This window comes from Triplophysa rosa, linkage group LG11, assembly GCF_024868665.1.
Source record: "Triplophysa rosa linkage group LG11, Trosa_1v2, whole genome shotgun sequence".
Lineage (NCBI taxonomy): Eukaryota > Metazoa > Chordata > Actinopteri > Cypriniformes > Nemacheilidae > Triplophysa > Triplophysa rosa.
The window spans coordinates 16,449,261-16,521,349 of NC_079900.1; the positions used below are offsets into that span (position 1 = coordinate 16,449,261).

The 72,089-nt window shown below is 39.5% G+C and overlaps 4 protein-coding genes and 1 long non-coding RNA gene across 7 annotated transcripts in view; 3 read left to right on the top strand and 2 right to left on the bottom strand.

Moving 5' to 3' along the window:
- Nucleotides 1-316: 316 nt before the first annotated feature.
- On the bottom strand, nt 317-48,410 carry smurf1 (SMAD specific E3 ubiquitin protein ligase 1). Of its 2 annotated transcripts, none has more exons than XM_057346365.1 (18): nt 48,140-48,410; nt 14,979-15,017; nt 13,713-13,821; nt 12,242-12,375; nt 12,018-12,083; nt 11,817-11,892; nt 11,289-11,527; nt 10,459-10,543; nt 9,663-9,809; nt 9,197-9,398; nt 7,535-7,638; nt 5,822-5,936; nt 5,443-5,621; nt 4,429-4,566; nt 4,023-4,143; nt 3,683-3,884; nt 3,362-3,437; nt 317-2,620 (listed from the first exon to the last, which is right to left on the bottom strand). In XM_057346365.1, the coding sequence occupies exons 1-18, from the start codon at nt 48,192-48,194 to the stop codon at nt 2,521-2,523; spliced, it is 2,187 nt and encodes a 728-aa protein (XP_057202348.1). In that variant the 5' UTR covers nt 48,195-48,410; the 3' UTR covers nt 317-2,520. The 2 variants fall into 2 exon arrangements, with proteins under 2 accessions (XP_057202348.1, XP_057202347.1); XM_057346364.1 differs by having other exon boundaries at nt 3,362-3,446.
- A 10,534-nt stretch (nt 48,411-58,944) lies between these two features.
- Nucleotides 58,945-60,037, top strand: LOC130562159 (uncharacterized). Its single transcript, XR_008963910.1, has 3 exons — nt 58,945-59,053; nt 59,414-59,656; nt 59,764-60,037. It is a non-coding gene; the product is annotated as an uncharacterized LOC130562159 (long non-coding RNA).
- Nucleotides 60,038-61,013: 976 nt separating this feature from the next.
- arpc1a (actin related protein 2/3 complex, subunit 1A) lies at nt 61,014-64,222 on the top strand. The gene is made up of 10 exons (XM_057345901.1): nt 61,014-61,196; nt 61,831-61,920; nt 62,019-62,123; nt 62,211-62,433; nt 62,524-62,631; nt 62,727-62,939; nt 63,217-63,292; nt 63,372-63,565; nt 63,650-63,740; nt 63,832-64,222. The coding sequence occupies exons 2-10, from the start codon at nt 61,857-61,859 to the stop codon at nt 63,868-63,870; spliced, it is 1,113 nt and encodes a 370-aa protein (XP_057201884.1). The 5' UTR covers nt 61,014-61,196; nt 61,831-61,856; the 3' UTR covers nt 63,871-64,222.
- Nucleotides 64,223-64,540: 318 nt separating this feature from the next.
- On the top strand, nt 64,541-69,823 carry arpc1b (actin related protein 2/3 complex, subunit 1B). Its single transcript, XM_057345959.1, has 10 exons — nt 64,541-64,724; nt 65,268-65,342; nt 66,387-66,491; nt 66,579-66,801; nt 68,220-68,327; nt 68,412-68,618; nt 68,704-68,779; nt 68,865-69,061; nt 69,148-69,238; nt 69,342-69,823. Exons 2-10 carry the CDS (start codon nt 65,279-65,281, stop codon nt 69,378-69,380), a joined length of 1,110 nt encoding a protein of 369 aa, XP_057201942.1. The 5' UTR covers nt 64,541-64,724; nt 65,268-65,278; the 3' UTR covers nt 69,381-69,823.
- A 207-nt stretch (nt 69,824-70,030) lies between these two features.
- The window catches only part of wipi2 (WD repeat domain, phosphoinositide interacting 2), a 7,219-nt gene continuing 5,160 nt past the window's right edge, over nt 70,031-72,089 (bottom strand). For both annotated transcript variants that reach the window (XM_057345957.1, XM_057345958.1), the window contains exons 9-12: nt 71,957-72,089; nt 71,763-71,870; nt 71,550-71,647; nt 70,031-71,475 (exon numbers count right to left, since the gene is read on the bottom strand). The exon at nt 71,957-72,089 is cut by the window's right edge and continues 32 nt beyond it. In XM_057345957.1, coding sequence (XP_057201940.1) covers nt 71,363-71,475; nt 71,550-71,647; nt 71,763-71,870; nt 71,957-72,089 — 452 coding nt within the window. In that variant the 3' untranslated portion in view covers nt 70,031-71,362. The remainder of the gene's footprint in view (nt 71,476-71,549; nt 71,648-71,762; nt 71,871-71,956) is intronic.

Consider the following 72,089-nt stretch of genomic DNA (forward strand, 5'->3'; position numbering starts at 1 on the left):
CACAAGCTCGACAGTGCTTGCACAAGAAGGCTAAATAAAAATAAATAAACTTACTAATAAGGTAAATTATAGTTTAAAGATTATCATTAATAATCTAATAGCATTTGAAATGTTGTGGTGAATTGGTATTACACACCATCACACAGAAAAAAGTATTCGTGCCATATGACCCCTTTAAATAAAACTGAACAGTGCATTATTTATAGTCATAAAAAGTGGCAGCTGGTTTATTTATGAGCTTGTGGAAAAACATTACTTAATAGCATCCACCGCGACAAACTCAAACAAAAATACAAAAACAACGAGACAATTTGCAATTTAGTTTCTTTAATATAATCTTATTTACATTTAATTTTTTCAGAAATGTTTAGTACATAGTAAGTTACATTACTCTTGCATCGAATAAACAATGACACTCAGGACCTAATAATTGTACAATGTGATGATACTGGTCATATTACTTGGAAAAAGTTTTCCTTAGAGAAATATGAAAACAACAGTAACTTCAGGCAAAGTCCATACTCATCTTCAAGCTCACTAGCCATTCCCACAATAACACAACACTGAACGCGAGTCGCCTCTTTTCCTGTTTATGCAAGTTTAAAAAAAGCTTCACCGCTCTAAGCATTCACAGCCTTTTGGAGAACCTCTTTTTTGCACATTTTGTCCGAAAGACACAAAATCTGATACGAGCTAGAAAAAGACACATTTAAAGACAGAACCGAGAATAAATGTGATGGATTTTATTGCATATATCACAAATATGAACATGACCACCGGGGCCCAGCCTACATCACATGCCAACTCCATCCGGGTCAAGGGTCAGGTGTCCCCGCCCCCATGAGCCCCTTTAGAATCAGCAGCAGGTTTAAATACTTTGATTCATACACAAAATAAAGGAGATTAGTGTACAGCTTTCACAAGAACTCAGCCTTCTCTGAAAACTAGGGAATTATGGTCATAGCAGCAATACTTAAAAAAGACATTACATGGTAATAAATAATTGGTTAAAAAAGAAATCAAAAGTGGTTTAAGAAACACTGAGGTTGGCTCAATCTTCTTTACATTGAGAAGGATGATTCTGGTGCCACTGCGTTATGAAATCCAAAATGCCTCCCTGATCTTGTACTATACTAAAACCTGGACCAAACATGGAAAACCTGATCCCCTTGAGGCCAATTGCTAAAACATGAGATGTGGCACCACAGGCAAATGAAGCTAAGGAGCATCAAATGCTATATGACTGTAGAATGAATAAGAGGTGATTGTGCATGTGCCGGTGAAAGTGCTAGATTATGTTACTTGAAGCAGTGGTTTCAATTACAGAGACATGTAAATAACAGTCCGGAGGTTAATCTCATGGTAAAGCACTCATGTCAAGAGAAGTTAATGAGACATCATTACGGAAACACGAATAGAGATGAGTAGGGTTAGGGGGGTCCAATGAAAATTAAGGACAAAAAGAGCTTCTTTACAACATTCACAATCTGTTTTCTTTGCACTTCTGTCATTGTATGAAAGATAACAAGGATAGCATACTTTCGGTCTGTTAGATGCAGGACACGGTGAAACAGAATGTTGTGGAAGAAGGTAACAAACAAGTTGACTTTCATCAAAATCTGCATATCAAAACCCCACTCCTTTAACATTAAAAATGAGTTCTCTTCTTGACAACGGAGGAATGCTCGCTGGATAAAAGATCTGAAAATACTGGCTTGCTCTGGAAAATGCAGACACTAGAATTTCCAAGGGTTTACGGTCCATCTTTAGACTGCACATGATCTTTGTGCTTCAGCTGAAGAGTAACACACAGGCACTGCTACATTCACAGTTCCCAAATGAGGCCTAAGACTCGCCTTTAAGCCGTCAAGTTCTTGATCGTAGAAAAACAAACACATTTCAAAAAACATTTCAAGCAATCGAGTTAAAATTTCTACAACGACAACGGTGATGAGTACGGAAAATGGACACCACTGAAATGCCATCCTACTCACGGGACGTTGAAAGAACGTTACGAAAATAGGCGTTACGTACATATCGAGCATGACAAAAGGCCGCCCGTCTCCATCTCCTTCAAGACACTTTTGCTTCAGGTAAACTGGTTTATTTATCACAGGCTCTGTTTGGGTTCAACACTGCACCTAACATCATTTCATGTGGACCACAGGCTCAGTAACGCTCTGTTTACTGCGGTAAAGCAGTAGGACTCTAGATATCAAGCCACCGCCTCAGTGACAAAGACGACACAAACTGGATTTCTGAGAAACAAAAAAAGGTTGATCAGATTTCTCTGTAACTTATTACGGAAATGCAAAAACAATTCCCGACCACGCCATGAGGAGTCTTGAAGTCTTTGAGAGCTCCCGCTCCCCTCCGTTGCAGTCCAGGGTTTCAGACTGGCAGGAGATGCAAACGTCTGTCTGTCTGTCCTGGAGAAGGGGAGGAGGGTGAGAGGGATGGCTGGGGCTGTTGTGTAGGTTTGCTGCCATTGCTGGCTGGCCAGACAGGGCGCCTGCTCACTCACTCCACTGCAAAGCCGCACGTCTCCTCCACGGCTGTCAGGAGCTTCTCATAGAGCTTCTCGTATGACTCGTAAGGCGGGATGTCGATCCGGTTGAAGCTGAAGAAATACAAATACAGCAAAATGTTGTCACTCTTAAAAGTCCGCACTGTGTATTCAAATGACTTAAAGGTACTGTAAGTGGTTCTATTTGTTTAGAGTATCATAAGGAAATAAAAAAACTGAAACAGTTCATTTATCACTAGAGCCGTCTTTGTGAAAAGCAGTCTGGTTGGCTGACATGAATTTGGTTAAAGGGATAGTTAATCCCAAAAATGAAAATTCTGTCATCCTTTACTCACCTTCAAGTTGTTCCAAATCTGTATAAATTTCTTTGTTCTGATGAACACAGAGGAAGATATTTGGAAGAATGCTAATAACCAGACAGATTTTGCCCCCCATTGACTACCATATAGTAGGAGAAATGACAATGGTAGTCAAAAGTGCCCCAGAACTGTTTGCTGTCCTACATTCTTCAAAATGTCTTCTTTTGTGTTCAACAGAACAAAAAAATGATAATGTAATTTTTCCTACTATGGGAGTCAATGGGGGGCAAGATCTGTCTGGTTATAAGCATTCTTCCAAATATCTTTCTCTGTGTTCATCAGAACAAAGAAATTGATACAGATATGGAACAACTCGAAGGTGAGTAATTGATGACAGAATTTTCATTTTTGGGTGAAGTATCCCTTTAAGATGTCTTGATGTTTTGGAAAGAAATCAAAAATCACACACAGAACCTTAAACACAACAGAACTTCAATTTGTAGGATTAGTTCAAATGTCAAAAGCCAAGTCTTACCACGTGTGGGCTTTAGGCAGATTATCTGTGTTGGCATCAATTAAATGAATAGTGAAGAGTCTTGGTCCTGCAGAACCTGTAGAACCTTACAAAGATACATTCTAGTTATCACTGTTCCCCAAATCATCACACTCAAATAAAAGTGAGCCTTTTTGTTTTTTAATACATGCACTAATAAGCTGTTCCCATAAGACCAGGGCCTTCAAAGAGTCCAACAGTTTGATGAAGTTTGCATTTTAAAGTTCAATACCAATAAAACCATTTCAAAAACAGTTCTGTCTATCATATATCAGGTGTACTGAGTGCTTATCCATTAGGCACCTTGCAGCGCTTTGAATCCTTGTAGAGGGACACGCGTTGAGCCAGTGACAAACTGCAGCAGCCGGCCTCTTCTCTCCTCATCAAACGATTCAACCGCCTGCCAGAACCACTTCACAATGTTACTGTCAGCCACACAATGCTTCAGCCGCGTGTTGGCCTTCCAGTCGTTCAGATCGATCTTCCCCAAACCACCAATGATGAGCTAACGCAGACAAGAATATACACACATCAGTTTTGCCTTTTTACACTTTTATTGATGTATTGAAGAAAATCAGCTAATGATACGCAACCGATCTGAAAAAAAATCTGGATGCTACTCAGAAGAAACTGTGTGAAGTACCTCAAGTTCCTTGTTGTCAAAAGGCTTGAGCAGATGCTGTGGGATGAGTTCGTTGAAGCCCTTCTGAAGGGCGAGGAACTGGGCCTCAATGCCTCGCATAAACCTCCAGTTGACATACAGCCTGAAAGAGACGCAATAAATCAGCAGAGAAATGTAATGGAGAATACAGCCTCTCCATTAAAAGCCTTCTTTTCATTCACTGGGAAAAGACTCTCGCACAATAAAAACTCTGTGAAGAATTGACTTCCTGCTAACATCCTTGATGGCTTACACACATACAGACTTCAGTCAATCATACTGACAGTGGAGAAAAAAAATGGAGATTCCTAAGATTCAGGGTCACTGCTGCCCTCTGCTGGAAGATTTCCTTTTGAAAAAAAACAACAACTGGTTAGTCGCCTCTTACCTCACATATTCTTTCTTGTTCTCCTCTGTGACTGGGATGTTCTTGCCGTTTGGTTTAAGCTCGTGCTGGAGGAACTTGCCGAAAGCATTATGTTCTACACAGAACGTGTGGTCCAGAACGGACGTGATGTCATTCTCTCTGCAAAACACAGGTGACAGTTTTATGCATATTCATTAAACCACCTACAGATCTAATAACATAGACAATACAGGCGATTCTTTAGCCGTCGTAATTGTGCGAATCCACTACCACACAATAACATCAAATGGTAATGAAGCTTGAAGAAAATGGAGCTTATTTTGGGGGCCATTAAGAGATTTTTTCTCCATATACTGAAATGAGAATGTATTTTGCAGTTGTTGTGAATGGGGTTCTTAGTCACAATAAGACTAGGAAAATAAAGTCACACTCTTATTTGATGGGTTGAAAATTTATTAGCAGTTTTAAGAAAACCCCCAATGTAGATGTCTTTGCTATATATATGATATATGCCGTGGAAAAAAAAATAAGAGACCATGTCAAACTTTTAGTTTTTTTTTGACTATTTATTAACCCATAGAATTGACTATTTATAGGTATGCACTTAGGTAAAATGATCATTTTTGTTTTATTCTGTGAACTACTAACAATATTTTTCCCAAATTTCAAATAAAAATGTTGTTTCTATTTGCATTTATCTGCAGAAAATGAAAACTGGAGAAACAGGTCAAAATAACATGCTCTGTATTTTTTCAGACCTCAAATACTGCAAAGAAAACAGTAATATATGTACGTGTATTTAGGAAAAGTTCAAAAATTATTTTTAATTTGGTTTTTACGACAGTTTTATGTGTCTTGTCATGCTGTCAGTCTTTCACATTGCTTTTGGGTGACTTTATTTCACTCCTGAGGTTTGATTATGTTGAAAGTGCCACAATATATCTAGAAATGCTGAATAAATGAAATTTTCATCTGTAATACATATATATGATACAGACGAAGAATCCAAAACAAACACTTTTACAAAGTACTCACAGAATCCACACGAGGCTCTTGTGCAGCTCTGGGTCCACAGTCTCAAGGTCACAAAGCTGGATGGGCTTCCCTAGGAGCTGTTTGTAGAAGGGCAACGTGAAGCCTCCATTGATGTAGTGCCCGTGGAACACAGCCAGACCCATAATCCTCCCGACAAAGTGGAAGTAAGACAAATGATCCTGAGAAAAACAGCAGAGGGCGTAAGAGGAAGTTTGACGACACCCAGCAGAAACACAGAAACCCTTGGCCAACCTTTATAATGACACGTGACCACCATATGTACCGAGATCTAGCAAACAGCTCTTGCCTAATTTCCTCATACCATACAGATTTATAGAGAGAGGTTTTGTTAAGGAGAGAAGACCCAGGCACAACTTACAGGATTGATGGATGAGTCTGGGTTTATCTGTAGTGTGTAGATGTTATCAGTAGAGTACTGGAACAAGCCGTAGTATGGATTCAGCATCTCATGACAGAGGAGATAAAGCCACTCCCTGGAATTAATCAGGAATTCAGACACGGGAGTCATATTTTTGATAAGATGCTCATTGCTGAGCAATGCTGGCTACGGTTCAATCTAACATCTGAACAGACGAACAACTGCAAGATTGTGAACATGATACCCTTGATTCTGATAACACTAGCTGAGATTCAGTTAAACTGCAGAAATCATAAAGTCATGTCTGGGGCCAGTTGCATAAACGTAGCCGCTAAGTTAAAGCAACACTAGAAAACTTTTGCTTATGGATCCCCCATGTGTTTGAAAAGCGCAATGGTCTGTTATCAGTGTTGTAAATACTGTAGTTGTTAAGCTTCCCCGATACACGTGAATTTGTTGACAAAGCAGAAACCGCTGTTACATCATGTCACTTCATAAACTGTGCATGTACTAAAGCATCCTTTTGGCCCCCGCAGGGTATACTACTGGGCTATACTAACAGCTCAAACTAGATTCTGAGGTAGCAGCTGGTTGTTAGCTGTTAGCACATAGCGTGCTAGCTACATAGCAGCTAACGGGCTAACACACTCGCGCCCAGGCGTTGAGCTTTGTGTAATAGGTGCAATCACTAACTTACACTCAACTCTCTATGGGAATAGTGCCTAGCATAGTAACTATAGATACCGATAACATTAGTCTATGTGCATGAACTAAGGAATCGACCATAAAACATTTATTGTGGTTTGGTAGTCATCGTTTACAAGCATAACACTAAATTCGTGACGAGGCATGATCACAGTACCTAAGCTATTGAGACCCGGCAACATTACATTATCTCTAGTCTACCTTACGGTTATAAATTGTGAACCAGTAACGTTAGTGCACCAATAAACAACCTGAGCACAGCCTAGTAACTGATAAGATCAAAAGTACAGGACAGTAAGAAAAAATGTACATATAAGACTTTCTAATCCAGTAGCAGGAAGGCTAGGTCTCCATCCGTTTTGCAAACCGTTGCCTCTTGCAGCTCGCACCACCAAGTGTAAGTCCGTCAGATATTGATTCGTGTTCGGGCTCGTGTCCGATCACTCTCTCTCTTTTCCTCTGTTTTTTTTTTTGCTGGCTCTGCCATGGTTATGGTTTGGAGACTTGCGGTTGAACTGGATCGTTTCATCTTATTTTTAGCTGTTGGCTAACTTCACCCAGGCTACGAGTAAAATGTGACGTATGCCGTAAAGCAGGTGATGGGCAGGGCTTGTGTACCTACCCGCACACCAAAGTTACAAGTATGATTTCAGCCGATAGAGGGCTGCTTAGGTAGCAGCGGCAGTAAAATTCCTCCAGTTAAGAGTTGTCCTACCACTAAAATAGTTTTAGAAAGATAATTTTAAGGTTGAAAAACTCCCTAGTGTTGCTTTAACTCTGCGTCTTAACAACTAGTCTCACTGACTAGCAAGATTTAAGATTTCAATTAGACCAATCTTCCTTTATATGTAACTGACTTGAAGTTATGACCAGTCTTGAAGAAAAAATTGGACGACTAACTTGTAAGACTAGTCTCAGTAGTTTATGCAACTGGCCCCTGGTCGGGGGAATAATGGGTGCATGGGAACTATCAGCAAGAACATTTAGCATAGAACAGGTTTATGTTACCTAGCAACTCCACCGTAATCCAGCCCCTCCTCTCCCCGAAACTTCACCATCAGACGCTTCTTCAGATCTTTGGGTCTCATCTTCATGATCTGTCTGTAAGACTCCTGTGGAAAAGATACAAGCCATTCAGCGAAGAGAGAAACCAGTTAGTCAAACATTAAATGGCTTTCACAAAAGAAGGCATAACCAACAACTGAAGCATAAAACAATGCCAAAATGAAAAATGAATTCAGGAGGCGGAGCCATTGTTCCAAAACAACACGTTAAAGTCCGGGTAAAGAGAATTCTGAGAATTGTTTCTAAACACATTATAGATGTTAGAAATGTATTGCTGAAACACATTACAAAGACTCAGAAGTATGTAGTACTGAATTGTGGAGTTAAACCGTTAAACAGTTTTTCACCAATTCTCTTTTCATGATTTTTTGGGTGGGGCTAAAACGGGGGATCGATGACGCAATTGAGCATCCGAGCATGCATGGCCCCTCCCCTATCACTAGAGTGCCTAGCATCAGGTGTCTGCTCAATCACGAGCTCAGGGTTGTAAGCTTTTCGCACACGCTTTCAGGCTCTCTTTTTCTGCAGCTCAGAGTGTCTTTTGAGGTTGGAAAAAAGTTCAACTTTTCTGAAAAAACATCCTGTCAAGCACCTTTTTCACAGCTAACCAATGACGGAGACCTGTCGTTTCCATAACAACATGCGAGGAGCGTGATTGGTTGAGAAGGCTCAAGCTCGAAAAAATAAAATGGCGGCCGAAACCCCCGTTGGAGCAGTTTTCTATAAATGTAAGTTTAACTTTCACTTTCAATAACTTTTGATTGCATTTCTAGCGAGAAATGAGTATTGTAGTTTTTAAATATGTGATTGGTTATAGCAAATACGCTCTCTGTTTATAATTCAAATGGACTTCTGTTACGCTGCCTATGAAGCCCGTCTCTCTAAGCTGCCTCCGTGCACAAACGCTATCTTGAACATTGCCGGGTGCTATTTGTAACCACAACGCGCTCTGGGTTCGGGCTAATACCGGGCCCGGATCCTTCTCTCCGGACATGGGGAGAGTACTCCGTGTTCGGAAGAAACTGCCACGCTCGGAGCCCTCTCTCCGGACATCACGCCAAATACGCATACCTTTCAACCTGCTCCTGAATTATCAATATCGCGCGTGTTTGAATTCAAATCCTCCAATAAAACGTATTCACATAATTCACATATAGCCTACTGGGCTGGGGAGTCAGGTCGAGCGATTCGAGTGTTTGAGAGCAAAGAGTCCTGCTTATTTTTCCAAGATTTTGATAACCATAGATTAAGATTTTATTTACTTGGATGTTTTTTTTCTCCATTCAAATTTGGCTGGGTGGTTAATAACACAATTTTCTGTTGTGTGACAAACTCAGAACACATATTTCAATGTCACTTTACTCAGACTTTAAGCAAGTAAACAGTTCTCATGTTGACTGAAAATAATCTACAGGCTCTCCAAAGAGAGATATGGACAAAAAAAACCAGTTACTAAAAATATTGATATCACTCTGCTAAGAATAAAAAACGAAGCATCAGTGCATGAACTGTATTGATGCACCATTTGTCATCTCCAAAGTCTTAAAACAGCTCGGCAGTGCTGTTAGATCTAAATAATGAATGCACTACTGATGGCTATTATACCTCAAAGATCTCCTCGCGGGACACTTCTATGCGGCAGTGTCCGGCCTGAGGCTGCTGCAGGGAGAGCTCGTGACGGAGAACTTTCAGTTTCTGGACCAGATCTCTCTCGTAGCGCACCGGTAACTCTCCATCACCCTCCTCCACACCGACCTCCATCTGCACCGGTAGAGCCTGGCTCGACTCTTTCACCTGAGTGTGCTGGCTGCTCAACACGCGCAAACGTACAAATGCACATTTGAGCGGTTGTATAAAACACAGGACCATTACATTTGCATGGGTTACGTTCTCACGGGGGACAATTAAAAATTAAATGAATAATTATGAGCAATCAATTATCATTGCTAGCAATTTTAATTATATAGGTATGATTTATTCATAATGGTGAATTATTAACATGATCTAATGAAGGAGAATTTAAGAGGGGGTGAGAGATCGGGTGTTATGAGTGGAGCTGCTGCTGTTTTACCTCATGATGTGGTGTAACCTCGGGTCGGTGAATTGTGTGGTTCTATTATTGTGGTCCACAAAATATATTCTTCCTGACACAGTGCTCCTGATCTCCCAGCCGGGCGGCAAAGGACCCAGCTCCTCACAGCTCACGCTGTTCAAATCCCTGAAGGAGCAAGCGCACCCATCACCATGGTGCTCAACACCACCAGACTCAGACAATGGTACCAAAACTGTGCCTCTTTACACTCTTCCAGGGTGAGAAACTACACTTTGCTATTTCTAAAGAACTAAACTTTTAAAGCTGAGCCTAATGAGAAAAAAATTGATTCTATATTTGTTATATATAGTATATAATAGACATATTTGGACAAAACGAACATTAACTTTCCAGTGTTTTATAGATTCTTTCAACTCCTATCATTTTCCCCAGGCCTGGAAATGACAATTTTAAACTTTCCAGGTTTCAAATGCATTTGCTAAAAAAACAAGAACATCAACGTTGGAGCGTCATTTTAGAGGTTGCCTACCAGTTCAACAAATGTATAAGCCACTTCACAAAACACTGACATACGTCTGATGGATGGTGTTAATTTCCCACTCTGTCTGCTCACTACCTCAAGCCTCCTTCCCGCAACTCGTGAAGTCATTATTTTGATGATGAGCAAATTATTCATCTTTAAATGTCAACAGCTGAAGCTTTCAAGTGAGATTGTTGATTATCAAGTTAGCTGATTGTGAAAAGAGCTGTGATTAGGATGAGGAACCCATCAGCCAATCAGATTATAACCGAAGAGGCGGGTGATTAAACCTACCGGGGTATTCTGGGATCGTGCCAGGTGCTCACGCCGGTCTGTGTGTGCAAAAAATAGACCTGGCCCTGCACTGTGGTCCTTTGTTCTGTAACGGACAAGAAAAGAGAGGTAAGTCAGCAATTGCACCACAGGGAGCCGTTTACACACAACAGAGCAGAGCTTCAGCTTTCTCAGGCTGAACGTGGCCAATGCGGCCCGTCTGGCGGAGACTCCTACAACACAGGGTCAGGCACAGTTGCACTTCAAAAGGATGCTTTACAACAGCCAATGCACCTGTACAATGGCGAATGCGGAAGTCATACAGCTCCGCTAAAGCAGCAACGTGAATAGACTCCTCTCAGACTCTCCAGTTCATTGCACTTCAGTAGCCTCTAGGCTAAGCTTTAAGCTGTATTAGCCTCAATAGAAGGGTTGGGTAAGAGATCAGGCATGTGCAGGAAATGTAAATATTTCAAAACAGAAGGACTATATGGCCATTAGCTGGTTTAGGGACATGTCCACATGACACTGATGAGGTCTCACGTTTCTAAATGATACGTGCGAAGCCCTTCAACAGGATAATAGAATTATTGAACAAAAGGTTACCCATTACCTCCACATATAACACAATGACGGCAAAAATCAATTTAAAAATGATAAAACATGCATTTAGAGACACACGTTCATGACTATACATTCATGACTATTAGATTGTCAGCATAAAGCTCCTCCTGAAAAGATGTTTCTAAATTCCTCTCATTCAAAGGGCATCCTCATCTTTCTGTATTTATCGAATAACAGTCATCTAAGTGAACCCTTTTGACCCATCCCTAATGCGCACACACACGTACCGTAGCCCTCGGGGAGGTCGGGGGACTGGTGTCCATGTGGTCGATTTTGGGGGGTGTGCGCGTGTCCTCTGGAATCCTGGTTTCTGTTACGTTGTGCTTGGATTCTTTGCTCTTGATTGGGCGACTCGAGTGCCCGGCAGTTCCCACCACCGGCGGCCCCTGTGGGATCTGTGTAGGGCATGGGCTCCTCCATGAAACAGCTGAGAGGCCGGCCGGGCCCCGAGTCTTCAAAGACAGGCCTGAAACACACATACAAACAACATGAAAAAAACTATTTTACAGACTACACAACATTATAACTGAACATAGTTTACTTAAATACATGCTCCTAGTCTTTATTTTCCCACGTGGAAATATTTCCTATTCAAGAAGTTAATGCACTGCATCACAGAGCAAATCTACAGCCTTTGTTTCTGCTCTGATCATCAAGACTGACTCGAAGCTTATTTCTATTTTGACATAAAGGGCAGGTAGCCGTCAGTGCCAGTGCTAAATAAACAGAAATTCTCAGTACAGATGTTGACTCACCCTTCATTCTCAACCAGCCCTCTACAGTCAACCACAGGCCCACCACTGCCAATTCTGTCTCTGGTCTGCAGACTCACTATGGAAAAGAAGAATCTTCACAATGCATCCATATTTTGTTTAAACAATATTCGCATAGCTAAAACTTGTACTTATTTACCAATTAGAACAACTACGAAATATGTATTTATGCTCCGTACATACCAACGATCTGTCCACGTACAGCATCACTGTCAGACGGGTTTAACTTGCATAAGTCTAAACGCTGGTCTGAAAGAGAGAGACGGACGCTATTAGTGTGATCTATGAGATGATCAAACCTTTATAGAGTACAAAGAAACAGTCCATCAAGCATTTAATGAAGACCCGATGACTGTGAAAAGGAACAATGAAGAGATTAGAGACAGCTATAAAAATCTCACACTCACAGCCCGTGTCTTTGAGTCTGCTGATGGCATTGGAGAGGAGTCGCACGCAGCCTAGGAAACCCGCCCCTTGCTTCTTATGGATCTTCTTATGGTTCCACACGCTAATGGTGATGGAATCTGCCTTCCCAATATACCTGCAAATCCAAACAAGCCATTAGCCATTTCTCAAGGTTCAGAAAAAATCTTTAAAGTCCCAGTGAAATTAAAAAGGACAATTCTTAGTTTTTCATGAAATACTGCAACGTTTATACTAAATAGCTTATCAATGTGGGTCAATTTCTTTTTAAAATTCATGTACCCTCATAATCTTCAGTTAAAATCTGAAAATGCACTTCCGCCCTGAAATGACGATCCATCTCAAATGACGTAAATTAGACGGCTTGGCCAGAGCATCTGTTAACTCCTCCCTTTCAACGGTCAGTCTGCTGCTAGTTTCATTTCAAAATCAATGCAACAGCTGTTTTTCCACATCCAATTAATTTGCAGTGAAAAACGCAAGCCACGCCCACTCATTTTCTCCTTTGAAATTCCTTGTCACTCATATATGTGTCAGAATACGGAAGTAAAAATGATCGCAACTTCCGGTTCACGGGGACTTTAACATTTTACCTCCATCAAAGACCGTTTTAACCCACCAGCTAATGTTGATTTAAAAATTAACCAAATGACCAAAACTGCACAACAATGTGAATACCACTGAGAACTAATGGTGTAACTTTTCTAAATGTTTAACAGCTGAGTTTGCGTCATGGTTCCGTGGTCAAGGTTTCGGGAAATGCTCTACACATTGTCAAACTACTACTTTAGCATTTTGTCTAGGTTGTGTAATGCAAATCACTTGCAAGATAAACTGTTATTGCTCTTATCATTGGGGGGCTCTTTAAACGAGATTGCCACAGACTTGCGCTGTAACTCTTGAGTCAGAGTGATACTGACAGTGCACAAAATCTCTTTTGACGTGCACGCGGATTGACCCCTGCGCTCAAGTTCACTGAGATTTGTATTCTCATTGTCTGTCATCATTACATACACTGGCAGTTTCTGCCTCTTACTAAAGAGATTTAGCAATATAGAACATTTACGTAAATACTGGACACCTCACATGCATTTTATATCTGTATGTTCAGGAAACATTGATTACATGGAAACAATACTTAAAGTGTGGACTGCACTGTAGAAGTTGACAATACAAACAATATTAGTTGTCTAGTTGTAATTTCAGCCCTGCAATCAAATACTTTCGCATCTAAGGCGCCATCTTTGTTAAAACACAAAACTGCAAGTCACTTTACGTGCTTATGTTTATGTGCTATGAAGTCAAATGATCATTGCTGTGAGCTTACTGTTTGAATCGTGGTAAGGAGACCATTTTAAACATCGACCCTTTCTGTAATTGCTCAATAAATCATTTTTGTTCACTTTTTAACAAACAAAAAGTTAGGAATTGCTTCTTTAAAGAGGAAATGCTCACAGGTCATAATGCTGATTCCACTTGGGGTCCAACGTGCTTTTGACCGTGTCTGTAGAGTGGCATTGACCTGAGCCGTCCACCACCACTTTAGCGAAAGGATCAGGCAACCCTGCAGCAGAAAGACAAATAAACAATACAGGTCAAAACTCAGCTGTCCCAGCAAAATCTATGACGGCTCAAATAATACAGACAGATTGAAAATATCTGTATTGCATTATGTCAAAACGTAAACTACTTGACAATGCATTTTGCTCAGGGTTACTAAAAGGACAGCCTCATGCCTTGTGCATTGTTCATTTAGTGGAAAACCCATTTAAATGTAAATCATTTCAGCAGGAAAAAAGAGAGACTATGGTGCATCTGTAAGGGCAAATATTTACTAATAATTTACTGTATAATTAAGAGGCAGTTGGCCTTTTTTGTTACACATTCTCATTTGTCCTTTCGTTATATGAGAAGCATAATAGCCACGGCACAGAAACGGGATCTATGAATGACGCACATGAGTCATTTAAATAATATGTGGGCCACACACTGATGAGGCCTATGGGGCAAACAAGTCTGTCAGTCGGAGCAGCTGGGACACAGAACTCAGATCTCAGAACAGTGATGTGTGCTCATGCTGTTGGGTGGGATCTAATGTGGAGCTCCTGAATGAGGATGTGAATTCCCCTACTGATGAAAGAAGCCAGTGGGCGACTCTGAGGAACTCAGAGGAGAGACCCTGATGTTTCAAAGTGAAAGCATCAAAACAAATTAAAAGTTTCTTACGTTGCTATTTCTGAGAATTTAAAGGCCTATGTATTTGTAGTTAAACTATTACTTATTACAATAGCTTTGTGAATCAGACTAGAAGTATCACCTGAAAATGTACCTCTATAGATGGTTTCATTGGACGTGCACCTGGCCCGAAGTTACTTTATATTAAGTTCATTTATATTTTATTGTATATTAACGGTGTTAAATTAAAACTACTCAGCAGTTAATGATTCTTTGCAGAGATTTACCACCAAGAGTTAAGTTTAGGCCACATAACCTTTGTTTATGTTGTTGCCGCTGAAACCATCTATACTGACAAGATTTATCCAAAAACCACACCTATTCACTTTCATTGCAAAAAATTAAGCAGGACATTTTGTGTAAAATCTGTTTTGTGTTCCATGAAAGACAGTACAGCATATAGTTTGTAACGACATTTCTGGGTAAACTATTGGTTCAAGGAGAAGAAATAAAGGAAAGAGAGAGCTGAAGATGATGTATACTTACGGAAGAAGTCTTTCTTTGCCAGATTCTTGGCACATAATACTGAAAGAAAAGAAGAAAGGAAAATCATAAACACATCAATTGTACATGTCAACAGAAGCACTACTTGCTTTTAAATTCATAAACACGTGAAACAAATAAACGGTCCTTGAAAACCAAATGTGTTAAAATGTGCACCAGCTTTGCAACAAATGCAAGTAAAAACTGCAGAGACAGGTCGAAGGAGCTGCTGACCGTCATTCCACGAACTAACTAAAAAAGGTCAGGGTCCCTTCCAATGTCCCACCCCGAGAGATGCATTCTGGGGTCATCCACACAGCCTGTATAGAATAAATCAGACAAGCTTCCTCTCAGCCCTGTTAGTCAGCGCCCCAAATCAATAGCTTTCCCTGCATATGTAAAGCTTAAGCTGTCTGCCTAAAAGTTTTTCTGGTCTGCCCTCAACTAATGTGAAAAGGTCACTCTGTGTTAGCCTGCAATGAGAGTTGATCCTTTTCAATGGGATTTGGCACACTTAAGAGAAGCAGCCTTTGTGAAGAAGGCTGGTGTCAGCTCATGTTTGACACGCTGTGTCGTGAGGTGGAGCAGGTGTGCTCAGCAACATTCAGCTTATCTAAAATTCAGAGCGTACGGCCTAACAGTATGGCGTGCAACATTTTAGACATTAAAGGTACAGTGCATGAAATCTAGCGCCATCTAAGTAGCGAGGTTGCTAACTGTAACCAGCAGCTCACTCCACCCCTCCCCCTTGAAGCACTACGGTGGCTGACACGGGACTAAGAAGTTGGCATGTTTTCGCTTCTTTGCAGGAGATAACGTAATTACGAAATGAAACGTTTGTCCGTTTAGGGCTACTGTAGAAACAACACTGCAAATTCCATGTAAGGGGACCCGCGGTGTATGTAGATAGAAATAGCTCATTCTAAGGTAAGAAAAACATAACGCTTCATTATGTAAGGTCTTTATACACCTCTCAAGACAAAGTTATGAATATTGTATTGCATTTCTGTCAATAGATCCTCCAAAAAATTACACATTGGACCTAAAATAAATCTAGCAAATGTTAACTGATTTTGCAGATAATGACATATAATGGTTTTGTAATTTTTACCTATTCTACTTCTTCGAAAGACCATGGACAAAATGAAGTTTAGTTGCACTGCAGTCACAATATGACAGGGTACAATGGGGTGCAATATACAGTAAGCAATAAGCATTGTATTTTCAGAATGAGAGCATGTAAGTGGACAACCCCAAGTACAATATTTTTCCTAGTTTTTCAGGGCAAACAAATGCCATCCATCACATTGTGCTCACATCTGCAATCCTCCAATTTATGAACACACTAAAAAACATTACAACCATGATAATTCTCATATGTCCCTTTGGCTACCATTTCACTGCTTCACATGGTGAAGAAAATATCTTTATCTAATGGCAGTGCAATGGTGCACAGGAACACGCAATGGCTTCAATGGTCTTGCTGCTGTTTTTTTGTAATTATTACACAGGCAACCTTACCCACACAACATAAAACTACTCTGTTAAAAAAAAAACAGAAACCTATACCTCATAAAAACGTGCAACACACTGTTTGTAAAGAAAAATAAATGCTGTTGATGACGACAGTAATTTCCTACGAATCAAGCATATCAAATTTCCACTGTTGAAATCTGGATGCCAGAATAAAAAGCAGCAAGGCCAAAACAGCAAGACAAGCTTCTTTGTGTTTCTCTGTGTGGCCACAGAGAGTTGTTTACCCCATTGAATTTCACCTGACATTTCAGCAAAGCAGCAAGATAACAGAAGCACAATGTCAGGAACCAGTTGGAAATGAGGAAGACAGTCAGCGTGATGCTTCTTTACAAAATAAATCACATCCAATACTAATTGGCTTGCGTTGATACATCAGACGGCCTTAATTTTGGGTAAGGTATATGCCCTAATAAGAAGCTGAGAGGGCAGGATCCTCAAAAAGGTCAGAGCGCTGGTAATTCAGCCTAAACAGAATACCTCTGTTGCCACCCACTCACAGGAGAGCACTGCCTCCTTATCCCTGAGATTCATCTCGGTGTTCACTGGACCTCAGAGGTCACGTTAAGCGAAAATTCTCTGTCATTGACAGATTTTTTTTACCAGTGACGGAAAAATCTGAAGGCCATCCGTCATTTTGCTGGATTACAATAAGGGCTATTTGTAATTTTCAGTTTTGTCAAGTAAAGCATCCAATCATTTCCGTGTTTGTGAGCGGCCGGAGGTACTGCCTCTGCCCTGAACACGATTTTACGAAGGGACGCGTGTTTCCCATTCATTACTTATAAACGCCTCGTCCGTTTTGGAAAACGCGTGCCTGTCACTCACCCCCGTGTAGCGTGCACGCATACACACACAGGCACAAACCAGTGGTGCGGCAGGTTACAGTCAGACTTTTTTCTTTCAGAAAAGCGATAGCGACCAGCAAAATGACGGATAATGAAAAAGTCTAGCACAACCTCTGCTGGACCTTGGGGGCGGGGTGCTTCCATAGTCACATCTCTAGCCTACAGGCAGTCCATCACTATCCAATAACGGTTACTGTGGCAACCACTAACCTAAGGTGTCTTGATGCATAAGAGCGTCAGATCAAAGTCCGCAGGTATGACAAAGCTAAGGCAGATCCCTGGAGTCACAGAGCTTTAGCTACAGCAGTCACAGAGTAATCAAATATACATGCAGCAGCTATTTCAAAGCCCTGCCACCCTTGCTTCCCTTCAGAAGCTTCCCACATCTGTAGCCATGGAAACAAAAGACGGGAGGCTGAAACTTTGCCTGTAAACATAACTTTCCTCACAGGCAGTCAGAGCTGTAAGCATCTTCTCATTTCAAGTAATTGATTCCCCTAAGGAGAGCTTTTTGATCATCAGCGGGTGGATGTTGACTCTAGGGATGCACCGATCCGATACTCTGATACCCCGGATACTCGGGCCGATACGGGTATTTTTTGCTGGATCGGGTATCGGACTGACGTGTTCCATTCAAATCCGATCCGTTGCGTTACCCGTGGATGTTACTCTTAAGCGTCAAAAAGGACTAACTATCAGGAAACCACCATAAAAGTTTTCATGCACTGTATTGCACGTCATGTATTTCGATAGTTTTATGCGAGGAATAAACCAATAAAGCATAATTAAGAAACTCTGACCTTCGCTGGTGCTGTCATCTGTCAATCTCCATCCAGCATGCATGTGTCCGGTAACAGTCAGGACGTTACTCGTTCCAATGTTTTCATTATTCTTCATAATCACAAGATAATAGTCTATGGTTTTGTTTAAAATGCATTTTGCCAGAGACGGTACTGGAAGCGGTCTATGTTGTGCGTCATTCATACACAATAACACTTTTTTCAACTGTTGGATGGATGCACTGCACTGTGTGTTAAACACATAACATATCTCTTCTCTTTGTGTTATAACTGTTTTGAACTTGGGGAGCAAAGATCCCCATGACATCAGAAGGATCATCATCATCATTATGCGTCCAGGATGCTCGTGAGTGAAGCGGGTGCATTAAGCGCATCATTCTGTGTCCAGGATGCGCATGAGCGAGTCTGTTCCACTCTGCATTGGAGACTTTTAAACAGTGATAGTTTTGTGCAATAAACAGAGATTTATTTGTTAAACATTTTTTAAGTATCTGTACTTTATGAGACCACATTGTAAAGCATATATCATACATTTTTATATGTTTTTTACCTTTAATACAGTACTTGATAACATTTAAAAAATCCTACTTTTCTACTTTTAAAAGTAAAAATACTTAAGTAAAAGAAAGTGGTAGATTTTAATGTACTCAAGGATTAAAAGGTTAAAAACAATATCTATTTATGAAATGTAGTGGAGTTAAAAGTATGATGTGCTTTATAATGTAGGGAAGTATTTTTTGTCCAAAGTAAAAACACTCTGATAAAGTACATATATTTTAAAATGTACTTGAAAGTAAAAATGCTTAAGTACTATATATTACTATATATTGCCTGGACGTTGACTGCCAATTTGCGCCAAAATTTTCAAAGATTCAGCAGCAGCAGGTCACCTCAGACAGACACCAAATTACTGAAAAGCAAGTTTATCAAACAGATTTATATTTCTTTTCAAGTGGGTGATGTATTTAACTAGATTAACGTTTGCTTACAGTGTGTAGCAATTATGATTATTGTTTGAATGTTTATTATTTAAACAAAATGTAGGCCTACTCGTATCCGATGGAGAAAGGTGTCCGGTTCATGAAGAAAAACTGGTATTTTAAAACAAATATTTCCCTTAAAAGTAGGGATGCAACGAAATGAAAATTCTTGGCCGAAGCCGAACACGGAACATGGCTTTTCACATTTCTTCTATTTATTTAGCCATTTTTTTCACTATTGCATAAACTGAATGGTCAAAATGTTTTATAGGGATGTGACGAGACACTTATCTCAGGAGACGAGACGAGACTGGGTTCACGAGAACGAGACGAGTTTTTTGAGACCTTTTTAAAGAAATCCTCAAAGACAAAATATATATATTCATAATATACATATTCATCTTAACACAAAATGCAAAAAATGTAGGCATTATAAAATCAACTTGTACTTTATGAAACACATTAAACTTCTATTTTAATGAATTATATTATGCAGTAATAAACGATATGTATACACTGCAAAATGTTTCGTCACAAACTCAACTGACAGGCAGTAATTGCACAAAATTTATGCTTTGTTTTCTTAACAGGGGTAGCTTTTAGTAAAGAGCTGTGGATGTTTTCTCTATATGCTTTTGCATAGTGCTCGTGTTACCAGAGGTGTGGCAGTCTATGGTGCGTGCGCGTTCACGAGAGCACTTCGACGCATGCGCATTCGGTTGGGCAAAAAAGTGCAAGTCTTCCTCAATATCGAAATCATCAGACATTTTGGGAAGATCAGCTTATGTACAGCGTGTGTCGGCTTGTAAACACAGAGTTGCGCTTCCGGGTTGTCAGACAGAACGCCGGCGTCTGCCCCCACCGAATGCTCATTCATTGAAGTGCTCTCGTGAACGCGCACCATAGACTGACATAGGGCTGGGCGATACTGACCAAAATTCATCCGATATGTATATCGATATTTTCTACAAAGTGGAATAAATGTTTACTAGCAAGTCAAAGCCTCATGTGAGATGTCACAATCACCTTTTTTAAAATGGCTTGTGAAAAGAAATTCAATGACAGGGTTTTTTTTCCCTATTTGAAAACATACAGCTGCACACCACTTGTTTAAAACATGTAAATTGTAAACAAAAATTATATAACTTTTTTTCGTAAGGCACGCTGCAGGTAAAAGAAGCTTCCAACGTAGTCTCGCGTAGCCAGACCTTATCACCACTTTCTTTGGCCAAGGCCCTCCCAAGAGGCCACGTGACTGACAGTAAAGCAACCAATCACGTTTCGTTTTTGTTTTGATCGCTTGTTGTAGCTGCTCATCAGATCTTTTAAATCCGAACCATTTCCAAATAATTGAACCATTGTTTTTCTTTTCACAAAACAGATCATCTTCTGCTGTGTGGACTGGCACTGCGCCTTCCTCTTTGTCATAAGCAAATTTGTAGAGCAGGCGTGCGGGGCAGTAAATGGCTTTCCCGCTCATTCTCCTTCACAACTCCTTCCTGGTGGAACATTCTTCCCAACTCAGTCCATTCAACCACATCTCTCACAACACTAAAAAAACTACTTAAAACCCACTTCTTCTGTGAATACTTGACAGGCAAATGAAAAAAAAAAGAAACTAACCCTCTCTATCTTTCGCTCAACAGGTATTGTTCTGGCTTTTGTCAAAACTAGTAACTTTGTATTAGCACCTATTGTATTATTGATCCTGTATGACATATCGCTGTATTGCCCCTGAACTCCCTGTTAGCAGTGTTGGGCAAGTTACTCTGAAAAAGTAATTAATTACTAGTTACTAATTACACATTCGATAATGTAATTAGATTACTGTACAAGTTACTCTCTTCAAAAAGTATTTAATTACTTATTACTAATTACTTTCTATATCCTACATCAACCTTGATGAGTTAAGTGATTCAAGGATAGACATGAAACGGCTCTTAATTCATTCAAATAAATAATATAAAACTACATAAAGTATTATTATTAATTACAAATGTGAGAATTATACATTAAAGCACAGATCTGAATGATTTTTATGTAAATTCCTCTTCTACACACACACATATTACACAAGTATTTAGTTTAATTACATCAGAAGTAACTGTAATTAAATTACAGAAAATAAGAGTAATCCCTTACTTTACTTTTTCAAGGGGAAAGTAATTAAATTACAGTAACTAATTACTTAGTAACTAGTTACACCCAACACTGCCTGTTAGTCACTTTGGATAAAAGCATCTACTAAAGGTAAATGTACTTAAATTTTTCTGTCTTGTACAGGCCATGGATGAAGTCAGCGTCAGAAGACACCACTATTGGAGTTTATGTTCTCAAACAACATGCTGCTTGCGATGAGCCAGAAGATGTTGGCATTGTCCTGGAATTCCTTCGTGTTAATCCAAAAGTTTCATGGAACTGAATGGAGATAAACTCTCAAATGAAGTACTGACTAAGAACAGGCTGTTTCAGTGAAAGGGTCAGAGAGGCTGAAAAAACAGGACCTAATGTGTAAGTAATGTTTTTTGACAACTCAATATAAACAAACTTTATTACAAAACTCTTTTCCTTTGCCTTTTTTGTCATTGTATATGTTTTTAATGACTTTTTGTATGTACACATTTAAACCAATATTAACAATGCATTTTGGATTAAGTTCAATTATTCTGGTACCATAGACATAAATAATTCGTTTTGGAGTTACATAATACAATAACAATAACATTCAAAAATTACAGTTGAAAATCTAGTACCTAGGACATGATGAAATTACTTTAAAGTTACAAAATAAATTTGTGTTACATTAATGAGACACCTTGCTTCAACATGATTGTTTTAAGTAGTCTAATATAAATTAAATGTTTTGGTCTGACACACAAAAATTAATTAAGGAAATATAAGTTAGTTCAACACGATCTGGTCATATGGGACCAATGTAGGGATGCACCGAAATGAAAATTCTTGGCCGAAGCCGAATAAAAATTAAACACTTCCACGAACACCGAACATGTTTTTTTTGCATTTCTTCTATTTAATTATACTTTTTTTCACTATTACATAAACTGAATGGTTTATGCTCCCTTCATGAATAGCCTATTTAGGCCTATAACTGACTGCTAAAAGAATGTAATGCAAGTTACTCTGTACCCCTACAACAAAACACTTCATTAAAAAGTGTGATTCAACATTAGGCCTATAAGCTAAAAATATGAATAAACGAAAACTGTTTGGATTGCTACATTGCAAAATGATTTAAAAAAAAAAATCCAATGCAAGCAATACTGACGGATGCTGACTGACAACCATTTCAGTTCACGTCTCTCCTCCAAACTCCGCCCACAAAAGCTGACTGTTCTCTCAGAAGGTGCACTCGTGGCTGGGATGCACAGAACATACTTGACAAGTTGTTTAGTACAGGGGACTTAGTGCACACGACCACTGTATGATGTCAAAGTATGTCGCGAGCGGAGGTACTGTCAGACCGCCCGCTTCCATCTGAAGTTAAGTTACCGGCCGGTAAAGACGCTTTCATTCGGAAATTTACTCCCGCGCGGCAAGTCCCGTGTCTTTCTCTGACACTTAAAAATGCTCCACACACACACATACACAGCCAAAATGTTTGCGTCATTAATAAAGTGCACGCACATCTCTCTCTCTCTCTGCACTGGTTGCTGCTTGATCGTATCACAAGTTATGCTCGGTAAAATTTATTAGGCCATTTCACATATTTGGCCGAACACCGAACATGCCTTTTTGCTATTTTCAGCCAAACATGTTCGGTGCATCCCTAGACCAATGTACACATTTTAAAAGAATTCACCTCAAATTGTGCAACTTATTGCTTTGCGTAAAAACGTCCAGACACTCTAAAATCTATCTAGCAACCACAAACACCCTAAACACATTGTGAGCAACCGATATATAAAAACAAAGCAAGATCAGTTGAATATGAAATTATTCCAGACACAAAAACAAACAATGTGATTTCTAGTGTGAATAAGCAAACCACATATCACATGATACTAATTGGAAAAGCATGGCATTCGGGGTGTACTCGCATATTGCCCGGTTGCTCTCAACTGTGCCCGAGCGCGATTGTCCCCCCTAATCACTCCCCTGCTGGCCTGCGCTCACATTGTACTTTACCATCCGAGCACGCTTTCATCATTATGATGCTAATGCTTAGAAGTAAACATAAACAAAGCGATCTCCCTCAGCACAACGGAATCCATCATAATGTTCAGTTTGTGACTTATTAGGTTTGTTTAACTTCACACGCGCGCTGCACAGACCGATCCGCTTACGATATCGTTGTCATATGAGAGCGATATGAGAGTAAACGGCTCATTATGCTTATAAATCACTCTCGCATACTTTATTATCATGAAGCCAATCGATACACACAGCATTGCATTATGTTTGACAAACCTAAAATCTGGAGTAGCCGCGGTGACACATGCCTGCACGTGTAAGTGCGCTGTGTATCACATGTTTTTTTTTCCGGTGACAGCTGAATCTCAGAGAGAAACTGACAGTCGCATAATTTACGTCATGCTTTCAGCGCTCCAGCGCTATTTGCGCTCATACTGCCCCCTTTCCAAACCAAATCGCACCCCAGCCCACCTCTTCCAAACATGCCGGGGCGCAGTAAGTGAACCGTGCCCGAGCACTCACACAATCGAACCAGGCTTTAGGTGTCAAACACGCCCGGGCGCGGTTCAATCGGGACAGTGTGAGTAGGTCCTTAGACATGTGGAAGCATTCAACTAGATCAGTGGTTCTCAAACTGGGGGCCCCAGGATGGATCCAGGGGGCCAGAAATTTTGTCGCACTACGAAATATAGACATTTATCATCAATTTTATGCAATCAAATATCAGAAAAATAAGAAAATCAAACAAAACAAATGATTTTCCAGCATTGTATAACTGAATTACGGGTGTCCTCGACTAAGGATTTACATAGTCGAATCCGAATTGTCACGCCTTGCCTATCGTCGACTGATAGTCGAATTGCACGCATGTGTGTGTCTGTGCACGCATGTGGGGACGACACCAGGGCCATTTCTCAATTCCAAGAACGCAAAGAAAGGACTTGTGTCCTTGCTAGATCGGACTTGGCAAGTTCAGACTCGGGAGTTTTTAAACTCGTGAGGACGCAGACGGTTGAGGACGGTTATCAGGGCTCTAGAGTGCGACCAATTTGGTCGCACGTGCGACCTAATTTCTCAATGGTGCAAGCTGCGCATTCAGTCACTTATTTTCGTCTCCCCTCCTTCAACCATTCACTTATCTATCAGTGCCCCCGCCCCCAAAGACGTAATTCGCGGGTTACGGGTAAGAGGCGAAGGACCGAAAGAGCAGACGAGTGAAGCGCTCAATCTTGCAATTGAAATAAATATGCAGAATACAAGAATTTCCCCTGCTAAGGTACAAAACAGCAAAGATAACGAAATGTGTTGCAAGTATTGTATGCATGTGAAGCTAATGCAGGAAACACGTGTTTAAACTTTAAGCACTGAACTATTGTATAAAGATCTCTAACAATACTGCAAAGCATACAAAACGTTATACATCACGCTAAATACTATTTATTTGTGAGTTGCTATTGATAGAAGCCAAACGTGTATCAGTGCAGCTTTCATGAAGAATAATCACTAAAAGCCTTCAGGTCTCGCGGGTTGTTTGAGATATGCACGCCCAGAGAGTCGGAGCACAAAATACTAAACGGAGTTCTCTTTCACGCCTTCTTACTCTGAAATGGACATATTAACACAAAATAACCTAAAAATTCCCATATTAACAAGAAACCTTGTAAAGGTATTCAGTTTGTTTCGTGACCAAACAGTTGGGAAACAAAACACGTGTTCCAGTATATTGCGCGAGCTCTTAAAGGGGCAGCAGCATAATAAAGATCTCTGTTTATAATGTTCATCAAACAACAACGGACGGGCCCAAAAACACTCACTGATATTAAAGGAATTGTGTTCTCTTATAGGAGTCGTTCACAACAAATAAAGGAAGAAAGTAGCTTTAAGAAAGATGTGCTTTAAATATGGTAAAGTGTTGAAAGAGAGTTTACATATACAATAAAAATAATTCAATCATAAACAATGATTTTTATTAATTTCTAATTGATTTATTAATGTATTAAACACATTTTAATGAAGTTTTAGTGATTCTTTTTTCTTACCTCACCCCACGTGCAAATAACTTGGTAGCACCTCTCTCAAGTGTTAGTCTAGAGTAAGGCTGCAACAACTAGTCGTAAAATCGATAATAATCGATAATGAAATAGTTGTCAACGAATTTCATATCGATTAGTTGGTCTGTGAGTCACTTGCGAGCTGCGCAGTATAAATCAAGCGCGTTCTTCCCTTTTAAAATTAAAATTTTAGACGTGTCTCTCTGTGCAGCATGAGATTGCAGTTTAAAGTCAGACGTGTCTCTCCGTGCAGCCGAGCTGCGCTGTTTTTAAGTCAGATGTGTCTCTCCGTGCACGCGTCTCTGCGTGCAGCGCGAGTGCGCAGTTTTAAGTCAGACGTGTCTCTCCGTGCATGCGCACAGAGTGCGCAGTTTTAAAGTCAACGAGTCTCTCCGTGCAGCGCGAGGTGCGCAGTTTTAAAGTCAGACGTGTCTCTCCTGCAGCGCAAGGTGCGCAGTTTTAAAGTCAGACGTCGTCTCTCCGTGCAGCGCGAGGTGCGCAGTTTTAAAGTCAGACGTGTCTCTCCGTAAAGTCAAGGCGCGAGGTGCGCAGTTTTAAAGTCAGATGTGTCTCTCCGTGCGGCACAAGTTGCATAGTTTTAAAGTCAAACGTTTCTCTCCGTGCAGCGCGAGGTGCGCAGTTTTAAAGCCAGACGCATCTCTCCGTGCATGCGTCTCTCCGTGCAGCACAAGTTGCATAGTTTTAAAGTCAAACGTTTCTCTCCGTGCACCGCGAGGTGCGCAGTTTTAAAGTCAGATGCGTCTCTCCGTGCGGCACAAGTTGCATAGTTTTAAAGTCAAACGTTTCTCTCCGTGCACCGCGAGGTGCGCAGTTTTAAAGTCAGATGTGTCTCTCCGTGCACGCGTCTCTGCGTGCAGCGCGAGGTTCGCAGTTTTAAAGTCAGATATGTCTCTCAGTGCATGAGTCTCTCCGTGCGGCACAAGTTGCGCAGTTTTAAAGTCAAACGTTTCTCTCCGTGCAGCGCGAGGTGCGCAGTTTTAAAGTCAGACGCGTCTCTCCGTGCAGCGCGAGGTGCACAGTTTTAAAGTCAGACGCGTCTCTCAGTGCATGCGTCTCTCCGTGCGGCACAAGTTGCATAGTTTTAAAGTCAAACGCTTCTCTCCGTGCAGCGCGAGGTGCGCAGTTTTAAAGTCAGATGCGTCTCTCCGTGCAGCGCGAGGTGCACAGTATTAAAGTCAGACGCGTCTCTCAGTGCATGCGTCTCTCCGTGCGGCACAAGTTGCATAGTTTTAAAGTCAAACGTTTCTCTCCGTGCACCGCGAGGTGCGCAGTTTTAAAGTCAGACGCGTCTCTCTGTGCAGCGCAAGGTGCGCATTTTTAAAGTCGAACATGTCTGTCCGTGCGGTACAAGTTGCGCAGTTTTTGAATGGCTTTACTAGACGTGAAATAAGTCTCTGGTGTCCCCAGAGTGTGTATGTGAAGTTTTAGCTCAAAATACCCAGCGGATCATTTATTATAGAATGTTGAAGTTGCCCGTTTTTGAGGGAGTTTCAGGAAATCGTTGCGGCTGAGGCTCTCACTAAATCCATGGTGTTTCGAGTCAGATCCGTGGGTGTGGCTTGTTGGTTTTCACTAAATTCTTGGTGTTTCATGTCTTACGAAACCTTTACCCTAACCCTAACCTTACTCTAACCATCTAAACTACCTATGATTGTTAAAATCGCCAATAAAACACTGTTGCATGATGACGTCAGACTTGGACGTCAGAGCAAGGATTTAGTGAGAACCGGTGCGTACCGGCCAAAACAAAACATCAAAATGTCAGTAGTTGTTAGTGGTGTTCAGCCCTATATGTACGAACCGGAGTCTGACACTGATGGAAAGACACAAGTGACAACCTTAAGAATAGAACAGGACGTTTCCAAATGGTTAGTTGTAATTTTGCAGTTATTGTGAAATTAACGTTCTTCAAGTGATCGATAAGCATTAGCATGGTCCGTCATGATAATGTATAAATCACTGTGCAGGTGCTTGTGTGGGAATTGCAGTAAAATGACTACAGAGCCAGAGAATAAATGCTGCATGGAGGTCGAGCAGGCATAGTTTATCGTTACTACAGTTATACTACGCTTTCAACGTTGTTCTATCATGTACTGTCACACTTAATTTACGTATTGTTTACGATAAGCCCGACAGCATGTGAGGGCAGCGTCAATAAATACAGTTAGACACTGTACTTCTATTGTTAGCAACATTACCAATATAGCGCGATAACAAGCCCATTAAGAGTGGCAATTTTGAAAGACTAATCAGCAACAATATGAGGTGTGATACTTAACGTTACTGCTTCTGCTGGATATGAGGACTGGGCACGAAATGTTGGTATTGCTCCCGGTTTCAGTAGCAACCTCGTTGAAAGTCCAACATTGTACTGGCCCTCATTCGTGAAGCAGTCTGGCGTGAAATGATTGGCGGAAACGTGAAATACTCATTCTCAACGGGACATTGCCTTCATAAATGAAATTTAACCATGCTGTTCTCTATAACTCAGCTTGCGGGAGTCTATGGAGACAGTTATGCTGGTCGGTACATCCTAATACAGAACAACTGTAGTGCCTCCGCGGCGCAGACATTGTGAAGCTCCAGTGACGATCTAACGATGGCGACTGTTGTACTTCCCACATGGGACTGTGTCTAAGCAAATAGGGCAGATCATCACCACGGCTGGGCGGGCTTTGCCGTTGAGTGACGACATTAACGGCAGAATTCAAATCTTTGCTTTTACCAGCAGGGTTTTTGAATAATGCAAATTGTTAAAAAAGGAGTGAGCACATTTTTAACTGTTTAGACTGCTTGTTTACAGACACTGTGGACACGTATTAATGTTTTAACACATTATAAAAGTGAATTTTGCAAAATACGTGCCCTTTAAAGGGGAGAGGTCTTTGAAATGACAAAATTAAAGATTATATTAGTAAAACCCAATTTGTGGCTAAATAATCTGATTTGGGGGTTTATTTGGTTCAGAGGTGGGAAGTAACTAAGTACATTTATTTGTACTGTACTTAAGTAAACTTTTTGAGTATCTGTACTATACTTAAGTATATTTTTTTCTAAGTAGGCCTACTTTTTACTGTTTCACTACATTTGAATGACAAATATCTCACTTTTCATGCCACAAAAAAAATAATGATTTCCTTGGCCAACCGTCCCCTCCCTCCCACATTTGGGAGAGACTATTGTCAGCTGCTTCTAATATGACATACCTGAATCAACTCATCAGCCCTGGTGTGTTTATTAGGGAGTCATCCACAACATTTTGGGAGAAGGTTAATGAGTTCAGCTGTGTATACTTTTCCCATTTCTGATATAGTTATAAGCAAAAGATCTAATTAGACTTTTTATCCGATTAATCGATTAATCTAAAAATAATCGTCTAACTAATCGATTATCAAAATAATCGTTAGTTGTAGCCCCAGTCTAGAGCCCTGCTTTCTTGTAGAATTGTGCTTCAAATAAAGAACTTTATGTTGACCAGATTGTTAGTTAATCATTTACAAGTCAATATTGCCTATATGGACAGCGATTTAAAAAAAAGTGAACTTGTAAAACTGCGGTGTTAAATGCGATGCGGTCGAAAATTTGGGTGCACCTAACTTTTGTGCTGGTGCACCTAAGAAAAAAAGTTAGGCGCACCAGTGCAACCAGTGCAAAAAGTTAGTCTAGAGCCCTGGTTATATTAGAAATGGAACAGCAGAGTACTGCATGCGTCACTCAGTCAAATACATGCAATACTATTTCACTTAATAGCCTATTTACTTTAATGTAGCTTTAGGTTTAAACGAAGAAAAATGAAATAATATGAAAAAACACATTATTTATTTAAAAAATATGTGATTCTGGCAACATGCTGATCTGATTTTGTTAAGAATAAAATAAAATATGATGCAAAGCAATGATTTAATAAAGTGTAAGAAGTGTGTACAATAGGGAATATAACAAGCAAATAAGTTAGTCAAAAGTAACGTTATCCAGTAGGAAGCGCTTCTGTACAACATTAAATAAAAAATAGAAAAGTGAAACTTAACTTTCCCATCAGTCAAAACGATTTACCCAGGAACAAATAAGATATTTATAAGACCAAAGATTGCCTGTTCGATAGATATACCCAAAATTAATTAAATCTCATGTTTAACCACTACAAATACATCAGAGCCAGCCGTGAGATTCAGAAACACTTGCCGAGGTGAGCGTGCGTTGGGCCCGGTGATTGCCTGGAGCTCACATCTCCGAAATCCACAAATAGTCAAATTAATGGACATTTTCTTTAAACATGACGTAACAATGCTGTGCCACTTACTAGACCAAATCTCGCCTCAAAACTATTTTCAAAACTACTGGATATAACGTGAGAGGTGATCCTGCGCTGGGTCATAGCCAGACCTCACGCTCATATGCGCCTGGGGGTTCGGTACCCCACCCTAAAAATGTCCCATTTCTTTACATCGCAGTGCATGCCCGTCTGCTACGCCACTGCCCATATAACCCAAATGACATGATCCCCATTGCATAACACCTCTGTGAAGATTCGACTGTGTGACTGGTAGTCGAATCAGGCTCCTCCCATTGAAGCATCAAATCTTCGACTATTCGGGGTCACCCCTAAACTGAAAATGTTTTTGGTTTCATTAAAATTCTAAGTTTAAGATTCTACGTTTTTATTTGGGGGGGCGCAAAGCGATGCACTCTAGACAAAAGGAGCCTCACAACAAAAAAGTTGTGAACCACTGAGAACCACTGATTTAGATAATGTTCAAGAGCAGCACACACACCGAAGTGGGTTTTTCCTGTTGATTTAACTGCTGTCTAATCTTAGTGGTTGAACAAACACAAACAACACTTCAGATATACTGCTGCCCAGCTGCACAAACCGACAAACAACCCTGTCGCAAACGTTAAAGTAGATCGGCCGGTGCTATTTGCCCAGTGGTGTGCACAGAGCTGCCCGGGGCTGTTCAAACAGCACTGGCAGTGCACTTTCATTAAGCCCTTTGAGAGGAGGCCAAACAGTCTGGTATGGGAGTTATCAGACATGGGAAATCAACCACCGTCTTAACCATTTTATTACAGTGGATTAGCAGCCAGACATGGACTGAAAAACATTGGTTGTGCCAGTTGAGAGTCAGAACGCTTCATGATGCCAATCTGGATTCTTCAACTTTTTATTGGTCAATTACAGATTTACTAAAATGACATCAAAGCGCAACGGTCTCCTTCAGTCTAAAACCATTAAATGATCTGTGCACAGTGTCTTCAGTACATTGTGTCAGGACAGCTGGTGTGACGACTGATGAGGGTGGGTGCAAAAGAGACAGAAGGGGCTCTATTCTTGGTTTTCCACCCACTCATTCCCTGACTTTAATATAACCTGGGAGCGTCCGAGAGCTGGTCCATAAGCGGAGACAGTTCATATACTTCACTCGAAACAGAACCAAAGGGTAACCAAAGAGAGATTGTTGGTTGCCTTCCGCAGCTGTCTGCAACGCAAGCACTTTGTTGATATATGGGGTTAAAGCTTGCTGGCACTGTAAAGCTCACACACAACGGTGTAACTCACCAGGGTATGAGCCGGGGATTATTTATCTCTGTACTTCATCAATATGAGCAGCACGTCTGATGAGGAGAGCTTTAAGGGAGATGGAGGATTTTATGCAGGTGCAGCGTGGGGAGCGGGAAGCTGTTTAACATGGGGCACATGCTGTGCGTCAAGTCTCATAGCTTTTGAATAAAATACAATATTTCGAACTAAAGATCCAATGGGCATTTCAATGTGTCATTTTCTTGTCCCAATAATTTGGATTTCTATTGACTGATGACTGGTCAATATTCACTTTGTTGTTGTAAACTTATCGGACGTGATTGTGGGTAAACTAATTCTTCTAGAGATAAACAACAAGCCAGAGGCTTGACTGGGCCTGGCCAACTCATTTCCTGCCGGTCAGAGATGACACACAGTACTACATCCATTCACAGCTTAGGTTTAAATTACAGCAGCGTGAGGGCTGGAGGTATACAAGAGGGGCTAGATCGCACACACTCGCATTAAGCCTCGCCATACGCAGTCCTGAAACACAAGACGCAGGGCCCCCAGTGTGAATTAAATATCCATGAGCTTTTCCGGAGTTATCCTCCACCCTCCTTTCATGGCCAAATCCTTGCACTATGCTAAACATTGAACTGCTGAAAGCAATTTTGTTAGGTCGATGGGAATGATAAATGTTTTGTTTTTTTAACGTTTCCCCATCCACCCAAATGAGTTGTCAGCCGGGAGAGTATACAGGAATGCCAAACATCCACATCTGCATGAATAGACAAGACATTTCCTCCCTTACAGATACAGTAGGTCAGCCGTTCTGACTTCCATGCTGGATCCGGAGGTAAGCTCCCCTAGGAAGAACCACAAGGACAGGGAGAGGCAGACACACTTCCTCTTCAATGAGTCACTGAGAGTGGAAATAAAGGGAAACCTGAGCCATACCTTGGGGGAGAGCGGTTGATGAACAATGAGCGCATGCCATTGCAATGCATTCAGTTGGGCAATGACTAGAGAATGACATCCTGTGTGGTGCATTAATCACAGGACTGAGCCAATTCTGAAGAGATTGCAACCTTATGGTGACAATGCCGGCAGATGTCTGCCTGTCTGTGCTTTTGACAGCTTGTCTGACACAGCCAAAGGTCTCCAATCATCAGTATTCGGTATACAGCAATAATCATTACTGTGCATTCAAACAAGCTTAAATACCGAGGCTGTCTGGCCTGATAAGAGTTCTCAGAGAAAGCTAATTGGTTCCAGAGAGCACACATCTCAAGGACCTGTGGGTCGGTTTTAAGAAAGCCCTTTGGTCAGTTGTCATGCCTGCAGAGATACATGTTATGCTTATTCTTGCCCGCTGCGGACAGCATCTGCACTGGCCAGAGATGAGAGCTGAGAGGATTGCTTCAACAAAAGAAAAATACTAATATCACACTGGCCTACTTCTGAATCTCGTCAGCGAATGCGAAACATAATACAGAAAAGTACAGTCTCAAGGCCTGATGGGATGAAATAATCCCCGCGTTTAGCCTTTCTTGTTTACAACCACAGAAGGAATGCATCCTACAGCAGTATTTGTGTCCGCCAGTGACCTGGGGAGATGACTGGGTGACCCCTGGGTGCCATGCAGTAACCTAAATCCAGACGAGGCGCGTGGGAGCCGGCCAGGCTGCTGAGGGAGGCTGAAATCACCACATGAGCTCTTCATCCTGTCTGGAGGCCCAAAAGACTTCACAGCACAAAACAGCACTGTCTGCAGCTGACCACAATGCAGTCTCGTGCTAACACTTAAATGCCTACCACGTCAAGCATGATGTCCTATATAAAAATGAAAGTAGGGCTGGGCGATTCTTATGCTCTCAGTTTCTCAATGAGTTACGGTTAAATGCCACCACATCCGAAAGCCAGAGGGTGCTCTTGTGCAGAAACTCTGAATATGGGAAACAGAAGAAGAACGATTACTTCCAGGAAATGCCAATGGTCATATTGTATCGCTGTTCTTCAAACCTTTTCAGGTATTTTCATGATAATAAAGTATATTTATAGTGATGATGTTTGACGAGTCTTGCTTTTACAAATGCACGTTAAAAACGACTCAATCTCGTAGTGATTTTAGATCGAGCAGTACTTCCTACTGATCAAAGAACCATAGTTCACAGAAGAGCTGTGCATAAAACACAGAATCGATTTAGACATGTATAATTAGCGTAAATCGCGATATACATGTATGCTGAAATGGTCTGTATACTTAATTTAAGTAAATAAAACAGACAGAAAAAAACAGCCATTCTGTCACATAGCCATTATCTGTAACATTCACGCAATTTATTTTGTTACGTTGTATAGGAATGATATACTGTATTTTCACTAAAACAAAGGTGTTTGACATGTCGCCCAACTATTGACTATGCATTGACTATGCTTCAGGGATTAAAGAAACAGCTTTGTTGAGTTGATTTGAGCATGCTGACAGCGTGTTGTGCCTTAGCATGCTAACAATCTATCAGTAACTGTTCGACTGTCAGCAGCACGCTAAAACCCTCTCTAAAACCCTCTCTTTGTTCCCTAAATGTATCCACCACAGCTACGGCTATCAAAGCATTGATTTTCTAACAAATTCACTACCTTCAATAAATTTCAAGACAATTACAGTCAGGCTTCAAACAACCCGCTGTGAGAAACATTCTCGGTTTATGCAAAATGTGTAGGCCTCCCTTTTTGTGTGAACACAATCACAACGCAAAGCAAAAAGCAAATGTAGTTTGTCTTCAGTGGGGTGAGACACAAAAAAGTTCACTGTCCTAAACCCCAAAAATACAAGCAACTGCTTTGTAGAGATGCACCGATTGCAGTTTTCTTTGCCGATTCCGGTTTCCGATTTTATTACAAGTGAAACCTGCCGATTCCGATTTTTGCCGTAATAGTACGGCAAGTATACTGTATATAAAACCATATTAACTTTTCTTCAATGCACTTTTTTTTAATTACATAAATGATTGAACATTACAATTTCCCCAAATGTCCCTAAATGCAGTTCTCCAAGCTGCATTAAATTACAGAATCTTCTCTTTCCCAAACAACTCTTAAATTGAATAACTCTGTGACTGAAAAGAAGTACAAATAATAAAATATAACTAAACATGTCACTTAAATGACCTTTTTCATTTTTGTACTCATCTCACAAAAGTCTAAGATAACAATAAAATACTTCAACTTTATTCTCGTCTGTTTCTGTTTATGAAACTAACATTGCTTTATTTCATTTTTTCTGAAATGTAAAATAAATTGTCTTTATCTTGGGTCTGTATTAAAAGAAGTGGGTTGATTTTTGCTGCAACTTCAATAAAAAAGTTAAAAAATCTTATGAGTGAATTCTACTCTAAAGATGTATATGTATTTGCAGTTTTTTGTGTTAGTAAAGAACTCAATCAGATATATGTCACATATATTGGTTGATTTATTCATTTTTTTTTATTTTGGATTTTTAAAAACAAGTAGAAGTCGTGTTGAATGTCATTTTACCTAGGTGAAATCACCACAGTTTTAACGTAAGACAAGGAATCAGGTTGAGTGGAATTTACGTTTGTTTTACACACAGTGAACGACTTCAACATGAGTTTAGCATGTGTCAGAGTTTAGCATCACTGTTAGCATACATACCCCATGTAGACGGAAAAGCGAGAGATGAACTACAGTGCACCTTTTTGTCCGTACAGTACATGATGCGCGTGCACGCGCGTGCAGTCAGCGGACATGAGAGATGCGCGTCAGGCAGCAGAGACACACATGCGAGTATAAACGAGCCGTGAAGACAGGCTGTGTGTGCGCACGTTTACATGTTTACTTGCGGCTTTGCGTGCACTGACGGCTGTGACGTTCTTGCCCGCATCACAGGCAACAGAAGATCGGCTTGGAATCGGTGAGACATGAGACTGACCGGCCAGTCACCGGTCCGGCCGATCATATGAAAAAACATCCGATTCCGATCTCTGGCCGGTCAATCGGTGCTCCTCTACAGCTTTGGTTAACATTTAATTCAGTAATAAAGATTGGATCAGAGGTCAGTCACAGTTGACACTAGCAACCTTCATAAAAGGTTGCAACTAATTAGTCTCACCTTTGTAACTCTTCTCAACATTCAGTTCAGTAAGCATCAGACAAACAACATTTCACAAAGAGTGAGTCAATCAAAACATTCAAGGTTAAACTGTGTGACTTCAAGTCCATCAACACACCTTTAAGAACAATAATGCAACAATTCTTTGAGGCGAAAAAGAAAAAGCCTGTGGCACGGTAACATACATGACATAGGTTTGAGACACTGCATGTAGACAGAATTTTAAAGGGGTGCTGCAACGATGTTTCATGCATTCTGACTTCTTTACAATGTTAAACGTGCTGTCTTCTCATGCTTAACATAGTCAACTTGTCAAAAAACGAGTTGGGCGTATTACGTAGTATTACAATTAATATGCAAAAAAGTAATTAAAGTAGCAGTACAGACCAACGTCACAGCCTGAAATAAATGCAAACTATCCGTTACCATTGTACTAGGTTTTTCCCTCACAGGTGAATAACAGCAGTTCGGTTGAAGCAAACAAATGCACAAACACTCCAGTGCATTTCCTCTGTATAACAACTGTCTGTGGTTTTCATACCTGGTCCTTTCTACAGAGATACGTTATTTACACAGGACCGGTAACGGCCTGGCTTTGATCAATAGTGTCAGTTTACAGTTCTGAATACGGTCAGAATAAACAGTGTCCCCTGCAAGCCCCCAGCTGCACTCCACGTCAGGAATCACGCAGGAATGTCTGAAAAAACACAAGCTCCACATACCTAAACAGCCATGAACATGAAATACTCATGAGTGAGTGTGCAGGAGGACAGGAAGAGAAAAAGATTAAGAACAGAGAATATTGAGAGAGGAAAAAAACCAGCAAGCTGCACATGACACAGAGAGGATAACAGTAGATCAGCACTGGTGCTCCCTAAGAAACAAGGATTCCCCGGTGCCCAACCCTCATGCTATAGCACACGCTCACAGTCACATACTTCCTGCACCCTTTGGAACTATAATATCTTCTAAATTAACTATTGAGACCAAGTTAATGTGCCTCAACTTCAGTAGTTTTGTACTAACATTAACTAATAACGTTGTTAAAATTGATATGTTCAATGCAGTTGTTTTAAAAGAAAGAAAAAAGATACATTACTAGATTCAACACTATTTGTTCTTCAGACATTCCTCTTTAAAAGAAATGAAATACCAGATTGTTGATGACTGAAAATGTGTGCATTTTAACAGTTTTCTCATGAAGCCACATTTAGATCCTCATATCTCTAGGACTGCACCTTATAGGGCTTTAAAAATGTAGTTCCCAAAAGAGAAGTTGGTCAAGAACAAGAATCTAAAATGACATTAAGGTATCTCTAACGGTTCTGGAGTTAGAGGCATGCATATTTTGTAAAAAGAACACAAAAATGCCCTTTCTTCATTTTTGAGCCGTCACCATTGGCATAAAATGCATCAAGGATTCTTAAAATTAACAGATTTACAAACAGATACACTGATCTTTGTGTAAAAATAAAATAATGATGCTGGCATATTTCTCATGTCATTTTTTACCCCCTCTACAAATTAATTGATTACTTAATAACTATTCACCTATGGCATTTCATATTTTTTGAACATCACTCCAGATGTTGGTCTTGCCTCTGTAAAAATAGAAGAAAAAAAATTGAGCTCAGGAAATATTCAAAATTTGGTTGATTTGACACGGAATGACCCCTATGCTTTGTAGGTACTGTGCAAGTATACATAACATAATTTACACAAAAATACAATCTTTTGCACCACCTGTTTAGATTCAATTATGATGTAAAGATGTTGTTACACACAACAAACAAAGTCAAATGCTATCAACCCTTATTCTAGCAGTGGTTGTCAGCTCTATGCCCCTTATCCTACACTAGGGCTAGTGCTGGGCGATATACCGGTTCATACCGAATACCGGTGTGTATTTTTGTTATGATATGAATTTTTAATATACCGCATTACCGGTGTATGTCGCTTAAACAACGTGCGGAATGCGGCGCAGCGTGACACTGTTTCAGTGGGGTCCCTTTTCACTGTTGCACTGTGACCGGCCATTCACACAGAATGCGTCTTTGTATGCCACGGCACTACTTTATCATAATTTTTCTATATAAACATGCGCATTTGGATGTTTGCGTGTGTCTCGCGCATGATCGGTAACATTACATATTTCTTTCCCGTCGCAATGGGAGCGTGCACCTCGCGGCTGAACAGCAGCACAAGTGTAACAATTGCAAGTTCGCAATACGTTATGTTAAATATACTCACGAACAAACATTTTCAAAAACGCTCGTGTTCCCCTCATATCTGCTCAATATAAGCATATAATATGATGTGTTTTTAGTTTGAACTGTTTCTCAATATGCTATGATGAGAAATAAGGGTCAGTAGAGGAAGGAGAATTGACAGCGTGATGCGATCGCTTTCCTCTCACATATCTAATTTAAGCCTTTGTTTTATGATTAAAAAATATGATTTCAGGAAATCATGACGCCATTGTGACTATGTAAAACACAACAGACATCACAGGCATGTTTTAATGGTATAATTGTTTCTATTTTGTTTTCAACTATTAATTTTTTGGTGGATGCTCCTAACTCTTTAAGTTGGGAGCACCAGTGCTTCCAAGGAAAAAAGTTCATTTCGAGCCCTGTTCTCTATTTATTTGCTTAAATATTAGGGATGGGCGATATGGCCCTAAAACTCTATCACGATAATTCCTGGTATTTCTTTCGATAACGATAAAAATGATGATATATCCATAACGCCATCCACCGCTGTTTTTTGCGTCAAGTGATAGTAGCTGCATGTAGTCTAGACCCTCAGAAAAACAAATATTATCAAAAAGTAAAACTTACCCCAAATCAAACAGCTCCTAAAATATACCTACAGTATTTTTGTAAATATAAAATATAATAGTGAGATTCGACTTCAAAAGGTTGTAGTAAAGAAAAGTTAAATGAACTAAAGCTCAATAAACACATCATGTCATACCTAAAACTGTATATATTCTATTGTTGGGCGGAAACGATCGATCGCATCATGCTGTCAATCACTCTCTCCTGAACTGTGTGAACCTTCTCTTCTCACAGCAACATACACTGAATCTGTCTATGACTCGCGCTACAGAAAGAGAACAGAAAAATGCGGATAAAAGAAATCTAATTAAATAATCCATGCTTTTATACGCTCATAAATGTATTTAAAATAACGTAATACAAACTCGCATTTCTACTGTATGTAAACAGGCAACAGTGCTGCGCGCTGTGTCGCTATGAAAGCACATGTGGGCGCGAGCTGCGGACGGGACGCTCCGTTCATACTGTATATAAGGCAAGAAATCATATTAAACAATTTGCGCATGCGCGCATAACATCTAACGAATGTTTAAATAAATACTTTTAGCCAAACTAAATGTTGTGGTGTAACGCATTATGACTATCAACGAATACTTGACAAACTAATTAAATAAAACGAAAGTGAAACTAAACATTAACTCGGATGCATCTACAGTGCCAACCTAAACGAGATTTAGAGCTCGTCTTTTAGTGCAAACTCTTTCTCAGCTTCACGTCTGCCCTCCGCTATACCCGTTTTCGCTTCACATATGAGCTGTGAATGGGTCTCACAAAGAAATACGTCATCAACTAGAATTTATCGTTTATATCGCTGGAAGACTAATTCCTATCGTGTTGGGAATTTCTACCGGTATATCGCAAACAATATAATATCGCCCATCCCTATTAAATATTATGTATGCAAGTTACCTTTGCATGCAATTCAGTTGTTAAAGAAGTCTAAACATTGCAGTTATTATAGGGGATACTATCACTGTAACCATGACAGTATAAAAGGGCATTTTAAGTCAATCAACAGCACTATTTCCTCTCTCAATCAGTAAAAAAAAGTGGTTAAAAAAATACCGCCATGTACCAGGAAACCGGTATAAATCTGAAAAACACAGTTATATACATTTTTGGTCATACCGCCCAGCACTACACAAAGACTTTAAGAAACAGCTTTTTCAAATCACTTTCAAGTTTTACAGATCTTGGTAGTCTAGTCTCACCATCACCACAAGTTAAACACAGCTGTTTAACAGTACCAGTCAAGCCACATGTTTTAAAGCCGGAATGCTTATGACCTTACTGTTTATTACCCCATTTGTGTATGTGTGTGCAGCAGCAGTAAATTAATTATAAAGATGGTGTAACATTAATAGAAATGAAAGAAACCAGAATGGCTAACATTACATTTAGTAGACGCTTTTATCCAAAGCGACTTACAAATGAGGTAAACAATGGAAGCAATTGGAACAACGTAAGGACAACAAAACGCTTAAGTGCAGTAAAACTGGTCTCATATAGCCTACCACAGTATACAATGCTAAGTTTTTTTGTTTGTTTGTTTTTTAAGGATAGAAAGAGTAGAAAAGAGACTATCTGAGCGTTCCCACCAAACGCGACTTGCGCGAATGAATCGCGCTATTCGCGCGTAGTTGGACACTTGAACATTTTGAGTTTACTCGCTTCATTCACGCGTGAAATTCGCATCATTCTCGCGTGAAATTCACAACAGATGCTCAAAAAAATAAAATGGCGGTCGAAACGCCCGTTGGAGCATAGTTTTGTATAAATGTAAGTTTCATTTTCACTTTCAACAACTTCTGATTGCATTTCTAGCAAGAAATTAGTATTGTAGTTTTTAAATATGTGATTAGTTATTGCAAAGACGCTCTCCGTTTATAATTCAAAAATAGACTTCAGTTGCGCTGCTTATCTGTTTCTCTGGGCTACCTTCGTGCACAAACGCTGCACGTCACTAGCAAGTGAGCAAGCTCCTGGTTGGTTAATGCGGCACGAAACTTCGCCAAAGTTCAATGCCTCAAAATCAAATGCCTCATTCGCGCCGCCTCATTCGCGCGAATCGCGCCGCAGGATGTCCTATCGCGTCTTTGCATTGACTTAACATGTAAATCACTCGCTCTTAACGCTTCTTCCGCGTCTGGTGGGAACGCAGCATAAGACTAATCGGTCAGGTGCTAACAGAAGAGATGTGTTTTCAGCCGATTCTTAAAGATGGCTACAGAATCTGCTGATCTTGTAGCAGTGGGCAGATCATTCCACAAATGTGGAACCGATCCAGAGAAGGTACGTGAGAGTGATTTTTTCCCTTTTTGGGATGGCACTACAAGACGTTGTTCATTCACAGAGCGTAGGGATCTGGCGGGTACAGCGTGGCTAACATAGTCAGTTATGCTCAAGTTATGGTCGTGTGTAGGAGCTATGCGTAGCTCTGCGTGGCTAGACGTGCATCTCTCCAAAAATGTAACAACGCGTCAACTCAAGGCAGACCGCAAGCGCTGTGATTGGTCTGTTTGAACCCCTCCCTCAGGTAAAAAAAACTCTGCGATATAACGTCATGTTTACTTCATTTCCGAATGAATTATCTAAGTAAATTATTTGTTCTTCTGTATTTAACATCTAAAGCTGCAACAAAAGTGACTGTTTACATGCCGCTATCACTGCTAATGCTGCTCAAACGAGCTGCTTCTTTTTCGGCTCTTGTCTTGGTTACAAAGCAACTTTTGCATGGACACTGACGCCTAGTGGTCATTGCCTGTCAATGCAGACAACGACGTACGAGCATAAAAGAAAACTGGCGCGTTCCAGGTCCTATGCACGACCATAACTTGAGCATCCATACATCCAAACTGCCTTACTCATTAACACCACAATAAGAACTAAACAAACCCACTAATCCACAGCCACTCAGGCCAAATCGCAGCTAAAAATATGTGAAGTCAAGTGATTTCACAGAGCAATTACAGCAAATAGCTTTATAACTAATGAGGAAACAAAAATTAGAAAATAAAAAACTGAGCATATATCCCTGATTACTTTGTAACCTTGATCAGTACAATGACATCAGAGCAAGCTGAAGTGGAGTCTGAGCTGCATGTCTAAATGATGGAATACAAATGAATATTTATAAAAGCTCAGCATTACAGTAGCAGCCACATCATCATAGGCAATGCTCACGTCAGATATGCCCCCCCAAAATAGTCCATATCTCTAAAGGAATGTTTAGGCCTATGATACTGCTCATTTTCAATGTATTCATATTAGACTCTCCTTGTGTTAGGGCTGGGCGATATATAGATTTTTACAATATATCGATTTATTTTTTCAACGCGATGCGGGATTAGACATTATCGTTAATATCGATATGGGGTGTGTTCAATTTGAAGCGGCTCTGTGGTGTCTGACATGCGCAGTACCCATGCGTAGAGTGAGCAGAGCACTCTCGCTCTGCGCGCGAACTGGACGGACCCCGCAATTTACATGTTTTAAACAAGTGGTGTGCAGCTGTATGCAGGGTTTTTCCTGCATAGAGAAATTGGAGGCAGCCGCCTCCAAATTATGTTGTGAGTCTTCACAAGAAATGCTGCGTGCATTTAACAGACTGTCATTTGTAACTGCAGTTGCGGCATTACGCCACATTACGCCACTGTTTCGTTTTTAGCACACTGAGGCTCTAAAAAGAGATGCAGAACAAGAGCCAGCCTGTGTTTCACGGCTGTTTGTTTTGCATCCAAGTACGTTTAATTTCTTGAAATTTCTTAAATTAACATGACGTACATCATTGTAATGTCTTTAGCTGTGCAGTTGGATCGTTGAATCAGCGTATACTGTACACAGCGAGTTCGCCAGTATGAACGCACATTGCGTTCAGAACGACTCGCACACGAATGACTCATTTGAACCGATTCATTTAAACTATTGAACTTTTCAGTCACTAGCGAATATAAGAGATCATTGAATCATTTACAGTGAACCACAGAGAATGAAAGATGTGAATGAGCTTCGCTCATTTTGAAAGACTGGTTAATTCAGTTGGCTATAGTGGGCTGAAAAGTTAGTAGAAAATGATAAAAATGCTTTATTTGATTAAAAAAAACATTTCTGTTTGGTTGAATAAAAGTAATGTTTTATATAACTTAATAATTGTCATTTTTATCTAATTTTGTTAGAACCTTTAATATGTCAAACTCAGAGTCACTTTGGTTAATCCACTTAAAGGTACGGTAGGCCTACGTGTGTGTGTGTGTACAAGATCAGGATGGCACTACCTCCGCCTCATTTCGAGCCAGGAAAAACCCTGTGTATGTTTTCAAATAGGGAAAAAACCCCTGTCATTGAATTTCTTTTCATAAGCCATTTTAATAAAGGTGATTGTGACATCTCACATGAGGCTTTGACTTGCTAGTAAACATTTATTCAACTTTGTCGAAAATATCGATATACATATCGGATATCGCCTTTCATCAAAAAAATACAGAGATATGAATTTTGGTCAATATCACCCACCCCTACCTTGTGTCATTAAGGGATAGACACAATCTATTCTTTCTAGAGAATTTTGAATTTTCTAGGCACAGCACTGTCCTTCTCAGGAACACACAGACGGTCTATGACCCCTCGCTGATAAGGTCACTTTTACAGTTTTCCCAACCGAACACTACGTCAAGAGTAAAGGTGTTGATTGTCAAAACGTGTCAGATGGTATGAAGTTAGGGCTGTGACGGTGGCAATTTTTTACCACCGTGGTGGTAATAGACAAATCGACCGCGGTGGTGCGGTGGTTGAGAAATATAAATTATTTATATAAATAATATTTATATTATTATATTTGCGTGTAGCAACCACATGACGAGTGGAAGAGAAATATAGACCTTATTTAAATACTTGAAATTGTTAAATACTTGAAATTGAAATATGATATCTGAAATAAATGAGGATGAAACATCCGTCAATGTTTAACGCGCAAATCCATCAGTGAAACGGCACACTACAGCATAAAACATTTAAATAAACATCAGTAAATATTGAAAACTTAAATGATATAAGAAAGCTAAATACTAAATAAAAAAGCTCTTGTTGCAGTAACTTCAGTCAGTGGCCTAAAACCCTTACAGTCCTTAACAATTCCATTTGAAACAAACTGTTTAAAACCTACATTGGCTTTCCTATTCAGATTGCCATAAAAACTTTACTTTTTCTGACTTGTTGATGTGAAACTTACTTTTTGACATGGTCCAGATTAAAATGTGTAAAGCTGCACTAAATGCGCGTTCAGAAGATGTGCACAGGAGCGCAAATGAATAGATGTCTCTCCGCAACCGCGGCAAAACCTGAGCGCACTCCGACACTAAGCAAGCGGGTCATAGCCAGTTTTGATTTTACGTATCTGTTCATTTCACAACAAGATCCATTGCAAAACCCGCAGAATAACCTGGGTTTTGCCGTGCAGGCCCGCGCTCGAACGCAACAACGGAAACGTATGCCAATAATTTCTGTTAATGTAAAGTCTTTTAAATAAAACCATCCACAACTGAAAGGCTACAACTAGCAATCGTTATCGCAACTCTCATATTTATTACACCTATATTTGTCAGAGTGACGTGCACTACCGCCGGTGGCAGTTCCCCACCGTCATGGCACTTTACCACTGCGGTGGTGCAGTTGTCACGGCCACCGTCACAGCCCTATATGAAGTTGAACAGTGAAACTTTCCACAAGGAATTTTTACGTAAAAATGTTATTAAATTTGACTAAAAACAATAGTCACAATGGGGTAGTCAGCAACATGAGGACAATGACATTTATATGCCAGGTATTACCCAAAGGTTTTAGGCTAATATGCTTTAGTATCTTTGTGGATACTATACACAACAATACAGCTCACCCACAGTTCAATACGTACCTCGGTTTTTTTACCCACTGTTTTAGCCTAGGTTCGTTCAGTTCTAAAGGATTGGCACATTAAAGTGTTTTTTCATTGTTCTATGCTAATGATAGATCGATAGATGATCCTAAGATCCTAATAGACAGATTTGATAGACAGATTCTTGGTTTACTGTTTATCAACATGCCAGTAAAATAAGCTTCTTGAAGAGGTTTCGCGCATCAGAGTATTTTAAATAACGTAAAGCAAACTTGCGATTGCTGTAATGGAAGTAAACAGACAAATGTGGGGTGTGCATTTAACACTTCAAACACTAGCGCTCAATGGGCAAGGCCAAAGATAATATATAATAACAAGGTGCGCCACTGCAATTACAATAAATTGGAAGAAACGCAACGCTAAATAGCTGTCCGGAGGCGCTCTTGCTATGACGTGAATAACTGTCCGAAAAGCTGTTGAATGGTATGATTTTCGTAAAACGGACTTTGTCATGGTGCTGTAGATGCTCTCCCGGCATGTGCTGGGTGAGAGCAAAGCAAACATGCTGATTTCATATGCAGTGCAAAACACATAAAATACATATCTTGATGTGCCAAATTCAGACATTATAACTTTGGTACAACGAGCATGCAATAAAGCCACTAGGTTCTGGTGCTTCCGATGGCCAGCCCACGTCTATTCTAGGGCTGAAACGATTCCTCGAGTAACTCGAGTTATTCGAATACAAAAAATCATCGAGGCAATTTTTGGTGCCTCGAAGCCTCGTTTAATCCATTTAACTACAGTACACACGGAGCACTGCGTTTCCCCACGGACCGTTATTACTGACGCACAGCCCGCTAAACTCGATTCATGTTACAGTCTCATGCATTCACCGTGCGACACACGCGTTTTAGTCTGTTCACACGCTCACACGTGTTTCTCATGCTGATAAATAACTGATAGCTTATAGGGCTGTGACGGTTGCCGTAACAACTGCACCACCGCGATGGTAAAGTGCCATGACGGTGGTGAACTGCCACCGGCGGTAGTGCACGTCACTCTGACAAATATAGGTGTAATAAATATGAGAGTTGCGATAACGATTGCTAGTTGTAGCCTTTCAGTTGTGGATGGTTTTATTTAAAAGATTTTAAATTAACAGAAATTATTGGCATACGTGTCCGTTGGTGCGTTCGAGCGCAGGCCTGCACGGCAAAACCCAGGTTATTCTGCGGGTTTTGCAATGGATCTTGTTGTGAAATGAACAGATACGTAAAATCAAAACTGGCTATGACCCGCTTGCTTAGTGTCGGAGCGCGCGCAGGTTTTGCCGCGGTTGCGGAGAGACATCTCTTCATTTGCGCTCCTGTGCACATCTTCTGAACGCGCATTTAGTGCAGCTGTACACATTTTAATCTGGACAATGTCAACAAGTAAGTTTCACATCAACGAGTCGGAAAAAGTAAAGTTTTTATGGCAATCTGAATAGGAAAGCCAATGTAGGTTTAAACAGTTTGTTTCAAATGGAATTGTTAAGGACTGTAAGGGTTAATACGCCACTGACTGAAGTTACTGCAACAAGAGCTTTTTTATTTAGTATTTAGCTTTCTTATATCAATTAAGTTTTCATTATTTACTGATGTTTATTTAAATGTTTTATATGCTGTAGTGTGCCGTTTCACTGATGGATTTGCGCGTTAAACATTGACGGATGTTTCATCCTCATTTATTTCAGATATCATATTTCAATTATTTAACAATTTCAAGTATTTAAATAAGGTCTATATTTCTCTTCCACTCGTCATGTGGTTGCTACACGCAAATATAATAATATAAATATTATTTATATAAATAATATATATTTCTCAACCACCACGGTCGATTTGTCTATTACCACCGTGGTGGTAAAAAACTGCCACCGTCACAGCCCTAATAGCTTATTGAAATGGTGAACTGATATTTTACTTAGTTTTAGTCTATTTTACGAGTGAAACTTGTTTTCCGGCTGCATTGAGTCCATCAAACTAGATGCGGACTAGTGGACACCGAATCCTGTTATTTACACATTTCATCTGTCTGGTCTGCGTGTCTGAGTGAATGAACTGCACAGTTTAACGTGCTACACGCGTGATGCTCATGAATTTGTCTGCGTCTGCGCTGAATGAGGACATGAACTTCACCTCCAGAGTTGCGCTGAGAGTTTATTTCACAAACATGTTATTGTTTGAGTGAAGAAACAGACATACTAAAAAATAAGCGTCTTCTGACAACCTGCCAAAATAAAAGTCATAGGCTATTGTTTGAAATTATTATTTCCATTTTTATTCATGTTTCTTATTTATATATTTGTATTATATTGCATTTTGAATTTAATATGGCAATGGAATGTACTAAATGGGTTTAGTTTTCGCAGATATTAATGTATGCTATTTCAGCAATAAAAACTAATTGTTCTAAAAAGGAAGCAAATTAGTTGTTTTACTCATTTTAAGAGACCTGTCTTATTTTCTCTTGTATATTTAGTATTGCTTTTTAATAAAGAAAAAGTACTTATTATCCGAATACCCGATTAATCGATGGAAAAATCAGTAGAATACTCGATTAGTAAAAGAATCGATAGCTGCAGCCCTAGTCTATTCATCAGCATTATACTCAACAGCACATTGCTTCTCGTGTTGCAGGCAGCTTCGCTTCACCGCTCGACCACCACTCGCCATTAGATATTTACTCCTAGGGATGTGTTTATCTATCTCAGCGCACAGACATACAGACAAACACGGACAGAGCCAGTTCAGAGAGTAATTAAGCGAACAGAAATAATTTAAACGCAAAAGTGGAAAATCGCAATTCACTTACACGTATTGAACCGTGGAGGTCGTACCGAACGGTTCAATATTATATTGAGAATTGTAGCATCCCTAGTGGATACCAGATTAGATGCCGTATTCATCTGCAAACACCCTGATATGACCTAAAAATTTAAGAAACTGTGTTCTCATACAAAAGCCTAAAGAAAACACTGTTGTGATGGCTATCACTGAGATCTCGAAATCATCTGTAAGATAAATCCTCTTGACTTGAAAATGCCAAGTGAGACTAAACGCTAAACTAGGCATTGAAAAGTTTCAACACTCATTGTTTTACGAGACATTCCTTGTCCAATTAGAATTCCTTTCATGGGCCCAGGGGGGAAAACAGCACAGCTGGAGGCACTGGGTTTGCCTGTGGGCCTGAGCCATCCACCTCGGCACTGGACATCTCTACAAACAAACTCTCAAGTGGCAACAGACCACAGGAGATGTTCAGACACAAGCACATCTGTGCAAAATAAAAACTGAGACAAAATCCCATTCAGAGCTCTCTTGTTGGTGCGAGAACAAAATGTCATCAGTGTCATCATGGCCTCTGTCAAAGTATTAAGAGCACATCAGCATGTTTGATGACCAAATCCAATCAGCAACACTATGAAAAACCCCAATACACCCAACAAAAACCATCACATCATCTCACACGTGATGAGGACAAATTGTACATGCAATTCACTTCCTTGTTCCAGTTGCACACATGTCAATAACAGTTTACAGTAAAGAGGACTAAACTATGACACCAATCTGGCCACTTGTTAACCTTGTATTATACTGCACAAATGAATCTATTTTGACCTTTAATACATCCACTATTCCAGTAGACTGAAAATGTCATTGATCTTGGTCATTATAAACATAATTCAGTGAAGATATATCCGAGATCAGTATGCATCAATCATATCCTGCCGAATTAACGCGAGATTTCAAAAGAGCAGGAAAAGACAAGACGTTTATAACAAACAAAGTGGATTGTGAAACAACATATTAACATATAAAGATCAACCACTCTGTTCCTTTGTTAACATATCTCATTACTCTGACCAAATACGGTTATAAGAGGCAGATTCAACACGAAACTTCACTGATTAGTTTGGCAGGGAATCGCTCATACATGGCCATTTATTAATATATAACGGGGACACAGACATACAGATGAGGTGAAAGGAGGAAAAACAGCTGCCTATGCTTCACCCGGTTAATACTCAGCTGATTTATGACTAATCCAACCCAACAATCCATGCATGGAGAGCTGCTTTCGGTTGATGGGCTCCAAATAAGTGAAAAATAGCAAATCCACAAACTACTGAACTATGTATAAAGATGCCGGTCAAATTTCAGACTGGTTTTCGTGTTAGCATGCGTTAATTCTGGCTTAGCATGAAGAGCCCGGCTGCAGCAGAAGCTAGCAGGACAATCTCCTAGCTATCCAGATACACGGCATCGACAAACACACACACAATGTTCAAGTAACCGAACACGTAAAATGTTAATAAACCCCATAATGGTTCAAATACACTTGTACATGTGGGTATTTGCGACTATTTTACCTGTCAGTCGGATTTTGATGCTTGACCCGTTCCTTCGAGTGCCAGGATTCGACATCACTCCCACAAAATAACCAACGAACTTTCTCTCAGGATAAACCCAAGACGCTCGCTTAAAGCGTATATAAAAACGTAAAAGAACACGCTACGGTAATGTGTGGGTTGTGCATCTGGTTCTAGGCGATGAAACGGTATTATTTTCGTCTTGCAAATCCCCCGTAGCTTTCAGACTTAACAACACAGGCTAACATTTTTTAGCTCGACGGCGTTCTGACATCACGTTCGTACAGCTGTACGTGCACGTACGCGCGGCTCGTCGTGCGCGTTTCCGCTTTGCGCCGGTAATTTGTGATTTAAAAGCACATATAATTCACAAATCTGATTTCCTTTAAACTAGAAATCGTACGTTTCTTGTATTGTGTTTCAATATCCACATGTCAACGTCGTAAACGTTTCTAAATGTGTTTTATTGTTTAATTGTGAATTATAGTGATTTCTGTGGAACGCCCTGAACAAAGCATTTTGTAGCACACATTTGTAAGTGAATAAATTGGGATATGGCATTGTTTCGGGTTGTAATTAATTGATGGATGCTGGTGGCTGACGTTACATTTGCATTGATTTTGATTCCATTAATTGTGGCTCAGGACCTGTCTGGTTGGAACAAAAAAGGTTAGACTGGGTAAGAAGAGAAGGGATTAGATTTGAGTGCTTTAGCAACTGGAAACAATAGAGCCATTTAATAGTGTTGTGCAGAAGAAAGCCAATCCACATAAACAGCAGCCTAATGAGGCAGGCAGGCCACACATTGGCCTTTTCAATCCATCAGCTCTTTAATGAGCAGAGATGCAGTGTGCCATTGGCATTATAATAAAATATGCTTGATCTGAAGTCATTAATAGGCAAACACATACATATTTATATAATTTGTTAAATGAATTCACTGTGGGATCCAACATGTTTTTTGATAGACAACGTACAATAAACATGTTTAATGAAATAAAATGTTTTATTGCATTGACTGATTATTCATTTGTGTTACTATGGATACAGATATTGAACATATATTGTTTATTTTGAAAATTAATTTGACTCAAAATAAACTGTAAACGGGCAAACCTTGTTTGCTGCTCAAAGAGTTTTTCAGTCACTATGTTTGTTTTGATCAGAGTTCAATGAGAATATTTAGTATGAACTGTGGCACTATTTCTGTGCTTTGGATTTCAGAAAGTGATTGCAACATTTGGGTTTACAGCTAGTGGCCAGACTTTAGTTGAGAACCACAACAACAGTCATGAAATCCTCAGATTTTCTTCCTAGCTTCACAAATTATCCTGTGAAATAAAATTTGTGAACAATTTACTTTATATGAATGATATTAATGGCATTTGTGTAAGGTAAGAATGAAACATTACGATCAATAAAAATATGGCTAAAATGTTATCTAAATTATATTCTAAATTAATGTTGATGCAGCTCACTTCTGCCATCTATTGGCCATTACATGTTGATGATATGTGATAGGAATGAATTATTAGCAGTATGAAGCAGGTACAGTGTCTAAAAGTCAGACTAAATGGATGAAGTGAGAATGGAATTGAATGATATTGTGTGAAGATAAACAGAAAAAGAAACATTTTGTATTATGTCTTCGTCTTACTTTTTTGGCACGTACGTTTTATGGCACTGACAGTCACCATTCACTTCATCGCGTTTGAAAACAGCTTGTACATTTATAAAACAATCTCTTTGTGTTCAATGGAGAAAGAATGGACACACAAAAATATCACCACAGTTCTGACTAAAATATTCTTTTTGAACTCTGATCAAAACCAAAATTGTGACAGAGAATGCACAGCAAAATCGCCATTGTAAAAAAGGTCAAATTAACACTCACAGTGTTTATATAATCCACACTTTGAGAGTGTGGATTATATATACACTGTGAGTGTTAATTTGACCTTTTTTAGCACTGGCGATTTTACTGTGAATGAGAAAGTTCTATCATGTTTGTAGATACCAGGAAATATTCTTGTAACATGATGGTTACTTAAACAAACCATCTGTCTTTCTCAAATCCAAATAATTCATCTGTGATTTAAAATGTTTACACAAACTAACTGTAGTCATTTGCCTTTAATGTTATAGTCATTCAACATCTGGCAAGTGCAACTGTAATATTGTAATTAGCTGTTGTTTTTAAGAATCTATATTTATCTTAATATTAAGAAGTGTAATTTCACCACCAGAAAATACACTGCCTATTTGGATCCCTAACGAATGTAAGCAGTTGTCAAGAATTACCTCTGTGTCTCTGGAGAGCACATGTGTGTTCATCTTTGAGGTAATGATTCCCTAATGCCTGGAGTGGAATATTCCACCACCACACAGCTCTGTGTCTAAGGGATTAACACAACACAGTGACTTCACAATCAACATATCACACACGTTTTCCACACAGTAAAATCGCCAGTATTAAAAAAGTGTGGATTATATAAACACCGTGAGAGTTAATTTGACCCTTTTTAACACTGGCGATTTTGCTGTGCACTTTGTGTAATCTTTATACACAATAGCTGACACAATAACAATGTCACTGTGCATGTTCCTACAACAACACTTTACAAGCTGACGATAAAGACAAATGCCATCATTATACTGTTGATGCTTTTAAAATATGATGCACCAAAAGAAAAGGATGGTGGGCTCTAACTCAAGCCATAGAAATAATCATCTCCTGCTGGACCGGACTCATCCAATGCGTAATGACTTTCTCAAATCAGGATAACCTTAAATCGTATATAACAGCTTCATCTAGACTGCCACTCACATCAGCGAGCACACCCTTTCTTTACCTTGCTGTGGTTACTACACTTGATAAGTCTACACTGTAAAAAAAACAGAATTTTTCTGGCAGCTGCAGGGGGCGCCAGAAATATTCGGTAAAATAAAAAAAAATTCTCTGTAAAATTACATGGTTTTCTCTATTTTTCTGATTTAATCTTTTTCTGTAATTTGACGTTTTTTGACCGTATTTCAAAAACAGACTGAAAAAAACAGACATTTTCTGGCAGATGTTGCGCCAGAAATACACCATAAAAGTAAGAGTTTTTCTTGTAAAATTACATGTTTTACCTGTTTTTCTTGTAAATTTGCAGCCTTTTCTGTAATTTTACGGTTTTTGACCGTATTTCAAAAATACATGAAAGATTTGTTAATAAAACAGTACAATTTCATAAAATTACGTTTTTTGGACCTTATACATGAAAAATCTGTAAAAAAAATCTGTTTTTTCACTGGCTGGTGTTTATAAGGGAAACTGAGCCACTATGCCGTGTGCCTATAAGTGGGGATGATGTGGACCCCATTCTCCACCTATCCCGCTGAGTAGGAAATACTGGAGGCCATGAACAAAAACAAGTCATGCTGGGTAAAGGATGACAAAGACGCTTTTGTTCAAGGAGAGATTCAGTCTGAGGATGGTGACAAAGTCACAGTCAAGACTGTCAAAAAATTCACACTCGAAATTCACAATTCATTCAATTTTCTCTGATAATTTTAATATTCACTCTTTATTTCTATATGGACTTACAAAACATATACATATTCAATCACAACAATTGATATCTCCAAACTTGCTTTTCCAACAGACAGTCAATATAAGGAAAAATGACATTCAGGAGATAAATCCTCCAAAGTTCTTCTAGGCTGGTGACATGCCTACCTGACGTTTCAGAACGTGGCAAGCATGCTGGAAAAAATGCACTATATCAGCATGAGAATCTATGTGAGTCTGAACCTTCTCTTTCAGCTGTTTATATGTTATCACACGTCTCTTCTCAGATTTACTCTAGGCTCTTCTGTGTGACCATCAACCCATATATGTGGCTTCCGATCTATGGGGGGAAAGTGGCTCAGATGTTTAAGGGGAAGAATCGCAATGAAGTTTCTCCTCATCTTTTCTCCATATTAGATAATCCATGCCATGATATGATGATGGGGAGGTGTGAAAACATATTTTGACATTTTGAAGATAGTATGAGTCAAATATGTAAAAGCCTCAACTTTGCTCTGTATTTTCAATTATACAGCATGAAAAACAGTCAGTGCTGATCACATAACATACAAAAATATTCCTGTGCTTTTTAAACTACGATTATTCAAAGTGATTTTAAACAGCATTATATTCATCTGTACATCAATAAACCAGCTCTAATCGACCTCTTCTCTAATGAGAACAGTGATAATCTGTAAAAGATCATATATTCCTAGTGAAGAATCTGGTGCCGGCAAGACTGAGAACACCAAAAAGGTCATCCTTTGTCAATGTGGATGCCACTGGAGGGAAGCCAGCTCCGGATTTCAAGGCAAGCAAAGGTTTTGATATCCTCTCTGTGGAACATCACACCCTCTTAGGTGCTGCAAGCCAAGAATCATTTACTGTATTCATTTTAGGGCTCCCTGGAAGATCAAATCATCCAGGCTTACCCCGTACTGGAGGCATTTGGAAATAAGGAACAACAACTCTTCTAGATTTGTGAGAGAAGTTCTTTTTGTTTCCTTCCACAAAGGAAACTATGTTGAAAACCTTTAAATGTGGTAACATCTTCTTGAGGCCGTTCTGAATCACCCTGTCATGTTTATTGTAGGGTAAATTTATCAGAGACCACTTCAGGCCAACAGCTACGCTGGCTGGTGCCGACATTGAAAGCCATAAATCCACCGATTATTGCTGTTCTTCTATTAAACCAAGACAAGGGCATTTAATGTGCTTTTATATTGAAGATCTGTTGGAGTAGTCTAGTGTGATCTCTCAACAACCTGCAGAACGTGGGTATCACATTTTTTACCAGCTTCTGTCTGGGAAGAAACCAGTACTGATAGGTAAGTCTGCAAGAGATATCAAAATTTTTCTGGTGATCTGTAAGACTTCTGATAAAATCACATTTGTCTTTTTCTCAGAGGCCCTGCTTCTGACCCCAAGCAATATGTTTGGTTTAGTCAAGGTGTTATGTGGTATATAACATGGATGATGGTGAATTGCTGCTGCTTACGTCAATGGTACTTTATTTTGTTTGGTTTTTGCTTATAATAATATGGCATTAGATGTGCTGGGCTTCACCACTGAGGATAACAGTTTTATCTATAAGCTTACCACAGGTATATAATGCACTTTGGAAATATGAAAATTTAAACAAAAACCAAAAGAAGAGCAGGCAGATGTTGATACAGCTGAGGGTGAGTGTCTATTATAAAAAATAAATATTTATATTCAGACCAGGGCTGCGTTTCCCAAAACCTTCTTAATGCTACGTCATTCTTAAGTTATACGTTAAGCTGTAATGTAGCTGGTTAACGCAGAAAACGTATGGCCGTGAGGGTGCAGGATCGGACACTTGCAAAATTATAAATACACACACACACACGCACGCACGCACACACACACACATGCACATTACACGCACACACACACACACACACACACACACACGCGCACGCACACACACACACACACACACATATTTCTTTCTTTATACCATTTCAGTGAGCCCTGATAAATGCAATTTCTACTATTTCTAAAGCGTTTCTTTATAATAAACATTGTTTTCTCAATACTTTATCCACTGACTATATAACTATATAAATAATATTCTTGAGGCATCGATATCAACCTATTCAGCACCACTGCCACGGACAGCACCTGCTAACGTCGCACTTAAGAAGGTTTACCTTAAGTAACCTCAAAGGTAAAGTTCGGGGAACACGCCTAGAAAAGGTATAACTTGAGTTAAGGTGTACCTTTAGAGTCTTCGTAGCGCGCTAAGAGACAATGTTATTGGGAAACGCAGCCCAGGGCTTTTATGTCTTTATGAACCAACTTGATTAACCTTTAGTGGCTGACAAAGTCGCCCATCTCATGGCGATCAATTCGGAGGATTTGCAAAAGGCATACCAGGTGGGATATAATATCGCAGGATGGCTGGAGAAGAACAAGGACCCGTTCAATGAAACTCAGTGGTGGGGCTCTTTCAGAAGACAAGTGTCGCTTTTGGCTCACCTCTTCAAAGAAGAAGAAGCTGCAGGAGGGTCAAAAAAGCAGAAAAGGGCTCTTCCTTCCAGACCATCTCAGCTTTCTATAGGGTAGTTGTCAACTGTAATTCTAATAATATGCATGAAGTTCCAACATGCAGTTCTCAAGTCTTATGTATCCTGTGTGTCTCCTATTTTCCATCACAGCATAAGTTTAGTTCTGAAAATTGCTTTAAAATGTTTTTTAAAATCCTTTACTATTTTAGCATCATAAAATGCAATGTCTCACATTTAATGCAAATATGGCACATTAATTTCAAACGTGGAAGACAAAAGGTGACTTTTTAAACATTAAACATTTTAAACGTTTTTAAACTTTAAAAAATTACCCTGGCCACATTTTTCCATACAAAGTTGGTTCAGTCCCAGTCCTCATTTAATTTCATTGGAACAGAGTGGCCAGGATTTTCCAAAAAAAAATCATATTTTAAATTACACAGTTTTGGATTGATGCGAAAATCATCCCAAAGTAATCCGCGATGCGAATTGATGCGAATTGATTCCAAATGTACAGTAATCCCCAAAAGCCTCAGAGCTGATATTGGCCTCAATTGGTTTCGATAACACCGAATACAAAATAGGACAGAAAGCTATGATCACCAGAGACTGGACATACACAACAGGATAAAAGTGTATACAATTCAAAGTCCATTTATGAAAATGCTTCTATTTTGCGTTTTAGCATTACAATTTTAGTGAAGAAATTCCCGAACGAATTATTAAAAATGAAAAAATATTGAGTCAAATTTTCAACATGCATATTTGGTCACAATAAATATGTACAAGAATATTATTTGCCGTTCTCATTTCAAATGTAGGTGCTCTTCCATGCTGGAAAAGCTTGAAGAAATGACAGATGAGCCAAAATCTGCGTGCTGCCAGACTCAGAAGCACCCTCATGAGAGCAGAGTTTAAGAAAATGCTTGAGAAGAGGTCAATGGTCAACTGTGTAAAATAATAATAACATATTTATAACTGATCTTTCCAAAACAACTTATCTCTCCTTTTTGTAGAATTGGTCTCATAGCCAGCGCAATGTGAGGAAATTCTCAGCTCCGATATTGGGTTTGGTGGAAACTTTACACTTTTTTCATTTTTTGCTTTTTTCTCACCCTCAGTTTTTTGTTCTCAGGTTAAGCCTGTGCTCCATGTCGCTTTGAGTTGCAAAGAAAAGAGTGACTTGGCCTTGGCTTTGGTAGCTGTAAGAAAATCACAGCGCGTATCTGGTTTTGCTTTTCATTTATAATAAAAAACTGTATTTTTGACATTTTAGGAGCAAGATGTGGTTGCAGACACAGAGGAGGTATGTATCCAGCTCATGAAGCAGAAGATAGGTATGGAGGAGCAGATCCAAGATATGAAGGAGAGGCTGGAGGAGAGCGCTGCCAATGCTTTAAGATCTCAAAAGCGCAAAGTAGAAGCAGAGCTTATAGACCCGAGAAGGGACTTGGAAAGCCTGGAGTCTACTCTGGCAATGTCAGAGAAGGAAAAACAGGTGAAAGCAATTGAAAAATTCACTTAACTATGACTGTAAATTCCCTGCACATCTGTTATCATGTGTGAAATCAAGCAAACACGTGTTGTTGATTGACACGTTTTAAGTTCAAGTAATGTTCTGAAATCATTCAGTATATTGACTTTAAAATACCTGCTGTGGCTCTTTAGGGCCTGGAAACAAAGTGCGTTCTTTGACTGGAGATCTTGGCCAAAGGGACCAAAGTATTGCCAAGCTCCAGAATGTAAAGAAAGCTCTTGAGGAGCTTCAGCAGGTAAAAAAAGGGCCAGTCTGCCTAAGTACAATCCATTGCTGCCTTATCATTCCAGCTGTTACTTTAATCTAAAACATTTTCTGTCCCCGGAAAACTGTTGATGATCTCCAGTTAGAGGAGGACATATCAGCTCACAAGCTCAATGAGGTGAGTTTTGCAGGCAGCCAGGAAAGTGTGTGTCACTATCACAAACATCATCTTATGCTCTCTTTAGCTCGAGGACGAAGATCCGATGAGAGGTGGAGAAAGTCTGACGCAAACCAGAGGGTGACCTGAAGATGACAATTGAGAACCTTAATGACATGGAAAGAGCTTATCTGGAAGAGGTGGTTAGAAGTATGAAAATGCTCAAAATGTTGCTTTAATCCCTGCGTGGTTTGCTCCATACATCATATTAATGCAAAACCGGAAGATGAACAATCCCCCAGCTTCACTCTACACAGGACACTGCCTACACAGAGCACCAGGTACTAGGAAGTATTAAAACAGCAAATCTCAGGAGTAAACATGAAATAAAAATGTAAAAACATGTATACAAAAAATATATACATTTAAATATTTCATTAAAAATTAATATAGAACAAATTGTTAACACACACATACATAGCCATACATAAAAAGGAAGATGTTATGTTTGATATTACAGATTATATAATATGCAATATTATCTAATATGATCCACAAATTAATCTCATTAAACTCCTGAAACTGCGCAGGGAACTGGAAGAACACCTTGTAAGCCGATGCCAATGCTTCAGCCCTAAAGAAGAAGCACTCTAACGCTATGGCAGAAGTGGGACTGAGTCCGAATCAAGCTGGAGAAAGACACATAAAATTGTCCAAAACCTTTGAACAATATTCCACCAAATACCTTAGATTGGTTTAATCTGATTTTAGTTTAAACGAGTAGTCCATTCACAATGTGCAAGCTCACAATCTAGTCCGCCAGGCGTAAACTAACCGCTCAGCTCCAGGAGGCTGAGGAAGCGCCCAGGCTCAAGCAGCCAGTCTGGATAATGTCAAGCAAAGACTTCAGGGAGTGGTGGAAGATCGACCTGGAGAAGGTTAATACTTTCTCATTTGTGGAATATTTACTTTAGAAAAGTAACACAGAAAACATTCTTTCAACTTTCATCATTCCAGTCCAATGCAGCCGCAGCAGCCCTGGACAAGAAGCAGCGCAGCTTTGATAAGACGATTGCAGAATGGAGTCAGAAACATGAGGAGTTGCAGACAGAGCTTGAAAGGTCTCAGAAGGAATGTCGCTCCTACATGACACAGATCTACAAGCTCAAAACTGCTTACGAGGAGTCTCTGGATCATTTGGAACTGAGGACTATCACTACATTTTTGAAAACATTATTGTGTGTCGTTTTTAAACACTAACTCAGAGTGACAGTTAACGTTAGGTACACTGGATATTTTGACCTCTATAGAGGAGATCAAAGATCTTGTGGAACAGCTGGGTGAAGGTGGAAAAAGTGTTCATGAACTGCAGAAGGCCAAGAAGATGCTAGAGGTCGAGAGGGATGAACTGCATGGCACTGGAGGAAGCCGAAGCTTCTCTGGTATTAATCTGCTGTGCAGACGTACAACTATGTTGTTTTTTGCATTAAGATCGAGGAAGGAAAGGTATTTTGTGTTCAGCTGAAGCTGGCCCAGGTCAAAGCAGATATTGATAGCAGGATTTGTGAAAAGAAGAGTAATTCCAAATCACAAGGTTATAACTTGAAACAAACGCTAATTATCCTCATCACTGGCATTGTAATATAATACAAATATATCACATTTAATCATGTAAGAGGACAACCTCACAGTGACCTTATCATTTTTGCATTTTTGAAGGAAAAACCATCAGCCTGGAGGTAGAGGCCAGAGGTCGTGCTGGGGCTTTAAGGGAGTCAGACTTGAATGAAATGGAGATCCAACTGGATCATGCCAACAAGAACAACAGTGAGCATGGTTAAGACCCTCAAGAGACTGCAACAGCAGATCAAAGTATGTCACAGTTACACAATACATTCACAACTCTTGTAAAACAATAAACAATAAACTCTGGAAATATAAAAACTGAAAATATTATTTTGCAGATTATGTTACTTTGGTACATTAGCTAACAATTTCTACAGCTTTTTAAAATCTTAGTTCATGTTAATTATAGCATTTACTAATACATTGTTAAAATCACATGTTGTAACTGTTAACATTAGTTAATACACGATAAACTAACATGAATAATTGACATTAACTAACATTAACAATTAACGATTAATACATGCTGAAAAACTGTATTGCTCATTGTTCATGTTAGTTAATGCATTTAGCCTACTAATGTTAACAAATACAACCGTATTGAAAAGGGTTACCTTTACTTGAATTATTTTTAAAAAATGACAAGACACCCACTCTTTTATTAAAGGAGCAATGTGGAGATTTTAGCGGCATCTAGTGGTGAGGTTGTGAACTGCTCACTCCGCCCCTTCGAAGCACTATGGCTGTTCTCACAGGACAAAGATGTTGTCACGTTTTCACTTGTTTGCAGAAGGAGATAACGTATTTCTGAAACGCGCTCTGTTTGCCGACAGCAGTTTGTCCGTTTAGGGCTACTGTAGAAACAACATGGAGAATTCCATGCAAGGGGACCTGTGGTGTATGTAGATAGAAATAGCTCATTCTAAGATAATAAAAACATAACACTTCATTATGTAAGGTCTTTATATGTATGTTATATTGCATTTCTGTCAATAGATCCTCCAAAAATTACACACTGGACCTTTAAAAAGCCATAATAAACAAATATTTATACATTTTAATTGAGTAGCTTTCTGACATAGCATCATATAATTACCATTACCACTGTCAAATTTGCATATGAAATTTTGTATTGTATAGAGAAAATAAAATGAGACTACTCGCTCTCTCTCTATGTGATGTTTAGGATATGCAGACAAATGAATAAAGATGCCAGACAGTATGAGGAGCTCAGGGAGCAGAACAGAAACTCATGGAACAAGAGCTGGTGGAGATCACTGAGCATCATAATGAGCTCAATGTGCAGGTTTGTTTAATGAAGTAATTGTTCTCTTGCAGACAAAGAAATAAATATATGGAAGATTACTAATACTATGGTAAAGCTGACAGTTAATGTGGCATTGGTAGGCTATATCTGTGATTATAAGGATTGTGATTTGTGATTTTGGTGAAATTGTGCAAAAAGAGTTTAAGCTGAGAGCACTATTGAAAGCTGGAAGCTATTTTATAGCCAAAATATTCAATAAACCCACATATAAGCGCCAATGTGAAAATGTGTAAAACTTTGAAAGATGGTTTGAAAGAAAGGCATGCCATCCAGGTTGAATGTGTGTCTAATGTTTATTGTGAATTATATTGTGAGTAATAAAATGTATGTTCTTCACAGAGAATCAAACTTTGACTTTCATCAAGTGTAAATGGAGGCAGACATAACCCGCCTGTCCAGTGAGAACGAGGAAGACGGTGCATGAGCTAGATGATGCTGAGGAAAGGGCTGGAATAGCAGAGATGACGCTGATCAAACTCCATACGAGGAACCGTTGCTTCAGCAACTAAAGACTTCAGTAATGAAATAGTGCAAGTCACCAAAACGTCTTCTAAGAATGAATAAGAATAGGAGTCACTGCCTGTGGGTTGGTTACACTAGCTGCAGATATTGAATAAATCATAAATCTTTGGGCTTGTTTTAATTTAGCAAGAACTTAACATTCATTTTTGTCCACACTTGTGTCTTAGAGTAACAACCCAGCACAGACATTCTTCACCTGAGGAGCTTCTAGATGGGGAAGATTTAGAGGGAGCACATCCAGTCTTAAGAAAATGTAAAATAGTCTTATCTACAAATATCTTGTTTGTTTTTCATGTATTATGTGTTAGAAAATGTCTGTATTTAATGTCTAACATCTTTTTTATTCTGTAAAAGGGCTTTTTTTAGAAAAGGAATGTCACAAGTTCAAGAAGCCTACTTGCAGTGTGAATAACATTTGAGCAAATTATACTCTGTGTGTGACTTTAATAGAATTCATTAACACCGAAAATTTGGGAAAAATTTGCTCACATTCATATCGTTCCAAATCTCTATAGACCACGTTGGATGACGTAAACAACGCTGGTTCAACGCTGGTCCAGAAGAACTTCCCATTTCCGTTTTCAGTCCCAACAGAACATTTATGACCAAATCAAAATGTTAAGTGAATATCTTTAAGACTTAATTATGTAAAATTTTAAAAGAAAATAAATACAAATGAAACCGAAAGTGCCCCTGGACAAGTTTCATCTTGCGGAGTGGTCTATAACTTCCCTTGATCTACAGAACCCAAAAATGTTTTGAAATTATGTCTGAGCTAGTTTAGCGCAGACATTCTTTTAGCTAGATATATTGTATCTTAGCATTTTAAAATAGCTAAATTACTATTTATTATTATAATTTTACTTTTCATAACCTATCCAGTTGTTCCTATTTAAAAAATAACACTATTTAACTATATTATGCGTTTTGGTGTACAACTGTCAACTGGCTTGTAGGGCCTACTACACAAACACTCAGAATGGGCAATGTTTAGCAGATAAAATATTTCAGGGCAAAGCAAAACAAAACAAAAAACCATTCACAATATAAATCAATATAATTCACAATATATACATATATCAAAATTTCCTGATAAATTCAGGTTTCCTATTAAAGTGAGAACGGGTATTGTGCATTTCAGAGACTAGAGAGAGGGACAGGACAAATGGCTTGAAATTCAGATTCTATACAGAAATGAACAATTGTTAGGCCGTATCAGAGACATACAATAAAATTACGAAAATTAGAAAGCATTAACTCTATCGTGTCTAAAAGATCAACAATATGCACACGCCCATGACGAACTCCCGCGCAACCCCACCACCGTTGCTATCTCCCTGAATGACTCCGCAGCCAGTGAGCGCGCACTGAGTCTGACACGCCCACTGCTCTTCTGTGCGTACGCATGCGCACTGAGCCGTGTGCCATTTCCTGGATTCCTTGACAGGCCGAAATCAGGGATCGAGAGAGCGCGAGCGAGCAGCCGGAGTGAATTCGTGTCGACTGTCCAGAGTCCGCGAATTCAAGTCCGTCCACCAGGCGAACAAACGCAGCGAAAACCCTTACCGACATCTCCACGAAAAGCGGAGCATCAGTGCAGGTATACCGGGCTGTGTCATGCCTTTTTCCGACAGCAGGGAGCGGAGTGACCCGGCATCTTGAACAAGGCCTTCCTGATCGTAAAATTTAACAGACTACGGGATTTGGTTTACTTCACTTGCGTGATAAAAGTATTTGTGGTTGTATAAGGTTCGGCAGATCTCTGTCGAGCTGCCCAAAGCCTATTTTTCTGTTTTCCGGGTCATTTTGGTTAAATCGGTGGTGTTTTTTTCGTGTTAGCTTTCGGCTAATGTAGCAGGCAGAAAGCTGGCTAATGGGAGCGAACGGCATCAGATATTGATCTTTTGCCCCATCCACGCCCTAAAACCGTGAAGCTGACAGCCATAATCTGGTTTTGCAGGTTGAACGGGCGTGTTTGGTTTTATTGTAACGAACACAATACAGCGTGTTAGTTTATGGGTGTATGTATGCGATTTAACTCCGGGTTGCCAGTACTGGTTAAGAAAAACCTATGCTGATTTGGCAGATTTTACCCCATATAAAGTCATTTATAACAACATCCAAAAGACAGACGTTAAATTAAATTTTTAATAGTGTTATTATAAACACGTTTAATGGTCTATTGAGCCGTTTTAATCTTAGCTGTCAAGTAATTGTGGCGTGTTTGTTTTCAGACGGAGGTGCGAATTACTTGAAAATAATGTCACTCCACCAGTTTCTGTTGGAACCCATCACGTGCCACGCATGGAACCGGGACAGGACCCGTAAGAGACGCTCTTTTCACACCCAGTTATTTCTCACATAATAGTTTGTCTTATTTTAATGCTGAGATAATGCCTCACCTGTTATTTTTGATTTACAGAGATTGCTATAAGTCCAAATAATCACGAAGTCCATATATACAAGAAAAGTGGAAATCAGTGGGTGAAAGTTCATGAATTAAAAGAACACAATGGACACATCACAGGTAAAATAACCTGCAAACTAATAAACGTGACATACACAATCATTTAGATCAGTTCATTGTTACATTGGTACTGAATTTTGTCTCTAGGAATTGACTGGGCTCCCAAAAGTGATCGCATTGTGACCTGTGGAGCGGACAGGAACGCTTATGTATGGAGCCAGAAGGACGGCGTGTGGAAACCCACCCTTGTTATTCTCAGGATCAACCGTGCTGCCACATTTGTGAAGTGGTCTCCGCTGGAGAACAAGTTCGCAGTGGGGAGCGGAGCGCGGCTCATATCTGTTTGCTACTTTGAGTCTGAAAATGACTGGTGAGTTACTGTGTGTTATGGCGGATTGCTGACGATCGGATTGTTGGTGTGACCAAACGTTTTTAATTGTACGATTCTTGTGGTATTTAGGTGGGTTAGCAAACACATCAAAAAGCCCATCCGCTCAACTGTTCTCAGTCTAGACTGGCATCCAAACAATGTGCTTCTGGCAGCTGGGTCATGTGACTTCAAATCCAGGTAAGACATTGCATATTTAGATTTGTACATTTTCTGGATGTTCAAATGGGGCAAACATGATCACAATAACTAACACATAAATTATGTTTGCGCAGGGTATTCTCTGCATACATCAAGGAGGTGGATGAAAAACCAGCGCCAACTCCATGGGGGTCCAAGATGCCCTTCGGACAGGTGATGGCGGAGTTTGGTGGGGCAGGCAGTGGTGGTTGGGTTCACAGTGTCTGTTTCTCAGCCAGTGGGAACAAACTGGCCTGGGTCAGCCATGACAGCACTGTCACTGTAGTGGATCCCACAATCAGCTCAACGTACGTATCGCATCTGGTTGCTGAAAAGAATCAATTTTTAAAGCCCATCCATGACTAAATATAATGTTTCGCCCTGGTGTATACATCCAGCAAAGTTCGTTGTTTTCCACCCATGGGTGGAAAATGTTTGAAATGGATGTGCAGTAGTAAATCTTATGGCTTAAACTAATGGTAGTCAGAAAGTGAAAAATTGGTTCAAAAATGACCTCCCCTTTGTTCTTCGATATCACTTGAAGTATATCAGAATATGAATTCTTCATTCTTTTCTGCTTTGCAGGCCGAGTCAGTTGAAGACTGAATTCCTCGCCCTTTTGAGTGTGACTTTTGTTTCGGAGAACAACATTGTTGCAGCAGTAAGACTCTTTTATGCTTCTTTCATTGGATGTAACATTTCGGCTGTTTCAGGATGTAATCTGAAATGTTTTCTGTCAGGGTCACGACTGCTGCCCAATGCTGTTCAGTTTTGATGATGGTGGAACCTTGACCTTCATATCTAAGTTGGACATTCCAAAGCAGAGCATCCAGCGCAATATTTCTGCCATGGAGCGCTTTCGCAACATGGACAAGAGGGCCACCACTGAGGATCGCAATAGCACCCTAGAAACCCTGCATCAGAACAGCATCACGTACGTCAAACTTCTACATTTTAGCATCAAATCTTAAGTTTGGTAAATGATGTGCCGTTTTATGGAATAACGTTTTATTTGCAGCCAAGTGTCTATATATGAAGGAGACAAAAGAGATTGTCGCAAATTCTGCACTACAGGAATTGACGGTGCAATGACCATATGGGATTTCAAGGTTTGTGTTTTTGGCAAAAAAATATGAAGCGTTTTCAGGTACCTTATTAGAATCCAGACCTCTAACCCAGAATTCCTCTTTATTCCCACAGACTTTAGAGTCTTCTATCCAAGGCCTGAGGATCATGTAAAACTCACACCGAACTAGCATGACAGCACAAGCAATGCCGCTTGAAGACTAACAAGGAGATTTCCGATAACACTTCTGAAAGTTTTTAAATGAAAAAAGCACTGAGCAGTGGTGTGAACTGATGTGACACTCTTAAATGGAACAACACTAATGGAAAAAGGGTTTAGGATCTTTGTTGATGATTTCTGTTTTTTTTTTTTTTTAAGAAAAGTTTATGCCAAAGCTGGCACCCCAGCAGTTTGACAGTTGATCAAGGTGTACTGGCTCTCCAGCTGAACCGGAGAGGAGTTAAATTAAAAGGAGAATTTTATGTAAATGGTCTGCTAGTAATAAATAACATATACTACACACCATCGGGGAATGCAGTCTCATTTTGTGTGATTTAATTCCTGTGTGTCTATAAGATTGATTGTGTTTTAAACGTCCTAACAGGAAAGGACTTTGCTTCCAAGTGCTCTGCTAAATAAATTGGTGCAACCACATATACACAATTCCCAGACTGTAGCCTGTAAAACTGTATTTATGTTACACTGTAAGTAACTTCTAAGTTTTGCTCTGTCAGAGGCCAAATGTGCAGATGCAGGGTTAAAAAACATACATGCCACGGAAGAGAGCGAGGAGTTGAAAACCCTCCTCGGCAGTAGACAGCCGCCCACACAAGGAAGTGGTAATATGTCTGTGACAGGGAAGGGGAAGTAGTGCATTTTTGGAGAGAAAAACGACTTAAGGAAATACTTTTAGTTCATTCAGAGCAAAGCCAGCGTTTGTGTTGACTGTTCAGAGTCCACGAACTCGGGCTTATTTCGCAGGCTTTGTCGACCCCCCCACACATCTCAGTTTTTTACGGTTTCCTGGGTAAGTAGAGTAACAAACATATGGTTTTGTTTATCTGAATGTGCAAGATTTTTTTTTCTTTAGAGCAGGCTGTAGTTAAAGAATGCTGGTGTTTGTGCATGTGCACGCATGCAGAATGACAGCTAGGAGTTTACTAGTATCTTTTGAGCTTTAGTTTTGAGTAGCTTATAAGAACTACATCTGAATAACATCAGCTAGAGCGGAGAGCACCGTTACATGTAAATGTAGAGCGGTGTTTTATGTGTTTCTTTGTTGAGTGGTTGACAGGGCATCTGGATTTGTCACATTCCTTTCTCGTCTGGTTTTAATTTGACACAAATAAGAGAAAAAGTTTGCCGTTACAAAAACAAAACCTTTTCTTATGTATTAATGTATATTTTATCGGCCTGTAACATGTACGTTATCAATCATTCTGAGGAAGTACTACAACTTCTCACTTTTGTAAATGTCTGCGGAAGTGAGCAAGCAATTCTCATTTTAAGTCAACTTTTACCACAGTGAATACAATTTAATCTCAAAATTACTTATAATTTTAAATTGCAGGTAAAACACCAATGGCTTATCATAGTTTTCTGCTTGAACCTATCAGCTGTCATGCTTGGAACAAGGACCGAAGCCGTAAGTACTTTCTAGCAGACTGAGGCTAAAGATGTCCTTCAGCATCTGAAATGTGTGTTCGGATAAAAACGTTATTTCTGAATATAAAACAATAATCATGAAAATTCGTTGAGGAGTGCTTTGAGAAAATGAGTTTTGAAGTGTTCAAATTGTGTAGCATGGACATGTTTTGACAGATAAATGATGGCATGCACTGATATGCCTTGCAGCAATGATAGTAGCAACACATTTTCTCACAGTGTTTTGTTATGTCATATCTTGTCGCCCATACGCTTTGAATTTTAAACCATTTACTAAAAATTAAAACCATGTAACATTACGTGACCACCATTTGGCCCTGAGGGCCAGTTAGGTATGAAATTCTACTGAAAGCATGCTGAGAGCTGTGTTTTAGAAGAAAATCTGCACAGGCGTCAGTCTAATAACTATGTTTAGTTGGATGTGCATATTTTCTTAAATATATAAACACAACATGCCAGCAAACATATTAGTCTAGCTCATTTTTCTGTGCTTCATGTGTACACAGTTAAAAACCTGCGGCATCGAGGGAAAGCAGTATCAAGTTGTTTTACACTTGAGTGAATTAGGATTTAAAAACAGAAGAATATATCAGTTTAAAGGCATTTTTTATGTTGCCGCCCTGTTTTTCTTTCCATGCTGATGGGAGAAACAGTAATGACTAATTCCCCCCAGACTTCCTGTTTTACCATGAATGGTGCTTTGTTGCTGATGTCGTACGTCTTCAGCAAACCGCGCAGAGCAACAGCAGGAAGACAAGACGGCTGAGAGTGACTTTCAACTTTAACTTCTGCTGTAAAAACATGAACGTTTTTTTAGCTCACCTACGGAAAATGTTGGAGCACATCTGCTGTAGCAGAAAACAGATGCTGTGGGTCAAAGCTCCTATTTAGCAGAAATATACTGTGCATGTTCTTAAGCTTCAAGGGATAGTTTATCCAAAAATGAAAATTTGCTCATCACTTAAACACTGAACTGTTGAACGAGTAAATTGACTATTGATTTTTGGTCTCTTATCTTCTTTAGAAATCGCACTGTGTCCTAATAACCAAGAGGTCCATATCTACAAAAAGGATGGAAACAACTGGAGCAAAATCCATGTGCTGAAAGAGCACAATGGGCAGGTGACAGGTAAGTTCAGAAGGTTCATCTGACCTATGTAGTCGCAGAGCATCAATGTGGACACAACACAATTTGATCCATGTCATCATTAATCAGGCATTGACTGGGCACCAGAGAGCAATCGCATCGTCACCTGCGGAACTGATCGTAACGCCTACGTGTGGACCCTAAAGGGAGACACATGGAAGCCCACTCTGGTCATTCTCAGGATCAATCGTGCTGCCCGCTGTGTCAAGTGGTCTCCCAAAGAAAACAAGTTTGCTGTGGGCAGTGGTTCACGTCTGATCTCAGTGTGCTATTTTGAGCAGGAAAACGACTGGTGAGTGTCAGCAGGATAAATGGATAGTGAGTGTTTTCTGGCAGAACAAGGCTGATGTTGGTTAATCTACTTATAAGGCAGATGGGCAATCTCTTGTTTTTGAATCATTTGGTTTACAGCAATTTGTTAAATAGTAGTGCTTTGGAAATGAATAAGGTAGGCCCTATATAATATAAAATGTGGGCTCCCAAAATGTATAACCCCAAAATATAAAAAAATGAATTTGAATCCAGATCCAAATACCTTATAATAACCTTATAGGGTCAATTTATTAAAATACCTGTTAAAATGGTAATATTCTGGCAGCTAGGGGAACAAAAAGTAAAATAAAATAAAAATGTGTAAAGTAAAATGATGTTTTTCATGTTATTTTACACCCAATTTATACATTTCTGTAATTTGTTTTTTTACAGCATTTCAAAAATATGTGAAAATTCTGTCAAATAAAACAATAACATTTCATAAATTACAGTTTTTTACTGTGTATAATCATTCAATTTAAGCAAGGTGTCTGTCAAACGAGTTCATCATCCAAATTACATGATCTGTAATAATCACTGAAAGAATTCTGATGCAAGCTCATTATAGTTTACTAAAACTGATTAAAAAATGTTAAGTGAAATCCAATAAAATATCAACCTAAATATTATTTGAAAAACCCAAACTAAAAGAAAATTACAAATGTTTTATTAACAATAACCGGAAACAAGCTGAGGCACTAAAACTAAACAAATTAAAATGTCAATAAAAATAAACAAATAATAAAATGTTAAAAGCACATTACAAAATTGACTATTGAACTAAACTTAACATTACCAATATAAAAATAAATGCTAATTCAAAAATGGACAAAAGTACAATGAAATGAATTAAGAACTACAATTAAAACTGTATTAAATCTGATCTAATGTTTAAATTTGTTTTTTCAAATAAATAAATAGACAAACAATAATAATAAAAAATCTGCATTTAAAAAATAGGTATTAAATGTTAGATATGATTTAAAATCCATGACCTCATGGATCAGGAAAATTTTACAACACATATGACATTAAAGTGTTGTAATTTAGTGAAATTAAAATGTAGACAAGCTCAGTAACATGGACGTACCACCCCGAATCTCATCCATGTGATAGAAAACAGGATTACACATTACACACTCGTTCATTTGATGATTTATGGTGTCATGAGGAACAACACATCTCCACATGATATATTTGCATTTCGTGTCTATAATGTGGTACAATAAATCCACCAGACATAATCTCTTGCATTGCTGAACAGAACATATGCAGGCCTAGTTACTGTCAAACAATTCAAACGTAGACTAAACATCTATTCTCCCACATGGAGCGTGTGCTTTGCTGTGTGTGTTTCTAACATCCTTTAGACTGAGATCTGATTTCTTGTTCCTGTAGGTGGGTGTGCAAGCACATTAAGAAGCCCATTCGCTCTACCATTCTTTGCTTGGACTGGCACCCCAATAACGTCCTTTTAGCAGCTGGATCATGTGACTTTAAATGCAGGTTAGGTTGAATTTGATCTGTATACCTACGTTTTGTAAATGTGTGCATTCTTTAAGGTTTCTTTCTTTTAATTCCACTATCCAGGATCTTTTCTGCATACATCAAAGAAGTAGAGGAGAAGCCAGCTCCGACCGCATGGGGCTCTAAAATGCCATTCGGAGAGGTCATGTTTGAATCTACTGGAACTTCGGGATGGGTGCACAGCGTCTGTTTCTCCGAGAGTGGAAACCGTGTGGCCTGGGCCGGCCATGACAGCACTGTAGCTGTGGCCGAGGGTGGGAAGACTTCTGCGTGAGTACCTACAGCTGGACCCTTACGCTTGCACTTTACAAACCATTTTTCTACTGATCAGATGATAATAACCTTTTATTGGCAGATGCGCCAGTCTGACTTCAGAAACCTTGCCTCTTCTGTGCCTGACCTTCATCACTGAGAACAGCCTAGTGGCAGCTGTAAGGATCTTCAAATTTTGCTTTGACGTGATGGTAAACCATCAATAAACCAGCACACACCCCCTGACTCTCAAATCTTTCTCAGGGTCACGACTGTTATCCGGTGCTGTTCGTCTATAATTCAGATAAAGGAGGCCTTTCTTTTGGAGGGAAACTTGACGTGCCCAAACAGAGTGCACAGAAGGGCATGACAGCCAGAGAACGCTTTCAGAACCTGGACAAGAAAGCCACCACTGACAGCAAAGAGGCCACGCTGGAGTCTGTGCATAAGAACAGCATCAGGTAGGGATAATCTCATGTTATCTATATCAGTTTATTTAACCTGTGTAGTATACATACAAGATTATTAATGCTTTTACTCATTTTAGCCAAATCTCAATTCTTGGTGGGGGAAAAGCCAAGTGTACCAAATTCTGTACCACTGGTATGGATGGAGGCATGACAATTTGGGATGTTAAGGTATGACTTTTGGGATGTATAGTTTGAGAAATATTAGTTCAAAAGTGATCACAATGTACATATAATATTAATAATTTTGTAATATATATTTTTTTATCTTTAGACCCTTGAATCTGCAATGAAGGACCTCAAGATTGTCTAGTCCAACTCCAGAACAATATTGTGCAAATTACATGCCTTCATCGTTTTTATATGCATTTATATACATTTTAGATTACGTTTTAAACAGCAGCTTTGTTGGTGTAAGGATTTTATGTGATTTAGGACACAGGTTCTGGATGAACCAAGAAGCTTTTATATTTTTTCTTAATTGATATGCTGGTCATAATTCGTTTTTCTTTCTATATTTCTGCAGGTACTTAGCCTTAAATCTTAAGAAAATGCAGATCATTTTAATAAATACAATGAATTGCTGTGGTGAAGCATGCTAAATGGTTTTGTTTTAACCCAATAACTGCAGCTATGACAAAAGCTATAATAATGTTACTTTGCTCGCATAGGCGACCAGTTCACCGCATCCTACATTTAATTTAAAAGTAATGGAAGATCAATAAATACAATGCTAATAAAACAATTTTGAACAGAGGATTTATTTAATCTTATATTGAACAATGTACATTTTATAAAAAAATCATTAGAAAACTGATTAAAGTGGTCTTGGGGGCATAAGAGCTCATCGGCTGATGAGGACGATTTAGGAAGTCGATTAATGATGTTGACATTTGTTACTCAACATCAGAAACATGCTCATGCACAAAAATGTTCTTTCCATTGAAGAATTCAGACAGTATCTCCAAATGTCTGTGTTGTTTATTTGCACACACTGGCTAGCATCACAGTCATAAGCTCCAGTACTTTAGTTTCTCACAAGAACTCAGGAACCCTACATTTCACATTATTGTTTATTAATATTATTTGATCTGTTCTGGTTCAACTGCCAGACCATGTGACCTGGGCTTCCGTCATGTTTGTTTAACAAACTTCAGTCCACAGGGACATCTGAACATACCCCAATTGTAAGCTCACACCATCCTGCACACCAAGATTTTCCACTTCACTGTCACAAGGCAAAGAGTTCAGTAACCTTTTACATTTTGCTTTATCTTAGGAAGAAGTCCATCAACATCAAACCTTCACATGTTGACATCAGATATCTGCTTTTAATTGTAAAAAGAAAATAAGAGATTTTTTCGGCCTAAAACAAAATGTCTCTGGATACAACCGACTGCCTTTTTTGCTTCCTAAATCAATGCATTACTTGCCTTCATTGCAGAGCCTTTTCTCCAACTGAGGTTACAGAAATGGTTGGAACTTAAAAATAACAATAAAATCGTCAATGATATGAAACGTAGAAATACACCAGAGGCATATCAAAGCAAAACCAGGCTTATAATCTCTATGGGTCAAACTGGTTAACCAAATTGTCCAGGTGGCATGGGATTCATTAAAAGAGAGTATTTTAAAGCATGTGTGCTTATAGACGCAGCAAATATAAAAGAGAAAGCGAGACTTCTATTAATGCGGCCTGTTATAAACACACTTTAGGCCATCGATGGCATAATAAACAGTAATCGTAACCAGGCTGCCATATCAACATGTATATTACAGGACAAATTTCACATCTTTGTACCACTCGTCGACTCGTACGGGACGTCTCACAGTTGAGTGGTGTTGTGACAGGCGACGCAAGCCGGTTAGCTTTCAATCACATTTTAAAAGACACAAATACACAAACGTGTTTGTCAAAGTTAAAGAGGAGAAATGGCCAGCAGATACATCGGAACCATCAACATGAAGCAAAGGTTTTCTAACGTTTCTATTCTTGGCACATGTACATGCAAAGCTAGGAGAGCTTGGATTCCTTTTTTTGGTCTGATTAAAGACGTCTGTGGGCATTTTAAAAACAAAACAAAAATTCACCAGATTTTATAAAGCCACAAGGGTGAGGGAAGGAAAACATCTATACGCAACAACAGAGTAAGGCTACAGCTAGACTTGCTTTAAAATGATCTCTCTTTTAATCCCTCCTCTATCGGGTCACACACGTTCATAGCAGCACCAGAGGTGGAAACCCCCCTCCGCAACATCACTCTGTCGATTCCATCTTCTGTGACTGACAGAGGCTCAGTCCGTTTCCAGGATTAAGGGAGGCTGCTCGTTCTCTTCATCCAGGTGTAGAGCGCTCATTTCATCCTCCACTCCAGCGCCCCCTACAGCTCCCTGATCCTCAGTGTAACCTAAGCCAATGGAATTATTTAATAGAGGCCTTGAGCTACATCCACAAACATGAAATTACTTTCTCGCTTTTTACCTTTGGCAACAGCAGCACTGTAGGTCTGTGCCACAAGTGGCCGGTCATGTGCAGTCTGATCGAGAATTTCATTTGCTGGTTCCACGCTTCCATCTAACCTACAGGAGTGTGTGTAGTCGACATGACATATCAATATATCTGGCATATCAAAAGCAACAAATTATTTAATAAAAGACAGATTAATATTACGATAAAATGGCATTAAGATCTCACTTATGCTGTTTCATTAGTGTGCACTCTCCACCCTCCTGAGGGTCCAGGTTGTACAAGTAAAGATAACCATCCGAGGCTGCCACCAGAAGGCGTGGAATCTTTTGGATTCTAGTAAGCAAAAATACAATCAGAAACACATTACAATCCAACTATAAAAATATATAAAGCAGTATAACAAAATCCAGTTTGCTCACATGGCCAAAGCGCAGATGTTCTTGTGACCTGAGAAGGGCAACCTGACTGTAGCGAATGCCCTTCCTTGAGTGAACATCTCTGTCACATGTGCAGGCAGATACGTTGTGGAGGCCATCAATACTTTGCCAAAGT

Bases quoted from the DNA above. Each gene is read 5' to 3' on its own strand.
- arpc1b (XM_057345959.1), top strand. From the start codon at position 65,279: ATGGCTTATCATAGTTTTCTGCTTGAACCTATCAGCTGTCATGCTTGG. The intron at 68,619-68,703 runs GTGAGTACCTAC...TTTTATTGGCAG, and splicing joins GAGGGTGGGAAGACTTCTGC to ATGCGCCAGTCTGACTTCAG. The intron at 69,062-69,147 runs GTAGGGATAATC...TACTCATTTTAG, and splicing joins GTGCATAAGAACAGCATCAG to CCAAATCTCAATTCTTGGTG.
- smurf1 (XM_057346364.1), bottom strand. From the start codon at position 48,194: ATGTCGAATCCTGGCACTCGAAGGAACGGGTCAAGCATCAAAATCCGA. The intron at 11,528-11,816 runs GTGAGTCAACAT...TGTGTGTTTCAG, and splicing joins GGGCTGGTTGAGAATGAAGG to GCCTGTCTTTGAAGACTCGG. The intron at 3,885-4,022 runs GTACTTCACACA...TGTCTGCGTTAG, and splicing joins TTGACAACAAGGAACTTGAG to CTCATCATTGGTGGTTTGGG.
- arpc1a (XM_057345901.1), top strand. From the start codon at position 61,857: ATGTCACTCCACCAGTTTCTGTTGGAACCCATCACGTGCCACGCATGG. The intron at 62,124-62,210 runs GTAAAATAACCT...TTTTGTCTCTAG, and splicing joins ACACAATGGACACATCACAG to GAATTGACTGGGCTCCCAAA. The intron at 62,940-63,216 runs GTACGTATCGCA...TCTGCTTTGCAG, and splicing joins GATCCCACAATCAGCTCAAC to GCCGAGTCAGTTGAAGACTG.